The following is a 72,089-nucleotide window of genomic DNA, read 5'->3' as shown; positions in this document are numbered from 1 at the left end:
TGCTAGAAAAATGTTGAGGCGTGGATGTCAAGGGTATTTGGCATTGGTGAGAGATACCTTTGTAGAATGTGTCAACATGGAAATTGTTCCTGTTGTTAGAGAATTCATGGATGTCTTCCCTGAAGAGCTTCCAGGATTGCCACCAGGAAGGGAAATAGAGTTTTGCATTGATGTTGTGCCGGGTACGAACCCCATATCAATGCCGCCTTACAGGATGGCACCAGCAGAATTGAAAGAGTTAAAGGAGCAACTACAGGAGCTTTTGGACAAGGGTTTCATACGTCCGAGCACTTCACCCTGGGGTGCTCCTGTTCTATTTGTGAGAAAGAAGGATGGGTCATTGAGGTTGTGTATTGACTATAGACAGCTGAACAAGGTGACTGTGAAGAACAAGTATCCACTTCCTCGGATCGATGACCTGTTTGATCAGCTCCAAGGGGCTAGATTCTTTTCCAAGATAGACCTACGATCAGGCTACCATCAGTTGAGAATCAGGAATGAGGACGTGTCCAAAACGGCATTCAGGACAAGATATGGTCATTATGAGTTCTTGGTGATGTCTTTTGGACTCACTAATGCACCAGCAGCCTTCATGGACTTGATGAACAGGGTGTTCAAGCCATTTTTGGACTGTTTTGTCATCGTATTCATAGATGACATTTTGGTATACTCTCAGACCGAGGAAGAGCACGTGTGGCACTTGAGGATGGTGTTGCAGACTTTGAGGGAACACCAGCTATATGCCAAATTTTCAAAATGTGAATTTTGGCTAGAAAGCATCTCATTCTTGGGACACGTGGTTTCTAGTGATGGCATTCAAGTAGATCCCAAGAAAATTGAAGCTATAACTGATTGGCTTAGGCCTACAATAGTCACTGAGGTGCGAAGTTTTCTGGGTCTAGCTGGCTACTATAGGCGTTTTGTGCAGGATTTTTCCAGGATAGCGGCTCCCCTGACTAAATTGACTGGGAAGAATGTTCCATTCATTTGGACAGATGACTGTGAGGAGAGTTTCCAGAAGCTTAAGGAGTGTCTAACCACTGCCCCTGTGTTGACACTACATATGAGTGGTGAAGGATACACCGTGTACTGTGACGCCTCCAGAGTTGGATTAGGGTGTGTTTTGATGCAGAATGGAAAAGTAGTGGCTTATGCTTCAAGGCAGCTGAAGAGGCATGAGCAGAACTACCCACCCATGATTTGGAAATGGCGGCTGTAGTCTTTGCACTAAAAATCTAGAGACACTACCTGTATGGTGAAGTGTACGAGATATACACCTACCATAAGAGTTTGAAGTACATCTTCCAACAGAGGGATTTAAACTTGAGACAAAGAAGATGGATGGAGCTTTTGAAAGACTATGATTGCACCATCCAGTACCACCCTGGGAAGGCCAATGTTGTAGCAGATGCTTTGAGCAGAAAATCTTTTGGCAGTTTGGCGCACATTTCAGTAGAGAAGAGACTGTTGATTTAGGAAATACAGGAGTTGATGGATCAAGGTTTAATCCTAAATCTTTCAGATGAGGGGGTATTGTTGGCTCATTTTTCAGTGAGGCCAGACTTGCGAGACAGAGTTAGAGTTTCCCAGCACAGAGACCAACAATTGATGAAGATCATAGAAAGAGTACAGCAGGGTGAAGGTGGTGAGTTTGGATTTGCCAATGATGGCACCCTAGTGCAAGGTTCTAGGATATGTGTGCCCGATGTGGACAACCTCAGGAATGAAATCATGCGAGAGGCACACTATACACTGTACAATGTCCAACCAGGTTCCACCAAGATGTACCATGATGTGAAAGATAGCTATTGGTGGAATGGCATGAAAAGAGACATAGCAGATTTTGTGTCCAAGTGCTTGACTTGTCAGAAGGTGAAGTTTGAACACCAAAGACCGTCAGGGAAGCTGCAAGAGCTCCCTATCCTAGAATGAAAGTGGGAAATGATTACTATGGATTTTGTGACTGGGTTGCCTCGTACCACGTGAGGATATGATTGCATATGGGTAATTGTAGACCGCTTAACTAAATCAGCTCACTTCTTGCCAGTGAAGATCACATATTCTGTTGCACAGTACGCCCGACTCTACATTCGAGAAATAGTCAGATTGCATGGAGTTCCTGCTTCCATAATATCTGATAGAGGGCCCTTGTTCACTTCTCGGTTTTGGAGAAAGTTGCAGGAGGCACTTGGCACGCAGTTGAACTTTAGTACTGCTTTTCACCCTCAGACAGAAGGACAATCCGAAAGGACAATCCAAACACTGGAGGACATGCTTCGCATGAGCGTTTTGGATTTTGGAGGTCAATGGGATGATCAGCTAGCTTTGGTGGAGTTTGCCTACAATAACAGTTATCACTCCAGCATAGGGATGGCACCCTATGAGGCACTATATGAAAGAAAGTGTAGGTCTCCTCTGTGTTGGACGGAAATGGGAGAAGCGAAGGTGCATGATGTAGACCTGGTGCAGTACACTTCAGAGATGGTTCCCTTAATCAGGGAATGACTGAAAACAGCTTTCAGTAGGCAGAAGAGTTATGCAGACCCTAGACGGAGGGATGTGGAGTTTGCAGTAGGCAACTATGTATTCCTGAAGGTTTCTCCAATGAAGGGAGTCATGAGATTTGGAAAGAAGGGCAAGTTGGCACCTCGGTATATTGGACCTTTTGAGGTTACTAATAGAGCTGGAGCAGTTGCCTACCGGTTGGAGCTACCACCCAACCTTTCTCACGTTCATCCCGTGTTTCACATCTCTATGCTCAGGAAATACATTCCCGATCCTTCTCATGTACTACAGCCTGATGTAATAGAGCTAAAAGAAAACTTGACATTTGAGGAGCAACCTGTAGCCATAGTGGACTACCAAGTGAGACAGCTAATATCAAAACAGATCCCTATGGTTAAGGTTTTGTGGAGGAGCCAGTCAGTGGAAGAGTGCACCTGGGAGTCAGAACGGGACATGCGTAGCAAGTACCCTTATCTGTTCAATGTGTAATCATGTACTTTATTCTGCCTTGTGTAAAATTCGAGGACGAATTTTCTGTAAGGGGGGAAGAATGTAACACCCCAAAAATTTTAAATTTATTATTTTATGAGTAATATTGATATTTTAATTTTATTTAAATTTTAAGAAATTATTTGAGATTTTTCGGATTTTAAAAATCGGGTTCGATTTTCCGAAAATATAAACTTTGATGATTTTTAAAAATTAATTTAAAGACCACGTGGCAAAACTAAAAATATATTTAGAGTCTACGAATTTTTCTGAGTTTTCTGGAATTTTTTTCGGAATTTTTGGACCTCGTTTTCGATTCCAAGGCAGAGTAAAAAATTCAAAATTTTGTATTCTGAATCGAACCGGCCGAATCGAACCGGACCGGATCGGACCGATCGAATCGGACCGGCCCTTCTTCTTCCTTTTTCTTCCTCTCCCGCGAGCATTTTTCTTCTTCTCTTCCTCTCCCGTTTTCTCTCTCCTCCCTCCTCCCCTTGCCGCGCCGCTGCCTTCCCTGCCACCCCAGCTCGCCGGCCGCCGCCTGGAACGCCGGAAAAAGGAGCTCGAAGCGATGCGACGCGCAAGCGCGCTGCTTCGTCTTCCCGGCCGATCCGGCCACCAATCGGACCTGGTCTTATGTCTAAATCCATCTACTCGTCGAGAGCTTTCCATAGACACCAAGAACACCGAAATTCGTCGAGCGGTTTGTCCAATTTTTGCCCGGGAAGTTTTTAGCCTATTTCGACTTTTGGGCTAGATTTCTCGCCAACCGTGAACCCCACAAGAAAACCGAGAGTACCAGAGCGCTTCACTCGTCGAGAGCTTCGCGGCGATATAAATTTTAAATTTTTCCGACACCGTTTTTCGGTGGGTTCCACGGAACTTCGTAGTGTTTTTTCGAGCATTAAATAACCTTAAAAAATTTCATAAAATTTATGTACTAACCCCCATGTTATGGGCTTCGTGTAGGTATCTTCAATTCGCGGAAATTCGACAGTTGTCCAGGTCTGTGAATTTTCGGCCAGACATACCGGCTACAGGAAAAAGTCTCCGAATTGAATCGAGGTTTTGGCTACCCACCATTGTCAGACGTCCCGAGTGCGTCCCCGAAGTCAGAATCGGCAAAGGTAAACCCGAACCTTGCTTTTTCATAATTTTCTAGTGCTTAAATAGGATTAAAAATCCATAAAATATTCGTGGTAGCTCAGAAAATTATGATTCTTTTTGCAATAGCCTAGTAATATTGCTAAGGACCGCGGGGCAAAGTTTTAGAATTTTTAGAGTTTGTTTGGGCAGTTTTTGCAAAAATGATCAGTTATAAGGACTAAATTAAAATTTTACATATTGTGATGGATGACTGATTTGATGGGCCCAGGAGGGGCTGTGTGATGTGATTGAGTTGTGGATATATGGGTTGTGAATATAGAAGTGTGTTTTGAGCCCTTTGCAGGTTGGGTAGGTCCTAGGTATAGGAGAGACTCTGCCGGATTTTTGGCACAACTTAGGACGTATTTGGTCTTTTCTTGATTTGTATTGAGTCAATTGTATTAAATAATTGTAATGTAATTGTCAGGTGAGCCGATGACCTTCTTCCTCCGCCCACGCCACAAAGAATCACTGTCAAGTCTGTGAGTAAAATATTAATTTTAATTGTAATTTCGATATTATTATATGTTCAAGCATGCCAATGCATCACTTATATGCATATATTTATGTAGTTAAACTCTAGGCACGATTTATGTTGCATTCATAACTGTTAAAGTGCCATGGATGTTGTTGTGGTAATTTGGAGCAGTGTGCGTGCGTTGGCGTGCGTGTGATGGGTGTGGACTATGGATAGGACGGGTAGTCACGGCTTGAGATCTTCGCTGGAACCCGATCCTTTGGGGGTAGTCACGGCTTGAGTTCTTCGCTGGGATCCCGATTTGGTTTATTAAGCGAAAGTCCGGCTTGAGTTCTTCGCTGGCACCAGGTTGGATTTAAGAGAGCTGTATAGGGGATCAGCTCCCATATATTATGATTGATATTACTGGGTGTGTGAGTGCTCCAAATTACCTTTTTGATGTAATTATGTGAAAATGTTGTTGATGTTGCATTTCACTCTACAGGGTGCATTAGTTTTAGATAGTTATAGAGATTATGGTTAAAATTGATATTTTACTCTCTGAGTCGAACGCTCACTCCTGTTCAATATTTTTCCAGGCCACAGGAGGATATTTTTGAGGTTAACATGCTTTTCTCCCTCGCAGGTCGTCTATTCATGTTTGTGTAATTCTATAAACTTCTAGAATTTCTGCATGTGTTAGAAGTATTTAATTAATTTGGGTCTGTAATATAAATTGTTAGTTTGGACCTGTAAAATTATTATCACATGCATGTTTGATGGACTGGATGAGGGAGCTAAGCTCCCATTTTTTTTTATGATGATATGAGTATGTAGAGGGTGAGCTGAGCTCCCCAATTGACTATATATTGTGTTTACAGGTCGGGTGAGTGAAAAACTCCCCGTTGAAAGGTCCATTTTATGGCCGGACTCTATCCGGGCGGTTTCTTGAAAGTGGGCCCAAATGGGCCTTAGAGCTGAGTTAATGAATAGTTAGGCTTACTACGGGCCTCGGGGGCTTTAGGCTGGCCCAGGTCCTAGTGCCGGTCCGGCCCATATGTTGGGTCGTGACAAATGTATTTCTTGAATTTTGATTGGCCAAAGATTTTAATGACCTCATGCTTACATAATGCTTATGTAATAAAGCTAAATTTCTTTCATTTTCTTTTCTTTCCTTTCCTATTCATTTTTAAATAATTTTTTATTAATATTTGTTCATATTTTAAGTCATATAATTCACTTACATAAATGGACAAGTTGGTCAAAAATCATCTCTGAAGATGAAATGACCGAAATGACCAAAATGCCCTCCGTTTGGCTTAATGAGCCAAAATTGTGTGTACCGATTGATTAAATTTTCCTTGTGTTTTCTTAACTTTTTGTTGTCATTGGAACCCCAATAATCCTTCCCTGAGGTCCCAAAAATTATTTCATGAAGTTTTCCCCAGGTCTAGGGTTGCTAATGGCCTTCACCATCACTTCTCTTTCAGGTTACTAATCCTTGGGGTTTCGGCTCGTTTAACCTTAGTGTATTTCATTCCTATAAATTTTCCTTGATTTTTATGAGCATTATTCGGTTTATTTATAACTCCTCACTCTAGTTTATTTATAACTCCTCACTCTAGTCTATTTATAATTTCAAACATTCTAGCTACCCAGACCGACATTGGTCGCCGGAACAGTAGACTATACGGACTAGCTAAAGTGAGGATGTTACAATTTTTTTAGATATATTTTATACTTTCAATATAATTATATATATATTTATATACGTATATGTAATTATAAACTAAATACAACATAATATTATATTTCTTTTTTCTATATTTTCTTAATAATTTTAGTTATAAATATAAAAAATTATCTTATAATATTATATATATATATATATATATATATATATATATATATATATATATATATATATATATATATATTCTTAATTATATTTATATCTTATAGTTAAATATTATATGATTAATAAATAGTTAAAATGTATATTATATGATATATTTATACTATTATATTATTTAATATATTTAATCTTAAATTATATACGTACCTTATAGTTAAAAATTATATAGTTTAGAAATAGTTAAAAGTTATATTATGTGATATATTATATATTAATAATTCAATTCAAAACTTAAACGTTAATTTAAGTATAACTTTTTTAAAAAATAATTATATAAAATTATTTTAAGAATTGAGAATCGAACCAGAACAGTATCGAACTGAACTAAAATCAAAGAACCGAGAACCGTACTGAACTGAAATCGAAACAATGAAAAAACGAACTGAAAATGTATTGAAATTTTGATTTGATTCTGATTCATAGGTAAATTTTGAATCGAACCAAAACTGAACACTCCTAGTTGTTGCAACTTTTGCATGATTGGGAGCAAGTTTTGTCACCGAGTAGTAGCAATCACCAAGTAGCTGCGCCTTTCACTTTAGGTTCGCTGGTTAACATCTTCCATGGGTCGTGTTAAATGCAGTTTGGATACAGGTGGGTTTTAGCAATCTCAGCAAACCAATTTTAGTGCAATCTTTTGGGATTCAAATGGATCATTCCTCGTAGGTATGTCAAGTTTTCAATACGGTGTTCTTACTCCAAAAATTGTAAAAGTTGTTGGGATAAGAAAACCTTCTTGTTAAAAAATTTAAATATGAGAAATGTGAATATTGAGATGGATTCTAGAAAAGTTGTTATTGCTATCCATTTCATTGAGGACGATTTTTCTAAATTTAGTCAAGTTTTATATAATTATAAGAATTTACTTTTACAGAATCTAGTTGGATTTTGATTTGAATTCGGGGTCCCAGAATGGCCAGTGAGCCCGAGGCAAAGACTTGCAAAAGTTGCACGTGAAGTATATTTGTGTTCATTGATTTTTTTTTTTTTTTTTTCATTTCCTCACAATTATTTATATTATCTTTATTATGTAAAAGGAAAAAATACATTAAGAATATATATTATTTAGTTATAATTGAATAATGAATAAAATATTTAAAAATCAACTATTTTAATAAAAATAAATTTAATTTGATTATCTTTTATTTAGTAATTGAATTAATTAAAATAATAAAATTTTTATTAATTAAGTAATATATTAATTATAATTTTCTTAATAACATATTAGCTATAATTATTTTTTATATTTTTAAATATTCTAACTTGTAATTATTCTTTAATAAATATTAAATAATATTTAATATTTTTTATAAATAAAAAGTATTATAAATATATTTAATTAATTAATAATATAAAATATATGTTTTATTTCTTCGATTTATTTAGTTATAACTGATTATTGATCTAACATTTTTAGTTTTGGTTTAATTTTGATTTTCTCTCATTTCAATTTAATTAATAATTTTAGAGTTAATTAGTAATTTGATTAGTTAAAAATTCAGTTCAGTTTATCAAATACTCACTCCTAATACCTTTAAGCTCGATTCAATTCAAAATATATTTTCTAAAATGTATACATTTCAAAAAGTACATTTTTAAGAAATTTTTTTCTTATAAAGTATTGTATAAATATATTTAATATATAAATTAATTTTTTTAAAAAATAAATTTACTCTTAAATTATAAAAAATAATAATATTTATAATATTATTTAAAGTGTAACAATTAACAAATTGATAAATTACTCATACACCTTGTAGAGACACAATAGAGTGATTAACATTGATTTTTCTATTAATTTCAAGTAAAGCAAGAAAATCAAATATTGTCCAATTCGCCTACTTAGACACATTATTGGGACAATATATATATATATATATATATATATATATATATATATATATAATCTTATTAATATTTAAACTTTCATTTTCAAATCATTAATATTTGTGGTCCCTTATATGAAACTTTATAATGTCTACCTACTCTATTTCTGTCCACTACTCTCTCAGCTTCTCTATTAAAACAAATTCGTAATTAAATCCTTGTAATTTGGAAACGTAGAACGTCAACTTTAATCCATGGCAAAATATTTATAATGTTCATCTTTAATGTTCAGCCTTTTTCTTTTAAAAAGTAAGGAAATTTGGCAATGATTTGTCCTTTATTAAAGTTTTGGATATTCAAGATATGACAATCTTGAAAATTAATTTAATATTATAAAATGATAGTGATATATTATTTTATTTAAAAAGAGTGAAAAACATAATCTATCATTACTTTTTTCGATATTAGAGACTTAAATTAATTAAAATAGATACCTTCCGTCCCAGCAGCAAATATAAATTCCAACGGTTAATATTAAATTTTAGAAGTTAGAATAAAGATGTCTTTAAATATAAAAGGAAAATTTATAGCTTAGTCCCTTGGTTTTGTCACTAATAATAATTTGATCTCAGAGTTTTGAAATTTAATTATTTAGTCTCTAATAAATGGTTATGTTAAAATTCAAAGTACTTCCATTCACAGAAATTCAAATTAATCATTAGTCAATAAAACATCCCATGGTCTTTGGAGAGAGACATTTTTTTAATCACCAAAATACCCTTATAGCTATATAGAGAAAACCCAATTAAAATTTCTTCCTTCACAAACCCATTGGCTGCACAATCTCTCCATTTTCTACTTGATGAAACTAATGATCTTATTTAGCTTCAACAAAAGTCTCCACCTTGTCATCTTATTATCTCTTCTTCTCATCTTCTATCTCCATTTCTATTTGTGTTAAGTTATTGTTAGGTTATTTGGGTTCAAGAATGGCTACATCAAGTGGATCAATTGGTATTTGGGACGGGAGATCGAGGAATGTCAACTGCAAATGTTGTAAGAGAGCCAACATAAGAATTTCAGAATCACTAGAAAACCCTAACAAGCCCTATTACTATTATATAGATAATAGACATGGTATATTTTGTGGGTGGTTTGATCCAGTAACTTCTTTGACTGCCACTGTTATTGGTGAAAGCCAAAATATCGAGTTCAGGGTGTCAAATAATTTGAGGTTGCTAGAGGAACTAAAGCTTGAAATTTAGAAGCAAAAGGAAGGTTACATATTGATGCAATGTAAGCTGGAGAGAATTGAAGTAATTTTAGGCCATTTGAAAATGATTATTGTTATGTTGATCCTTGTAATGGTGATGGTTGGATTAAAGGGTATTTAATTGTTACGACTCAACCTATGAGCTGGACCGACACTAGGACCTGGGCCAGCTTAAAGCCTTCGAGACCTGTAGTAAGCCTAGCTATTTCTTAATCCAATCTTAAGGCCCATATTGAGCACAATTTCAAGAAATCAACCGGACAGAATTCGGCCATAACATGGACCATCCAACAGGAAGTTTTTGACTCACCCGATCTGTAAGTACAATATATATATATATATATATATATATATATATATATATATATATATATATATATATATATATATATATATATATCAATTTGGGGAGCTCAGGTCACCCATCAATCATCCACAACCCAAAATAAAATCAATGGGAGCTCAGCTCCCTTATCCATCATAGATATCCAACCACCCAATTACACATACATAAAGTTTAATGAGTTACAATCCCAAATATTAATAAATATTACAGTCCAGTTAAATACTATGGTCCTACACATGCGGAGATCTAGAAGTTATATTAAACGGTACAAAACGTAAAATTAATAATAAGTATACCTGCGAAGAATGAAAGCAGGTTAGTCACAAGGGAAAAGCTCTCCTGTCACCTGGAAAAAATAGTGAACAGGAGTGAGCGTTCGACTCAGAGAGTAAATATTTATTTTACTTACAATTTCTATAACTATCTAATTCTAATACATCCTTGAAAATGAAATGCATCATTTTCATATAAGTCAAATAAATCATATTAATTCACATCAAATATAATATGGAGCACTCACGCACCCGTGTCAAATTCATACTCGCACATACATATATGGAGAGCTGATCTCCCTACCTAGCTCTTTTAATCCAAGGCCTGCCAGCGAGATCACCTCAAGCCAGACTTTCGCTTAATAATCCATATGCGGGGGTCAGCGAGATCAACTCAAAGCAGTACTCAACCCGACTTTCTCAAAAAGGACCGGGCCCAAAGCGAGACTCGCTCAAGACAATTTGCCCGTCTTACCCATATCTACATATACCACATACACACGCACTCACACACACAGCTCTAGATTATCAAACATCGCAACCAAACAAACACCATCAAGTATAAATACAAAATAGGGGATACCTAATATTTACTACATAGATAGAGGTAAAAGTGATGCATGAACATACAAAAAAATATAATAATATTGAAATTATAAATAAAATAAATATCTACTCACAACACTTGTATAAGCTACTGCGGTGCGTGGGCGGAGAAGAAGGCTGTCCCGGCTCACCTAAACAATATTTCAAAATTTATTTATAGACCACTTGAAACAAAACTACAAAGAATCAAAAGACAGCCCTAACATTTTGTAGAAAATTTAACAAAATTTTCCCTATACCTAGGACCTACCCTTCCAGCAAAAATATTCAAATAACACTTCTAATTTCTAAATTTCTCGCAATCACAACTCATCAATAACATATGGCCCCTCCTGGGCCCTCCAACTCGGGCAAATCTCATATAATTTAATAATTCAATTATAAGGTTTAAAACGGATATTTTGCAAAAGTCATTCTAGCTAGCTCTAAAAATTCTAAAATTTTTGTCCCGCTATCCTCAGCAATATTATAAAGCTAACGCAAAATGAATTATAATTTCTTAGCTACCCACGAATGTTTTATAGAATTTTATTCTAAACCCAGCACTATAAAATTGAAGAAATTCGAAGTTTGAGTTTACCTATGTCAATTCTGATGCTTGGAACACGTCTGAGGCCTCTGAAAATGGTGGGGTAGACTATAATTTTGACTCGGTTCCAAAGTGATTCCGGCAGCTTATCTGCTCAGCCCGAAATTACAAATCCAAGCGACGGTCGAATTGCCACAAAATGAAAGTACCTACGCAAAGCCCACAACACTAGGGGTTAGACTAAAATATTTATATTTACATATAAAATAATTATTTGAAAATTATGAGTATAACATTAATATTGTATTTGTATAGTTTTGTTTGTAATAGTGATGGTGAATGTGGGATTTTGGTTGAAAATGGGTGTGCTAAATCTTATGTTTGCTTTGTCAGTAATGTTGAATTCTAATGAACTATTGGTAATGGTAAACCAATTGTGTTTGATAAAAATACAAGTATGTAATTGTTCAATGACTTAAAATGTGATGGATTAAATTATTGTAATAATTTGTATAACGAGGATGTAATAATATATATGTTTGAAATCTGAGGCACTAAGCGGTATAAAGAAAATACAAAAATTTGATAGAATTTGGCCACAATTGTAAACATAACTTGTGAATCTATTAACAAGTTTGATTCCTAAATGGCTACAAATTGGTAAATAAATAATCAAAATGATAGTAAACTAACAAATTATATTAAGAAACTTTTGAATTGCATTGATAAATATCTAAAATAAATATATAATTCCTTGATCATGTAAATGAATGTAACAACACACTCATTCTACTGATCAAGTTCTAATAAGCCCATGTACGGCCATAATTGTAAACATATTAACAACCATAAGAAATTTACAACCAATATAATCCCAAAAGACTACACAAAAAAGAAAAAGTAACTTATTGGTTTCACATCCATCTAACCCAAATTGATGCACACAAAAACACAAAAAGAAATTATTGGTTGCACATTTTATCCAAACCTAAAAAGTAGTTAATACTAAAAAACAAATTTTTTTTTTTGTTTTTTTGGTCTCCCATTTCCTATGGCAGAGACTGTGGAACATCAGTATCTGGTGATTGGACTTCAGGAGGAATAATTGATTGGGGGATATCATCTCTAATTTCTTGTGAGACGCCAATAGCATGTAACTCTGGGACACCATTTGCACTTATTGCCTGTTATGACTGATTGCTTTTGCCCTTTCTCTTTCTTCCACTAGCATTCTAATGAACGTTAGAGAAATTATTAGCATAAATAAATCATTTTCTTTATTAAAATAGTAAAATAAAAATGTTATTGTACTTACTGCTATAGGTGCATATTGGCATGTCCTTTTGTTATGACCAATTTATTGCACCTTCCACAAATGATAATAGCATTCCTTTTTCTCTTTAAAGCAAGAGCAAGTTCCCCTTCCTCTCTCCTTCTTGCTTCCCTAGGTCTGCCAGGTTGCCTTTTCAGTGGCTGAGGATCTAAGGCTGGAAAATCATTATCTAGTTCCAAGTAGCTTTGTGGAATTGGATGAATTACTCCTTTATATACCTTGAGGTAATTGCTTATGTGGTAATATTCATGACAATAATCCTCAATATTGTCTCTCTTATAGCCAATGGCACTAGCAGCATGTTTACATGGAAGTCCACTTTTATCCCACCACTCACATGAACATGCTTTGCTCTCCAAAGACATAGCAAACTTACAAGGGCATTCATGAAGCTCAAATTCATCATTCCTACTAAGGATCAACCTGAGACGCCTACTTTGGCTTAATTTTATCAAGCTCTTCTTGGTCCTAATTATAGTGACTTTTCCTTCCCAATTAGATGCTTTTTCACACACACACACACACACACACACACACACACACACACATATATATATATATATATATATTGCACTTTTGCCTGATACTCTCAATCATTGTGATCAGTGGCTGTCCTCTTAATTTCCTAATCCAACTATTAAAGCTCTCTATCATATTATTTGAGTAATGATCTAATTTTGCCTCAAGCCAAAATGCATGTTTGCTCTACTATGAGAGAGGCATCTTTAGTAGCCAACCATAAGGATTGTGCTCCTTTTTTGGTTTTAACACTTTCATATAAAGCCAAAATTCATAGCTGTGTATGGCCTTTGCAGCATTCCAAAGTCATTTTTCAATATGATACCAGGGAACTTCTTTTTGAAGTTGGTGTATAGATGTCTGAAAAAAAAAAAAACAAAAAAAAAAAAAAAAACCTATGACATGCATTGGGGAAGTAATTCCCAACTGCTTCAATTAGCCCCTACAAACACAAAGATGTTAGATTTTAAATTATTTTTAAAACATATATTTAAATAAAATTATCAGTCATTATACCTTTTATTGATCTGACATAAATGTCTAGGGCTTGTCTTCATTGCCTCTCCAATGCAATGATACAAATTCTCCATGAAAAAGTTCTAGCTATCTCCACATTCAGACTCTACTATTGCAAATGCCAATGGCAAAACGCCCTTATTGCCATCCAAGGCAATAACACATAAAAATATCCCATCATAGGGTCCCTTCAAGTGACATCCATCCAACCCTATGAAAGGTTTACATCCATATAAGAATCCTTGTTCAACTACTTCAAACATAATGAATATCCTTTTAAACACTAGGGGGTCATCATTAGTAGCCTTAATTTTGTCTGAATCTTCATAATAGTACCAGGATTGTACATTTGCAAGTAATGTACATACTTGTGTAACTTTTTGAAACTAGTAGCATGACTTCCATCATTGAGTGATCTTGCTTTACACTTAGCCCTATATAGCTGCCAATGACTGACTTTCACTCTCTATTTCTCCATTAGTTTATTATGTATTAATTCATAGCTCATTTTAAGGTCTGTTCTTAGACTATTTGCCAATTGCCTTACAATCCATCCAATAATTGAATTTGGAAGCATGAAATCTCCATGGATAGTCTTCACCTTCACAAGTAGCAGTAACTCTTTCATTGTCATTTTTAATCCTTCTAATTGCATAACCTCCCTGCACTGCATAACCTCTCAATTCATCCCTCACTACAGCAACATGTTCAAATACTTGCCCAATTTTAAACTAAATTTGATATCTAATTCTATGCTTATGAGGGTCAGAGTATACTCCTCAAAATGGATCTGTAAATTTCCTCCTTCTATGCTTTTTGTCATATTCTTCATGTTCAGAACCCTCTATTTCAGTATCCTTTCCACTATCCAAATCAAACAAACCATCATTATCCCTATAAATAACATAATTATCTTCATCTTCAGTACCAACCCCATCTCCATCATCAGTACTATCTTCTTCCACCTCTGCAGGCTACCTATCTACATCTTCACTATCAAGTAATTCAAATACATTTTCTTTATTATTATCACCATCATTAACTTGGCCTCTCCCATCACCACTATTACCTATACGTACCTCTTCCCTGACTTGACCATTACTACCCTTACTATGGACCCTCTCATCCTTTATTTCTGTGCCTCTCATTTGATTAGAGTTAAAAGAACTCTCAATACCCTGGCTTACATGGACTTCATCATTCATATGTCTGGCATTACTTGGTCCCTCAACATTCCCAAGAGGAATTACATTTAAAGCAACTTCTTTTGAGGTAATAGCCAAAGGAATGGTGGGATTATCTTTATACAACTCAAATACTAACATTAAATCCAAATCATCCTCAATTTTCATCCCATTACCACAACTGATATCTATAAAATCAGACCCAATTTTAAACAGCTGATATACATCACTTAACATGCTAATATATGAATACTTATTAGCAGGAACATTCTTAATCTCACCTTCTTCACCTCTAAACTTACAAATCAGATTATAGTATTCAGCATAACCCATATTTTTCCCATAACATTGAACAAAAATACATTTGTTTTTTAAATAAACCAATATTTACTAACTCATATTGAACATAAAAAAAAACACATTTACATAGCCATTCACTTTCAACTGTTCACCTAGTGTTACTGTCACACCCTACGCCTCCGTAAGATGTAACATGATCCCATAGTATACCTAATGAATTACCATACTTCGTCTACCGATAACCCATTAAATACACTACAAGGGATTTTAAACCTTTTCTTATTTCTTTTTACAGTGGTGAGCACTTTTGATAGATGTTAAATTTTTTTTTTTAATTGAAGTGAAATCAAATAACAAATCTGAAGTATCAATAATTGCTGTAAAAATTTTGGCAGAGTGCCGTCTGTAGTTGGAGCAAAACAGTTCTTCAAAAACCTGTAAAAAGTACTTTCAATATATCTGTTCAATTCCAAACTCCAATATGGCTCAACTCAAATCAGTGTCTTCAACACAGTTCAAACTCAATTCAATATCATTTCAGCAATTCCAAAGATAAAGTGCAAACTAAATGAGTATTTCAAAAGCTGAAATAAGAGAATTGTAATACAACATTTTGACAAGCCAAAATAATTTATAATTTTATTTTACAACTGCTCAAGACCAAGTATAATATATACATACAGTTCACATGCATTACAATAATATTTACTAGGAAGTGGTATACTCAATATACCTGGCAAAATCCCAAAGCGAAGTCACAAGCAGCCTACTCTGCTGCTTTATCTGCCTGCCTACCTGCGACGGCAATGAAAAAGATATCGCTGAGTAAAATTTACTCAGTGGTGCACAATAACAATTTAAAATGCGGTATATAAAACTTTTATTGACAATATATAATTCAAATAATTCACAATTTCCTGTCATAATTTTCAAAGCTCATATAACACAAATTTGATCAAACAATTGAATAACACAGTGTTGCCAATCAATAACACAACTTAGGTTATGACACAAATTTTCTGAACATGCTGTGTTGTACACTACGACAAGACATACTCATCCCACTAATCGAAATGAATGAGGGAGGTGGCTAGCTAGCTAATAAGAACTCATCCATACTCACCTCAGACTGGCAAGTCAAAGAGGGAGGAATATAGTCATACTCATCTCATAAATAGAGGAGGAATATAGTGTACCTATCATAGCACTTGCAGGCATTACGTATCGCCATCCCTGCAAGCTCCTGAGCGGAGAGTCATGCTTCGCTACAGTTCACGCGTGAGAGTTCCCAGGAATCGTAGGCGTTACGTATCGCCATCCCTACTTTGCTCTGATACCACTAAACACATTTTATCTCAAAATTTCCATTTACAAAGTAGGCAACACAATAATTCTCAAATAAAATTCTCAAAGCCAAACCAATAAAAAATTATTTATAATTCATTTCTCCAAATAAATTTTCTAGTAAAAGCAGTGAATATAAAAAGTATTATACATAGACCTGATCTGAGTCGCCTCTAGGCCTTGACTCAATGTTCCTTATGCTTCTCAATATCCTTTTCAATTTAAATATACAATTTAAAGTGTTTCAGTACTCAGTTAACTTGTTTCTAACAATAAGATACAATATCTAAATTTTCTTGGTATTATTCCCTTCAATTCATTTCATTAGTCAACCTACAATGCTGACCATTAATACATACTAGGTGAATTAATTTTAATGTTCCCAATTTATCACATTTTATAGTCTCTAAGTATTGATATATGTTATCAATTTCATTTTAAAGCTTATTGCATTTTATTGCCATTTTCCAAATTTCATGGCCAAAGTTTACGGTCTATTGGACCAAGCTACAATGTAAATTTAACAAATTTCTCTTCATTAAATTGTTTCTCATTGTGTCTTCTTTAATTTCCTTTTTGAATCACTCCATTTGGAGTTGTATAGCTCAAGTTATGGTCAATTAACCATAACTAGGTCAAATCTAAGTTTTAGTTTCCTTTTTAGACATTTTCGGTTCTGATTTAACTAATTTATTTGGACTATTTGCAATCACATTGAGGTCTAGTATTCTTCATAAGTATTATTTCCCTATGTCTTAGGGACAACCAGAAATTTTGCTTACTATTTTTCAAGTCTTATAGAATTCTTTATAGATAAATTGTTAACTTGGACTCAAATGTCCTATATTGACATGGTCCTCAATTAGGTCAATGGCTTTGACCTTAAATTCTGATATTATATATTTATAATTTGAGGAAGTTGTTTAAAACAAAGTTTTAGGCCTCTTTCTTAGCTTTCCAGATTGGTATGGCTCATTTAAATTGGACACTTCTTGTGGAAGATATGCTTATTTGAATTTTCTGGATTTTATGGTCAAATGTGCCAATTCCAGATTTAGTGTGCCAAATTAATCAAGCTAATTGACCTAGTTCCCTTGATTTCTGAGTTTTGGTCAAATTACCAATATTGTAGATCTATGTCTTATTGAAATTTTGGGACTGATTTCATGTCATTTGGAGTTTTCTAGACCAAATTATGGTCATTTTACTATTGCTGGTCAAGTTGCACTTATATTGCAAAGTTTAGGTCATTTTTAGGTCAAAGTCAATTCGGCCAATTTTTATAAGCCAACTTTGGTGATCATTTTGACTTGGTAATTGGCATTTTTGAGCTTGGTGGTCTTCACCAAAGTTGTAGCCCTATGTCTAAACTTTCCAACCATATAAATTTCAGGTCATTTGGACCTATTTTGAGTGAGTTATGACCAAAACACTGACTACTGTTCATATGGTCAAAATCTGGGTTCATATGTTAGGCAATTCTGGATTTGGTCATTTTTTTTAAGTCACTTCTAGGCAGAATTTGGGCAACACTTCAACATGAAAGTTGACCTATTTTATGTCTAGTTTCACCTTCAATTAGCCTCATACCAATTGGAGCCACAACTTTACACTTATAACCTAATTTATACACTGCCAATAATCACAACCTGCATAAGAGAATTTACACTCCCAATTTGGCAATCCTCCTCCTCCCAATACTTTAATATTTATTCTTAGCACTTCTATATTTATTCAACACAATTTCAACAAAGTAAATTGGGTAGAATACTCAAGTAATATAGGCTCCCATGGCTGTCTAAAAATGGGCAGTCCAATAACTCAACAATTCTATCAATTTTCATCACCAATCAACTCATCTCAAGCTAAACATAAACTTTACTTAAGAAAGGAAGTAAATTGGACACTTACCTCTTTTTGGAGCTTGTCAAACTTCTTCAAATCTCTCCCTTTTTGCTCCCAAAATACTGCCCAAGGTGTATAAATAACTTTTAATGAAGGAACCTTGAAGATTTCATGGCTTGATCTTGGTGGATGAGAGCTTGAAGCTTTGGCCATCCATGGAGTTTCCCTTTGGAATTGAATTTGGCTTGAAGATGAAATGAAGAAAAAGAAGTGGCTGAAGTGGGATATGTTGTCCACTTAATGAATATACAAATCCATAGTGCTCCACTAAGGTGGATTAGATGTTTAATAATCCAAATTTTCCCTTAATTGTAATTATGCCCCAAATTCCTCACTATTTACATTTTATGTCAAATTTTCTATTTTCATGACATTTTCAAAATTTAATACTACTAATTTTTCATGTACATTTAGTTCAAAAGTCAACTCTAGGTATTAATTGACCAAAATGCCCCTCTTCGGGTTGTATTTTGGATTTTTCGGTGCTACCGATTAACTTCTTAACCCGCCGATTTCTTTAATTTTCGTTTTTGTTTATATTGACTTACTAAATTTTCTTTGACATTTCCAATGTCAATTACACCTCTATAGACCTTTAATTTGGTCCCGAAAATGTTTCCCCGAGTTTCCCGCGGTCCAGGGCTAGTCAATGGTCCCCGCCGTAACTTCCTGGTGCGGTCACCCATCGCTACGGGTTTGGCTCGTTTAACTTAGTCACATTTTATTGCTCTTATTTTTTCTTTATTTTCTTATATTTTTCTCTATTGTATTTCATTATTTTATGTCTCCTCACTAACATTTAAGTATAATTCCAAGCATCCTAGCTATCCGAACAGACACCGATCGCCGGAACAATAGAACGCACTACTGAATATAAAGGTGTTATAGTTACACTAAACAAAACCATTGCAAAACTAACACTATACACGAGCATTTGCTTTTAGTTTGACTGTGGTATGTAGTGAAGACAACTATTTTAACTATTCTAAATAATACATTTTTTATAAACTGTCATAATGAGTGTAATAACAAACCCTTAAATGCATCATATCGCACCCACAATGACATCCACACCCACAATGAGGACCACACCCACAGCAATAAACAACTGGCATGAAAAAAAGAAACATAAAATAAAGCATATAACAAAATATGCCTTTGATGACGATGGCCCACTCCTTCCCTTTAACGCAAATAGCAAATGCAACCACCGATTTCTCTCTTTGGAATGTTTGATAAATATATTGAGGCGCTTACTTTCGAAATGGGGAAAAGAAAATGCAACCTATCATTATTAGGGAAAGCGACCACGAAGACAGAGAAAGGGATAATGGTTTTGACGAAAGTGTTAGAATTTTCAATTACCCTCAGTTAGGAATGGTTTTTTTCAACTTTTCAAGTGCCCCTAATAGAATCTTTAAAACAAAATAGATGGAAGGACTTGGATTTTAATAGAAGCATTTTTCGATGACTAAATAATTGAATTTCCAAAACCCTGAGAACAAATCATTATTAGTGGCAAAATTCAAGGACTAAATTGTAAATTTCTCAATTTAAAAATATAATTTTAAAATTTTATGAAATAATTTTTTTTAAATTCTTAATAGTTAGTTTATAAATAATGCGTTAATATGAACAATTTAGAGTGATGATAACATAGACCATTGTTGTTATTTTTAAGAGGTAAAGACTCGTTTAATAAGTTGTTATATATTTAGAGTTTCATTATCCTCTATGATATATGCATTTTGTATAGTCATTTAGATTAAATTTCATGGCCATTTTATTTATTTGTTAGTCACTTTAGCTAATTTTATTAGTTATTTAGATAATTTTTCATAATTATCAATTTTTGGGTTAATTTGTAATTTGCTTTATTTTCTAGGTAAAAATGGTGTTTTTGAGGGACTAAAAAGTAATTGTGCCAGTGAGGACTGATTCTTGGAGCCAAAAATATCAAAATAAAGCTTGAAAGTTAAAGAATGCAAAATTGTCAAAGTCTACATAACCTATTGCACAACTTGTGCAATTCTGCACAGGGAGAAGAAGCAAATTGTAAGCCTGTCGAAACCTGCATTACATACTGCATGACTTATCCATATTCACGCCCTGCTTATGCAACTTTATGGAAAACATCATAACTTGCCGCATAACTTATGCAGTCTCACGCCTCTCTTATGCAACATCACGGGAAGCACCTAAAACCACCAAATTTACTTAAAATCTGCATAGGAAGCTTGCACAACTTGTGCAAGTCTTCATAATGAGCTGGCAGAAGAATTTTTACACATAAATCCCTTCCTCAAACACACCATTTTTAGGGTTATTTGTCAGAAAGTATAAATAGTGTCCTTATCTCATTTTTGGCCATAAGAAAAAAGAGAGGAAGACAGAAAGAGGGGCAGAAAAACAGAGCAGCAGCTGACTTCCATTTTTGGGAGCAGAATCCAGCTTCTTCTTCTCTTCTTCACCATTTTCTACATTTCCTCTACTGGGTTTCTTTAGTTTTAGTTTATTTTCATGATTTATTTCCTCTTTTACTTATTCTTGTGTTAAACATGGATTGTGAGTAGCTTTTTTTTATTCTGGAGTAAGGGATATAATATTTGACTTATTTTTGTAAATTTGAACTGGGTTAGTCCTAATTTAATGAAATTTATGAGGTTTAATCTATTTCTTATGTGCTTATTCACATGCTTAATGAAGGGCCCCGTTAAGTTATGTTCTTAATCCTTGGTTGAAGCACCGAAAGGAGAAAACTAAGTGATAGTTAATCAAGAAATTGAACTTAATTAACTTAGATCTAGAAATAGACTAAAGGTTAAGAGGGTTTTAATAGATTGATTAAAGAACCTAATGGGTCTTGGTTAATTTTAACTCCACGAAAGTAGGATTAAGTTAATTAAGGCACTCTTTGTCTCACTCGAAAGAGTTTTCAAAGGATTTTAGAATTAATCTCCTTTAAACCCATAAATTTCATGGATTGGGCCAGTTAGGGAAAATTCCAAAATGACGTGAATATGAACCCTTAACTCCAGAATCGTCTTTTATCAATTATTGCTTGGAATTTTACTTTTAAGTGTTTAGTTTAATCTCATTTTATTAATTTTCATTATTAATAATATCAATTACTTTATTTTTTGAATTATTAAATTAGTTATTGTTCGAATTTAGTTTTGCATTTTCATACCTTATGCTTCAAATTCTCAAATTTCTTTTATTTGTTTGATTAAAATATAATTTTAACATTGTTTATTTTACATCAAAAAATTCAATTGAAAACACAACTCTCCGTGAGAACGATATCTTTTTATGTACTACTTGAACGACCCGTGCACTTGTGGTAGTCCACATCACTATACGTTTGAAATTCTCTTATAATTAATCTGTAAAGAAAATTATAATTAGTTTTGCCACTATTACATAATTTTTTTTTCAATGTTATTATTATTTTGAATTATATAAATTAATTATTAAGAATGAAAAAGAATTTTATTATATAAAATTTTAAAATTTTAAAAATTTTATATCATATTTTTACTTTTAGATATAACTATTAAAATTTATTTGGTTAAAAACACATCCACCCACTCACACAAAAAGCTAGTTTGAATGGAACATATGTTGGGTCTTGTTTATCTGGTCAGGTGTGTCGGACCCCATGGACCCAGGTGGAAGAGACCGATGGCAGAAAACAACATCCACGTTTGCAATTCTAGTCACGCATTTGAAATGGCATCGTTCTGACTCGGGAAGTTGTGATTCACGTGTGCTACAAACTCCCCACGGCAAATGCAATCGCCATTCAGCGCTTCTCTGATGGGCCTGGTCCATCTAATCCGTTTTGTTATGGGACCTGGGCCTAGTCGGCTCATTCGGTTTTGTTTGTTGGGCTTGGTCTTCTCGGCCTAATCCATTTTCCATTTTTTGAAAAACTTTAAAAATTGTTCGAATCTTTAAAAATTGTAAAATAAGATTTTTTAGTTAATCTATATAATATATAAAAGTGAAAGGAGGGACATTGGGATTATAACACTCCAAAATTTTAAATAATTATTTTATGTGTAACTATATGATTTTTTACTGTTTTGGATGGCCCAGGAGGGCTATATGATATTGATGAGATGTGGTTGTGGGAATTTGAGATTTAGAAGTGTTATTTAGATCTTTTTGCAAGTTGGGTAGGTCCTAGGTATAGGAAAAATTCTGCCAGATTTTGGACAAAACTTTAGGACTGTCTTTTGATTCTCTATAGCTTTGTTTCAATTTGTTTATTGATAAATTTTGATATATTATTTAGGTGACCCGGGACAACCTTATTCTTCCGCTCAGCCACCTCAATGACCCTTAAAGTGTTGTGAGTAGATATTTATTTTATTTACAATTTCAATATTATTATACTTTTGTATATATATATATATATATATAGCTAAAAACTAGGCATGCCCCGTATTGCATTTATACTTGATGAATATTATTTTAGTTGCTGTGTTTTGGTAATTTGGAGCCATATGCGTGTGGTGTGGTGTGGGCTTGAGCTAGTTTCGCTTGGGGCCGATCCTTTTTGAGGAAGTCGGGGTGAGTACGGCTTTGAGTTGATCTCGCTGACTCCCGCATATGGATTATTAAGCGAAAGTCCGGCTCGAGTTGATCTTACTGGCAGGCCTTGGATTAAGAGAGCTGGGTAGGGGGATCAGCTCCCCATGCATGTATGTGTTACTATGAGTTTGACACGGGTGCGTGAGTGCTTCAGATTATCTTTGATGTGACTTAATATGATTTGTATGACTTGTATGAAGATGATGCATTTCATTCCCAAGGATGCATTAGAATTAGATAGTTATAGAAATTGTATGTAAAATAAATATCTTACTCTATGAGTCGAATGCTCACTCTTGTTTACCCTATTTTTTCAGGTTACAAGATAGCTTATTTTTGTTTTTAACCTGCTTCCTACCTCGCAGGTCTACTAGCTGTTATTTTCGTATCTTGTATTGTTAAATTTGAAATCTAGATCTCTGCATGTGTAGAAATATATCATTTAGTTTGGGACTGTAATATTTATCAATTTGGAATTGTAATCTATAAACTTTAGGTATGTGTAATTGTGTGTTTGGATACTTATGATGGATGAGGGAGCTGAGCTCCCATTGAATTTATTTTAGATTATGAATGATTGATGAGTGAGCTGAGCTCCACAAATGTATTTTTATTGAGATTACAGGTCGGGTGAGTTAATAACTCCTCGTTGAATAGTTCCTTTTATGACCGAACTCTGTCTGATTGATTTCTTAAAATTGGGTTCAATATGGGCTTATTGATGGGTTAGGGTTTAGTTGGGCTTACTACGGGTTTCAGGGGCCTTACGCTGACCCGAGTCCTAATACCGGTCTAGCCCATGGGGTCGGGTCGTGACATTGTTGATGTCAAAGCTAGACCTCCTCTAGTAGATGTGTGGTTCAGGGATGAACTAGGCTGAAGCTGGTGGACTTGTAAAATCCTGTGCGGAAAGGAAAGGTCTCCGCTAGAGTGGTCCTCTGGGAGGGCAAGGCTCATTGGTGCCCTTGTCCAAATGGGGGACAGGAATGAACCGAATCATACATTGAAATAGAGGCGCCTTTTGGTGGAATGGCCTGGAGAGTTGAAAAACTCTAGGGTTAAGCATGCTCGCTTGAGAGAAATCCTAAAATGGGTGGCCTCCTAGGAAGTTCTCCATTCCACCTATGGGGAAAAACTGTTAGGCTCAGGATGAGGTGGGCCAAAGCAGACAATTCCACTAATGGTTGGAGCAGGGGCATTACAGGGATTTTGAAAAAGTTGTTAACTTTTTATAATATTTACAATATTAAAAATTTTGATAATTTATAATTATTAATAGAAGTTTTTTCCACTATAATTTTATTTGATAAGTAATTCAAAATGAAATAAAAATTTTATTTATATATATAATTTTATCATTTGTTTTATTACGTTTAAATTCGTGTGTTTTAACTAATGTAAATAATTTTTATTACTTTATTTTATTTTTATGCTTAAATTAGAGAGTTTTTAGCTTATGTATGAAAATAAATAATTTCATTGTGATTGGAGCACCTAATACCATTTCAATATAATTAATAGACACTAATCGTGTTTGAAGATAAGTCAACGACAATAATTTAGTAAAAAGTAAACTAATTAAATCTTTTTAAAAATATATACAATTATAATTCTAAATGAGAACAACTACCTAATAACTAAATAACATTTTGTTTAAAAAAAACTAAAATAATATTTATATATAAAAAACTAATAAATTTCATGTATTAATATAATTTTATTTTTATTTTTCAACTAATAATAGGTTTTTAATCAATTACCGATCTTTCTGACAATAGTATATGATCAAATAAAAATCATGAGAAGTAATTATTAAACTTTTAAGAAACATATGTCAGCATAATCCATAAATTTTATTACAATTTTTTTATTGGTTATTTAAATTATTAATATTAATTTATCAGATAAATACTTCACGGGTGTCACTCCAATAGACCAAAAAGACTAGCAAAGCCTCGAACTATGGAATAAGCAAGTCTATTTACTAGGATGTATAAATTTGAGGCCATCACTCTAGACAAGTGCATGATTCTTGAATGATACTGAATCGGATGCGCTAGCAATTAAGCTTACAGGAGATAGTCCCATACAATGCTTTCATTTTCTATAGTCATTGAAGTTTCATAGTTTTCTGGTAATAAAACAATTGGGGTGGTAAATCTTAATGCAGCATAAAAAAAAAAAATGGGGGATGCCTGCATGTGTTTATATAGAAATAGGAATTACCATGTTACTGAATTATAAAAATTTTTCCATGTGTCACGAAATGCACCTGCTCTCTGCTTTTAGAGAGCATTCATTTTTCAGAAGTAAAAGAAAATTATACATGCACACAAGTTGATCATATATGGTTGCATGCTTGATGGCTCATCTTCATGGCTGGAAATTCGTTTTTCTAAAGGTCTTGTTGTGCTTTGCAATTAAACTCCGTTTATCTCCGCTAAGTTTAGAGCTAAATGAACGATTTTAAATAGTTAAATAATTTAATTGAATCTCAAAATACTTTAAGAATTTAAGTAACTATTTGATATAAATTAAAGAGCTAAAATAGACCTTTTACATATTTTAAAATATTATTTAAAATTTTTATTTACCTTAATTAAATTAGAATTAAAGCAGTGACGGTGGGAGATTAGGGCCAAGAGCGGCACTGCCCCTTGAAATTTTAAAGCAAGAGGGGCACTGCCGCTTGAAATTTTAAAAATTTATAGATGTATAGTGATAATTTTTTAAAAATAAATATTTTAATTTTATATATTTTAATTAAAAATTTACATAAAATTTATTTTTATTAATAATTTCATAAAATATTTTAATTTTATTTTATATAAAATAAAATATATAAAATTTATAAATATTATTATAAATAATATATATTTTATATTTAATTAAATATATATATATATATATATAAATAATAAATATTTAATATGTAAATTTTAAATCTCATTCTTATCGATTATAAATATTAAATTTTAAATTTAAATTTCTCTAAAATTTAATTATATATTATTAAAATTAATTTTATTAAATTAATTAAATTAAATACCCATAAAACTTCAATTCGTTGTCATCTGCCGGTGGTTAGACTTCAGAGTGTGCAATAATTATAGCCAAGCTTACTATAGTGCTTACGACTGAAAGTAGACGTAAGCAAGTGACGTATGAGCAGACGTAGAAACAGCTACTGATTTGATAAGGATAAATTATTTGCACTATATTTAAGGATATATAAAATTTTTAAATAATAAATTATTTAGGATATGATCTTTTTTAAGAATATAAAATTTTTAAAAATTTTACTTTTTTTAATTTATTAAATTAATGAATTAAAAAAATTTTAATAATTTATTTTTTGTTATTTTGCATTACTTAAAAAAATTTCTCTACACTTTACCTAATATACTTTATTTTTACTTAAAAAAAAAAATAGTGTTGATGGCTCTTTATCCTGAGGGGTCCAGCATGGGAAGTGTGTAATGGCCTGGCCCACTAGTGATATTGTCCGCTCTGGGCCGAAGCCCTCACGGTTTTAAAACGCGTTACTAAGGATTACGAACCACCAACTTATAAACCCAGCATCTCTCTCGTGTTTTGCCGATGTAGGATTTGCCTAGGTGTTACAATCCACCATCTCCCGTGTTTTGCCAATGTGGGATTTGCCTAGGGTGTTACAATCCACCTCCCTTATGGGACTCAGCGTCCTCGCTGAGGTTTGCCCCACCATCGCTCAAGGTTGCACGCGGAGCGGCTCTGATACCACAAATGTAATGGCCCGGCTTATTAGTGATATTGTCCGCTCTGGCCGAAGCCCTCACGGTTTTAAAACGCGTCACTAGGGGTTACGAACCACCAACTTATAAACCCAACATCTCTCCCGTGTTTTGCCGATGTGAGATTTGCCTAGGGTGTTACAAAGTGAGTGCTAGTGAGGCATTGACTTCTAAAAATTGTGCAAGAAGTATATTTGTTTTCATTGATTATTTATTTATTTATTTATTATCTCATATTGTCTCTATCATGTAAAAGAGAAAATTACATTAAGGGTGAACACTGAATAATTGATTACAATCGATGAAATTTAATTGTTTTAGTAAAAAAAATTTAATTTAATTTAATTTTTAATTTAATTATCTTTAATTTAATAATTAAATTAATCAAAATAATCAATTTTTTATTAATTAATTAATATATTAATTGTAATTTTATTAACAATATATTAGTTATAGTTATTATTTTTATGAATTATAATAATAATAGTAATCAACTTGTAATTATTCTTTAATAATCATATTTATTATTTTTTTAAAAATAAAAAAGATTATAAATATATTTTATTTTTAATTAATTAATTAAATAATAATATAAAATACATTTTTTATTTTTTTCAATTAATTCGGTTATAACTGATAACTAATCGAATAATTTTAGTTTCGGTTAATTTTGATTTTTTTTTGTTGCGTTAATAATTTTATAGTCAGTTAATAATTTAGTTAGTTGAAAATTCATTTCGGTTAATCAAATGCTCGTCCCTAATACATATGGGCTTGGTTCAATTCAAAATGTTGTATTTTCTAAAATGTATATTTTTCAAAAAGTATATTTTTAAGGAATTTGTTCTTTATAAAATATAATATAAATATATTTGATATATAAATTAATTTTTTAAAAAATAAATTTACTTTTAAACTATAAAAAAATAATAATATTTATAATATTATTTAAAGTGTAACAAATTGATAAATTACTCATACACCATGTTGATGCACAATAGAGTGATTAACTGTAATATTTCTAATTTTTAAATAATTATTTTTATATAAAAGTATTAATATTTTATTGAATTAAAATTCTAAAAATTTATTTGAGATTTTCTAAATTTTAAAAATCGGGTTTGATTTTCTTAAATTAATAAATTTCATTGATTTATAAAAATTTATTTAAATACCACGTGGCAAAAATAAAAATATATTTAGACTTCAAAAATTTTTTTCAAGTTTTCTAAAATTTTTTCTAAATTTTTGATCCTCGTTTCTGGCCCCGGGGTAGAGTAAAAATTTAATTTTGCGTATCTTGAATTAGATATGCTGAATCGAACTGAACCGAATCAAACCAGTCAAATGGGACTAGTTCTCTTCTTTTTCTTCCTTCCTCTTCTCTGTCACGACACCCTCTCTTCTCCCCTTCAATTCTCTCTCCTCCCTCCTCTCCCGGCAGGCCGACCACCTCCCCTCCCTTCCCCAGTCGTCGGCGCACCACCCCTACGTCTTCCCCTTGCTAGCCACCGCCCCAGGAAGCCAGAAAACACACCCAAACTTCCTCCATTGCACGGCACGTCTCTTCACCTTTCGGACCAAAATCTAGCTGATCTGACCACCAATCGGATCTGGTCTTGTTCCAAACCTCTTCTGCTCCTCAAGAGTTTTCCATAGAAACTAAGAACTCTCATTTCCATTGAACGGTTTGTCTAATTTTTGCCCGGGAAGTTTTAACTCATTTTGACTTTTTGGCTAAATTTCTCCCAAACCGAAAACCTCACAAAAATTTTGAAAGTACCAGCGTGCTCTACTCGACGATAGCTTCACAACCATATAAATTTCAAAATTTTTTGACATCAAAATTTCGGTGGGTCCCTCGAAATTTGCAGTGTTTTTCCGAGCTCCAAATGAGCTTATTTAATTTTCTAGAAATTTTATTCTAACCCTTGGTGTTATGGGCTTCGCGTAGGCATTTTTGTTTCGCTAAAATTCGACCGTTACTCGAGTCTGCATTTTCAGGTCGGACAGACAGGCTACCGGAATAGCTTCAGAATCCAATCAAAATTATAGTCTACCCCACCATTTTCAGATACCTCGAACGCGTTCCAAGCATCAGAATTTGCATAGATAAATCGAACCTTAAGTTTCTTCAATTTTCTAGTGTCAAATTTAGAATAAAAATCTATAAAATATTCATGAGTAGCTAAAAAATTATAAATCCTTTTGTATTAGTTTCATAATATTATTAAAGATCGCGAGGTAAAATTTTAGAGCTCGTTTGAATTATTTATAATAAAATGATATTTATAGGGACTAAAATGTAATTTTTCAAAATTATGAGTATTGACGTTTTTGAAGGGTCCAGAAGGGGCCATATGATGATGATGAGATATGGATATAGGATTTGTACAATAGAATTGTTATTTGGATCATTTTGTAGGTTGGGTAGGTCCTATGTATAAGAAAAACTCTACGGGATTTTCGGCAAAATTTAAAATTTGTCCTATGACTCTTTGAAGTTTTGTTTGAATAAATATTGATAAAATTTTTGATATAATGTTTAGGTGAGCCAAGCCAGTCTTTCTCCTTCCCCCAGCCACCTCAGTGATCAACGGTTAATTTGTGAGTAGATATTAATTTTATTTATAATTTTAATTTTATTATATTTTCAAGGCATACTCATACATTAAATATAAATATATGTATTTAATTAAATACTAGGCATGCTCTATGTCGCATTTTCTATTTAAAAAATGGATGTGGATGTCTCCTTAGTGTAATTTGGAGTTGTGTGCTTGTGTTGGCGTGCGTGTGGTGTGGTGTGAAGGATATGGGTAGGACGGACAAATCGGCTTGAGCTAGTATCGCTTGGGGCCTCGTCCTTTTGAGAAAGTCAGGATGAGTACAACTTTGAGTTGATCTCGCTGACCCCCACATTTGGATTATTAAGCGAAAGCCTGGCTCGAGTTAATCTCGCTAGCAAGCCTTAGATTAGAAGAGCTGTATAGGGGATCAGTTCCTATATATATATATCTGTTGTGATGTATTGGTGTGTGTGAGTACTCTAAATTATTCTCTGTGCGGATATTGCTTGAAATTGGTGAAATTGCTGATAGGTGTTACATTTCATATTTAAGGATACATTAGAAATAGATAGTTATAGAAATTATTTTTAAAATCAATATCTTACTCTATGAGTCAAATGCTCACTCATGTTCACCAATTTTTCCAAGGTTATAGAAGAGTTTTTCTTGTGATTGACCTATCTCCTCCTTCGCAGGTCCATTGGTGCCTTGTTTATGTTTATTGTTGTTGAATAAAATTTAAAACTCCACATGTGCTAGTGACATTTTATTTAACTTGGTCTGTAAAAGATTAACTATTTAAATTTGTTAACTTATTGATTATGTATGTGTGGACTTATGGATTTATTTGTTTATGTCAATGAGAGAGCTGAGCTCCCAGTGATCACATTGTGTTGATTGAGAATGTTGTGGGTGAGCTGAACTCCCCAAATTATTATATATTGTGATTACAGGTCGGGTGAGTCAAAAACTCTTTGTTGAATGGTCTGGATTATGGACAGATTTTGATCGATTGGTTTCTTGAAATGGGCTTATACATGGGCTTTAAGGTTGAGTTAATGAACAGTTAGGCTTACTATGGGTTTTGAGAGCCTTATACTGACCTGAGTCCTAATACCGGTCCGACCCGTAGGACTGAGTCATGACATTAACATCGATTTTTCTATTATTTTCAAGTAAAAGCAAGAAAATCAATTATTGTCCAATTGACCTACTTAGACACATTATTGGGACAACAAAAAAAAATATAGGAATCTTATTAATATTTAAACATTCATTTTCAAATCATTAATATTTGTGGTCCCTTATATGAAACTTTATTGTTTCTACCACTCTATTTCTGTCCGCTACTTTCTTTGCTTCTCTATTAAAACAAGTTCGTAATTAAATAACGTCAACTTTAATCGATTGCAAAATATTTATAATGTTCATCTTTAATGTAAAATTTAACAGTTAATCTTAAATTTTAGAAATTAGAATAAAGATTTCTTTGAATTTAAAAATATAATTTTAAAATTTTAAGCAATAATTTTTTTAATTTTTAATAGTTAATTTATAAATAATACATTAATATAAATAATTTAAAGTAACGATAATATATATAATTATTATTATTATTAAGATGTAAAAATTTTTTTAATTAGATATTATATGTTTAAAATTTTATTATCCTGTATGTTTGGTATTCTTTTATAATTAATTTATAAAAAATATTATAATTAATTTTATCACTATTATATAAAAAAAAATAAAATTATTTATATTATTATTACTCTAAATTATATAAATCAATTATTAAGAATTAAAAAAAAAGGTTATTGTATAAAATTTTAAAAAAATTTATATAAAAATAGCTATTAAAATTTATCCGGTTAAAACGCATCCACCCGCTCACACGAAAAGCCGGTTTGAATGGAAAACATGTCGGGTCTTGTTTCTCTGGTCGGGTGCGTCGGACCGCGTGGACCTAGGTGTAAGAGAACGACGACGGCAAACGCCATCCACGTTTGCAATTCTAGTCACGCATTCGAAACGGCGTCATGCCGGCTCGGGAAGCCGTGATTCACGTGTGCTGCAAACTCCCCACAACGAATGCAATCGCCATTCAGGGCTTCTCTGATGGGCCTGGTCCATCTGAGTCCCGTTTGTTATGGGACCTGGGCCTAGTCGGCTAATTCGGTTTTGTTTGCTGGGCTTGTCTTCTCGGCCTGATCCATTTTCCTTTATTTTTTTTAACTTTAAAAATTATTCGTCTTTAAAAAGTGTGAAACTTGCATAATTAAAATAGGACTTTTTAGTTAATCTATATAATATATAAAAGTGAAAGGAGGGACATTGGATTTTCAAAAAGTCCTTAATTTTTTTATAATATTTACAATATTAAAAATTTTAATAATTTATAATTATTAATAGAAGTTTTTTTTTACTATAATTTTATTTGATAAGTAATTCAAAATGAAATAAAAATTTTATTTATAAATATAATTTTATCATTTTATTTTATTACATTTAAATTCGTGTGTTTTAACTAATGTTAGTAATTTTTATTACTTTATTTTATTTTTATACTTAAATCAGAGAGTTTTTAGCTTATGTATGAAAATAAATAATTTCATTGTGATTGGAGCACCTAATACCATTTCAATATAATTAATAGACACTAATCGTGTTTGAAGATAAATCAACGACAATAATTTAGTAAAAAGTAAATTAATTAAATCTTTTTAAAAATATATGTAATTATAATTCTAAATGTGAACGACTACTTAATAACTAAATAATATTTTGTTTAGAAAAAATAAAATAACATTTATATATCAAGAAGTAATAAATTTCATGTATGAATATAATTTTATTTTTATTTTTCAACTAATAATAGGTTTTTAATCAATTATTGATCTTTCTGACAATAGTATTTGATCAAATAAAAATTATGAGAAGCAATTATTAAACTTTTAAGAAAACATATGTTAGCATAATCCATAAATTTTATTACAATATTTTTGTTATTGGCTATTTAAATTATTAATGTAACAACCCAAAAATTTAAAAATAATAATAATAATAAATAAATTAATTAATTAATTAAAAATTAAAATAAACTTTAACATAATAAAATAATTTAGGACCTAGTTGTAAACCTTTAAGAAGTTGAGGGACTAATAGTGTAATTAGAAGTTAAAAAAAAAATTTAAACGAAGTAAGCCCCTCCCTCCCGTTTCTCTCTCTTCCTCCCGTCTCTCTCCCTCTCCCTCTCCGTTCACTGCGTCTCCGGCCGACCCAGTGGCGGGCGACGGTCGGCAGAGGTTCGGCAAGCTCCCAGTGGTCCCCAGCGGCACCGGCAACCCCCTGGACTGCGAAAGGTGGCGAGAGGAGGCCCCCAATGCGCGTGGCAGCTGCGTCCTTCCAGGCGTGATTCCGGCGGTTCCCAGTGGCGTTCCGGCCAGGTGAGGGTGGCGCTTGACTCCTGGGACCACGGGCTTCCCATCCCGATTGGTGGTGCTCCATTCGTGGAGGTTTTCGGCGAGTCTCGAAGAGAGAGAAAGAGGAGAGAGAAAGTGACGGCAGTGGCTTTCCGGCTACTTTTCCGGCGATCCGACCGTCGGATCGGAAATCCGAGGCCACCGATGGACTCAGGACGACGAGATCTTCGAAATAGGACAGGTCCAGCTCCGATCGGACACCGTTTGAAAAAGGCAATAATTAGACGGTCTAGATCGTTTGGTGAGATTTTCGAACTTTTTCGATTTCCAAAATTTAAAAATAATTTTATAATAATTATTAACACAATTTGGATTTAATTTAGGTGCAATCGGATTGAGGATAGCTCCCCGGCGTCGGGACCGCATTTTCAGCTAGATTCGGTTGCCCGATGGCCCGTCTCAGAACGTGGTCGATATTATAGTCAATCCTAGCATTTTCAGACGTTCTGGACGCGTTCCAGGTGTCAGAATTGACATAGGTAAACCCGAACTCCAAGTTGCTCATTTTCGGCTAATACCGATTTAGAATAAAATTCATAAAATATTCGTGGATGATCAGAAAATTATAATTTCTTTTGCAATAGCCTTATAATATTATTAAGGACCGCGGGAAAAAATTTTAGAATTTTTAGAGCTCGTTTGGGTAGTTTTTGCAAAAGGACTAGTTATGGGGGCTAAATAATAATTTTCCAAATTGTGGATTATTGACTGTTTGGGTGGGCCCAGGAGGGGCCTTGTGATGTGATTGAGTTATGATTGTGTGATTGGCAGATATAGAAGTGTATTTTGAAGCCTTTTTCAAGTTGGGTAGGTCCCAGGTATAAGAGAAACTCTGTCGGATTTTCGGCATAAATTAGGTTGTCTGTTGCCTCTTTAGAGTTTTATTTTGACTTAGTACTAATAAATTTATAATTTAATTATTAGGTGATCGATGTCAGCTATTTTCCTCCATCCAGCAGCCACAATAGTCCTCGGTGTACTGTGAGTAAAATATTAATTTTAATTATAATTTCGATATTATTATATGTTCAAGCATGCCCATGCATCACTTATAAATATGTATCTATGTAGTTAAACTCTAGGCACGTTTTATGTTGCATTCACAACTGTTAAAGTGCCATGGATGTTGTTGTGGTAATTTGGAGCAGTGTGCGTGAGTTGGCGTGCGTGTGGTATGGTGTTGGCTATGGACAGGACGGGTAGACACGGCTTGAGATCTTCGCTGGGACCCGGTCCTTCAGGGTAGACACGGCTTGAGTTCTTCGCTGGGACCCCGATTTGGTTTATTAAGCGAAAGTCCGGCTTGAGTTCTTCGCTGGCACAGGTTGGATTAAGAGGGCTGTATAGGGGATCAGCTCCCATATATGTATTGTTTGACCTTATCGGGTGTGTGAGTGCTCCAGATTACCTTTTTGCTGTTATGACGTGAAAATATTGATGATGTTGCATTTCACTCTACAGGGTGCATTAGCTTTAGATAGTTATAGAGATTATGGTTAAAATTGATATTTTACTTTCTGAGTCAAATGTTCACTCCTGTTCACCATATTTTTCTAGGCTACAGGAGAAGACATTTTTCAGAATAACCTGTTCTTTTCCCCGCAGGTTATGAAAATAAAAACTTCTTAACTGTATTATTATTATTATCTAAATTCGTAATTTAGAACTCCGCATGTACTAGTAGTAGCATTAATCCTGTCAGGAATTGTATGAATTTAAGTTTTTGTATTAACAAATGAAAAATTTTTATGAGTTTTAAATAGTTTGTAAATGATGTAATAGGGTTGAACTGGGCTCCCTTAATTTTAGTTTCTGATAATTGCTTGGCTAAAGTTGGCCCGAAATAAAATTATAACAATTTAACTTAAATTATTTTATATGCATATTGGGCCTAAATTGTGGGCCTGGTCATGGATTTGAGGACAGTAAGGCTTACTACGGGCCTCAGGGGCTTTATGCCGGCCCAGGTCCTAGTGCCGGTCCGGCCCATAGGTTGGGTCGTGACAAAGTTGGTATCAGAGCTTAGGCTCCAGATTCATGGGGAAGAATATACTTGGGAGTGTAAAAGGAGTCTTGTTAGGATGTTACATGCAGAGTATAGGATGCTGTTTTGTCTTTTTTCTGTAATTCTTTGTTTCTAGATTCTGCGTTATAACTCGGGAAATATAAGAGCACCTCAGTTAGTGTCTTAATTTTCGTGGAGTACAAAGAAACGTGAAATAGATTTAACAGACGTATTGAGGTCTACCATGGAAACACGTACTCCAATAAATACTATATTTTTATCATATGGGTTTAAATGGTGTGCCCATTTCGTGCAAGGCATGAGTACATAAAGGTGAGTCTTGAAAGTACAGTTGCCCTAGATAAGGATGAGGATACCACTGCTGGCAGTCGTTAGTGGATGACCCAGTCAGAGTAAGTTTATGATAATAGTAGATTCAAGAGAGATAAGAGATTAGGAGACTTAGTCTGTCAGGACGTATCGTAGTAACTATACAATATTCTCGATGTATGCTCTGTAAGCTGCAGATTACAGTACCGACATGAGATTATTGTGTAGAGCTGCGTGCATCCCCGTGGTGCTCCATAATGAAGGTGTTTACGGATGGCCTCTGTTTTGGTACAGTAATACCAGAACAGAGTTCTATATCTGCAGAGGAGTTGGGAACTCTTGGTTAAGAGTCTAGAGTTAGAATATTGAAAGGTCATAGTTGGGTGGTAACTAGAGTCAGTGACTCGGTTACCCTAGCATGAGCTAAAGTTACATCAAGAGTTGCCATCAGACCAGAGGTTGCGGATTAGTTGCAAAGTAAAGGTGACTTCTATAGAGTGAGACCATCTGGTCTTTGGTATGGAATTTTGGATGGTTTTTGCAGTACGACAGACGTTTTGCTTAGAGCTTAGGGAGAATAGTATACTTTGTGTGTATCAAAAAGGTGTAAAGTACAAACCTACTACCTAGAGAAGGTCGGAACTATGAATTGATGATTTACAGAGCTATGATATGATAAGAGAGTCATTAATTTGACATGGTTTTGGCAAGGTGGTAAATGCAGTACCTTTGTTGCAGTAAGTTAGGGTATAGTCCTATCTTTTTAGAAGGGATTGAAGGTTATTACTGATAATGAAAACTTATGGAGTAGTGTCCCAGATGGGATTGTAGCATGTGATAGAGAGTAGTTGGCTCGGGTATCCTGGAGAGGATACAAGTTCCATTATAGGAATCATATATAATCAGATCATGATGGATGTAAATCCTTTGAATTGGATGACGGGTTTGGGTGCCCGGTATCTTAAGTTTTGGCTAATTGAGTAAACATGGAAAAATAATAATAATAATAATAACAAATAAATAAAAATTGTTACAGAATCAGTTCTCGAGGTAGTAAGGGTATTATGTAAACTAAAGGATAAGAATAGAGATCATACAATAAAAGTGTGACTGCAATTTCCTGAGTTACTTTCTAACTTATATTGTTCAAAACAATAGTATAATGTAATTATAGTAGTGTTAAGAGTAATAAATTAGCGAAGATAAATCACAGAAGACCAATGGATAGAGAAAGTGCAGAATGAAAGTTTGGACAATTGATTGCAGATGCAATATAATCTAAATACCAGTGGAAGTACTAGCTAGAGTGATCAAAGGACCAAATCTGAGTAGCACAGATATGTGATAACGCGGTAAAGACTCTGAAAGATATAGTTAGCAAGTACAACTGTCATGTTAGGAAGAAGAATGGAACCAGGGATAGAATAGTCAAGTTCTATTTTGAGTAAGACAAAGGAAATAAATGAAAGGACAACCTGAAGGGCGCATAATAAAAGGAACAAAGTTAAGATATAGGTTAGGCTAAGTGTTATTCTTGGCAAGGTGAATGACAAGGATGGAGAACCCAAAATGGGACCACATTAGTGAGAATAGTGATGGAGGTATGAAATCTAGTAATGTGATACTCATAGCATGATGTAGTTGAGGTAGTGCCAGGGGCTAAAATATAGAGCTTGGAGTTGCATGATTGGATCATACTCTATCTATTTCCTATTCCTAAAGTGAAGTGGATAGCAATGGGGCAAGAGTCTTTTAACTTGTTAGCAGTATCAAGAAGATTAGGCGGGGAATACAATAATAATGAGCAAAAGCTAGAAGGTGTGCAGTGGTATTGCGGACTATCTAATTAGGCAGAGAAAAAGAAGTTAGTAAGTAGTAAGTTGAATAAAAGTTAATCTAAGGTATCAAATAGGTATAATGAGAGGAAAAGAATGATAGATAATGACACATAGGCTTTGGGTTAGATTTTTGAGATAGTGAGAAGGTAGTTAGAGGTTCGTTATGAATGTCAGGCAAATATTTTTAGTGTGATCAACAGAATTACTTTGTAGTGAAGCAATAACGACAGAACAACAGTAGGGGTAGAACGAAAAGTGACAAGTATGGGTGGTTATAAATCACTAGAAAGTACAAAGATCAAATTAATGACCATAGATAAGGGTGAAATTAGTGCTGCAAGAATTTATTAGTAAGAGAAATCTTTCAGGATTCAACAAAAGTTAAGGACACAATATAAATGATGATAGATATGAATCATAGGTTGAGTATAAGTAAAGTTAATAAGTTATAAAATATTACGTCAGGAAGGACAATGGTGCGGTAAAGGGTTCAGGTAGATGATACCTTATAGGTAGAGCACAATTGTGCTAGGAGATGATGGAATTTGAAGAGAAAGACCAATGAACGTAGGTTAAACGTTATTATATGGACAATCGGGTGTAGTTGAATATAAGAGGATATTTTTCTTTCTTTTCAAGTTTATCTCGCGCTTTTGATTCTAGAGTGTTATATAAGGAATAGAAACTGAATCAAGGAGACCTAGTTATTTGAGAGTTTGGTAGGCACCAATTCATACACAATTTCCTTATATGAGAATAACAGTAAGTGCATACCTAGTGTTAAGTATGAAAGGACGATCAGAGTAGTGACAGGAGTTAAATTGAGCTAGTTACTAGGGCTTACAACCCTTTTGAACTATAAGCTGGAGGAAGTGCTAATTGCTAATGAGTTACAGTGAAAGGAATTGTTGCTAATGGGAAAAGTTGAGGCTGAAGTTTGGAAAGCTATGAGCAGTATATGTGATTATATTAAGGAGAATGAACACGTGAAGTATCTTGTTTGGAATTAAGGCATGGCACACATTTCCCACAGCCGTGTTAGTTTAGATGGAACTTATAGTTTCAGGGGCTCTTATCCATCCAGGATGAGCAATTTCCTATTAAGGCTGGTAGGGAATGATAATGTTCTGATAGTTAAGTTGGAAAAAGGGGATACAAAAAGAATTTTCCATGGTTAATTACAAGTGTTACATAAAGTGAAGAATGTGCTGGTAGGAATAAATCGTAAGGTTAGAATTCCCGAAGTAATGGAACTAGTAATCAAGATAAGACTAAGAAATAAAATGAAAGTTAAAGTTGATGATGGGATGGACATCCTTGAAGGAAAAAGGTGTAAGGGTGAAATAGGACTAAGATTAAGGAATAAGTACAGTAAGTTGAAAAGATATCAACAATACCAGAAATAGGAAAAGGAAGTGGATAAGATCCAAGAGACAGGAAGAAAGCTCGGTAGAGCTAGTTATAATGATGAGGATAAGAAGGGATAGGTATGCTAGGAATACACTAAGGGATGTTTGAAATAAGTTATTATGAGATGATAGATTAAAGGAGTAGTAGAGCCTTGATCTGAGTGCCAATGTGTCAAAAGTATGCCACATACTAAGAAGCTTTAGGAAGAAGTCTAGATATTTTCATTCTAGAGGTGGAGTGGGAAATGATAAAGTCGCATGGATTGAGTTGTCAGGGAATATAAACACTTTTGTTATATAAGAGAAGAGACCCAGTTCACTTTCCAATGTTGATAAATGGTACACTTAGCCCTTGGAGGGAACTCTACCTAACTAGTTACATAAGATGGACAGAGGTTGGTCTAAGTACCTTAGTAATGACACAAAAGAGATTAAAAATTTGAAGTATCATGGGAGTGAGAAGATTTATAGGTATTGACCACTAAGGTCATAAGAAGAGTGAAGATCTCGAACAAGATGCCTAGATTAGATGCTATAGGAAAGCTACTCATAGGATGCCTTAGGATAAGGAACATAAGTCATGTTTTGGGAAAACAAAGATTATTGAAATAAAGGAATGAAGACTGAAGTCACCAAGAGACACGTTAGGGCGTAATAAAAGTGAGGTAAGCGCCAAAGTTGATTAAAGTTATCAGATATCAAGTCGAGAGTAGTGGAGGTATAGTGAATACTTGAGATGTCAGAAGAATGGTCAATGAATAGCCAAGAGATAAGAGCATCTCTAGAAAGAGATGATGACAGTTAGGACACTATAGTAAAATCAGAGAGCAGTAGAATGTCATATATAATATACGAGGAGTAATGATTGCACTTGTTCTAATAATCTTCTTTTCCTTATCTCTTATTTATTCAAAAATTCGAGGACGAATTTTTCCTAAGGGGGGAAGAATGTAACAACCCAAAAATTTAAAAATAATAATAATAATAATAATAATAAATAAATAAATAAATAAATAAATTAAAAATATTTTAACTGCGGCTTAATATCAAGAAGTGACTTTTGTGTTATTTGCTTAAAAAATGTAAACCTCAAATATTTTTTTAAGTACTAATATTATTAACTTTGTATATAATTTTTATTATGGCCATTCTTAGTCTCCCTACATTGTGGCATCTGCAAAGTATTTCTTTTCTTGAATATGTAGTTTCTCCCAAATTTCCTATTACAGTGAATTGTTTTTTATGTTGCATCTATTGATAAATTTATTTCTTTACTTATTTTGCAGTTTGTATTTGTCAGCGAAATTGTTACATAGTTTTTTCTGATAATAATTTTATTGTTATGTTAATTAAATAGTTAATTTTTAATAGTAATTTTATTAATTTTATTATAATAAATTAAATAATTTTTAATGAATGAATTAATGATATTTATAGAATTAAGAATATAATATTATAATAGGATTTTCAATATAAGTAGAATTGCTATTAAAACAATATCAAAATTTTAATTTTTGATACAATAATATTAAAAATTAAAATTATTTTTAAACTCAGCAATGGATAAATAGTTGCTTTAAGAGAATTAGTGACGAATTTACATGAATTAATTAGCAACAGATCTTCTTTGCTAATAAAATAGTAAATTTAAATTAATTTAATAATTATATTAATGATCATTTAATAATATTTTATTAAACATGGGAATTAATAAAATAGAGAAATTATTATTATATAAATTTGAAAGATGTTTTCGATTGTTTAAAAAAAAAGGTTGAAGTGTGCTTTAATTTCGCATTAATGTAATATGAAATTTTAGATAAATAAAAAGAAAATTTAATAAAAAGTTGTGTAATTAAGTTTAAAATTCAATTAAAGTTGATTTGTTATTTTTATGTTAATTATTAACTTTTGAAAGCTATTACATTGATAATTTAATAATTATGTTACCTTTTTTTTTTAATTCTAAAAGAAAATGTATAGAGATAAAATGCTTAGAGTTTTATTATAATTAGTATATTCTATGCATAAGAGATCGTGATTATCATCTATCGATTTATGATATTTTTATTAGGGATAATGCTTATTTGATGTTAAATTTGTGATATTGCTGGAAAGTGTGTTATAAATCCAATAGAAATAACAACTGATATAAGTTTAGAACTAGAGTGGGAACAAAGGCTAAAAGCTATGGGCTATTTATGAAATCTTTGTTTTTATGGCTTAAAAAAATTAATTAAAATTACATAATAGATCAAGTAAAGTCAAAATCTCTAGTCTTCTTTTAATTTGTTTTTACTTAAATCTTTGTTGCTTTTGCTAATTAAATTTTAAGTAAGTTTACTTTTAATCCAAATTTAGTTAATCATAACTTATACAATTTATCATAATTTTATAATTTATCCCAATAATACATAATTTCTTAATTGTCCAAATATTAATATCTATTAATCTATATAATTCTTGAATTCTTCTTACTTAAATTCGGTTCATTATAAACTCAAGATATAAGATATATAGTCTTACATATTTATATATTAAATATACCTAGTTTAAGCAAGAATTTCACATAATCCTTAATCACACAAACAAAACTTGAGTAGGTAGATACACAATAAGGCAAAACAACTTCCGATGACACAAATGGTAGCCGCAAGACCTGATGAGGAATGTGGCATCACTGCATACACACCTGTCATGAACGCCACCATCATTAATTCCATAGCAACAACAGTGAAAATAAATGCCCAAGTGAACAGAAAAAAGATCTTTCTGTTGGTTGGTTGCAATGCCAATAAGAAGTGGATAAGCACAACAGATATGGAGAGGGCCAACGCAAGGGTATCGGTTACAAGGAAAGTTTTGAAGGCTAATCTTCTGGTTAAAATTGCTGTTCCTTCGTCAGGGCCATCGATACCACTATAACCGCCAGGCACGGTGAAACCTGCAGCAAAAGTTACTGTTGCTATGAGAGTGGCTACTATCTGATGGGATTTACTTGTTTCCTCGAATACACGGATTAGCTCATTGTCAACTATTGACATGCTATCAGGTGATTTCAGCCGGATTACAGGCCGACCTCGTTTATATCCAGCGTTCTTTAAGAATCTTGCTGTCAATCCCTGCAACAAGAACTGTGCTGTTACAAAAACAAATTAATGCCTTCCAATCTTATGGGCATAAAATCAAGTTGGAATACCGGTAATGGCAATTTGCTTTTATGCTTCGTTTCTAGCACCACGTCCAGAGCGGTTAAATTCTTATTATTGACGGCCTTTTTATCTACTAGGTGGTGTTCTGTAAGACAACAATCTTCAAAGCCAAGAGCAGCGACTAGATGGACTGGAGTGTTCCCTTTTTTATCTTTCTGATTGATTAGGTTGGCCAGGGAAGGTTTTTCAGTAATAAGTCGCATTCCTTTAAAACTGCCGCTTTCCACAGCAAAATGGAGAACATTCCCGCCTCTATTGTCAGTCAGGTCGCAACAATCTGGGCAGTCTGACATAATTTTTTCCACCACCTTTAAATGGCTATTGCCATTGAGAATCGCAAGATGAAGAGGTGTCTTTCCTTAATTTTCGCCAATATAGGCAGCAGATTTATTATCATCTTCCAGTAACATTTCCACAATTGGAAGAAGATTGAAGTAGGAAGCATAATGCAGCAGAGTCCATCCTTCTTTGTCTTGTTCTCTGGTCAGACTGCTGTTTTTATCCAGCATTTTTCTTGTTAAATCTGCTATGATAAAATTGAGCTTGATCGACCTAAATTAAAATAAGAACGAGGGAAAAAAAAATATATTTGGGTAACTGGTAGCGGAAATGAACTCACTGTACCTGCATCTCCACTTATCACAGCTTCGTGCAAAGCTGTTCTACCGTTGGGACCGGTGTATGCCGGTGAGAGACATATCTTCAATATCTTAGAAGCAATGCTATTGTTCTCTCTCGCCGCTGCAAGGTAAAGCGGGCTTTCTCCGGCGGCATTAGCTATGTTCGCAAATTCGGGATTTTCTCTAATCAATATTTCCACCACTTGAGGATGATTATTTCTCACAGCCTCATGTAAGGCCGTGTCTTCGTCTGTGCTTGTTTTCTTCAGCATCTTGTCACTTGTTGATGCCTCTGCGCCTCTCTCAAGGTCTTTGAATTGAGCCTTCTTGATGCTATGAATAAGAAATTCGACTATATTTTTGTGCCCCAATCTTGCTGCAATGTGCAGTGGGGTTTCACCTTTGATGTTGGGCTCAGCTAGCAGCGATGGACACTTTCTGATAACTAGTTTCACAAATTCAATGGATTCTTTCGTTTCATTTTGTACTGCTGTGATGTAAACATGTAGGACTGTATTTTTTGTTTGGGGTGCGCAAAAGATCTAGAGGGCCTGCGTAATGTTTGAACGGGTTGATTTGGCCTTCTGCTGCAGCATTGTACCATTTAGCATCCATGAAAGTGATTATGTCTTTTCGTTCGGGCTGATCATTGATCTCAGATGCTAATTGGGTTTCGGGAAACGCTTGGGAATCCGCCATATACGTATCTAGGTAAAGGTTGCTAGCAAAGTTGAGCAATGAAAAGTACTGAACAGGAAAAAGCTTTTGCAGCTAGATTTTTCTTGTCACTTGTAGCACACACTTGCCAGACACTGCCTTTTGTAAGGATCCTGAAGAGTGGAGACAAATTTAGGTTTGGTAATGAGTTAATTTAAAGCATTCATTTTTGTTTTTTAATTCATAATAGACAGAATTTAAATAAGAAATTTTCATTCATTAATAAGTAAATAGGTAAAGGGTTGCCGGACATCTTTGACTATAAGCTGGATGAATATGTTAGGTTCCTATGGTGGCTTATTCAAATTCAACTTGATTAATGAAGTAGCTTTAAGATATTGTTATATTAGTTTTCTAACAATTTATTAATAGTTTGGATCCACATCTGATGAGTGGATCGACTGCTAATTAACTAGATTGACTTAGAATAAACAGCTTGAGTTATGCTGGGGACAGTTTCAGATCTGCCCCAAATTTCAACCAACCCACAACAATCAAACGTGCCCTTGTGCCTTGCCACATATCACAAAGTATTTGTTTCATCATGCTCAAGTTCCACAAATATTTTAATTAATTGATATTTGTGTGATTAAGGTAAGTGCTTCTTATGTGAAACCAAATAAAATTTTTACAATAATCTCACCTTGTAGCTGCAAATTTGAACAATCTTACAAAACAACAATGAAAATCAAAACAACTTAAACCAAATTTAAAATTCATTGCTAAGATATTTTACTTTTAGGTTGTTATGTAATGTAATATAATGTAATTAATTATATAATGAAATAAATAATGTAATATAATTATTATTGCATCTCTATGTTCATTTGTAACATAAATATGTAAATAACATAATGTGATGATATAATTTTTATTTTAATAGTTAATTTATTTTTAGGTTAATAATAAGTGGTAATGGTTTTAGTAATCGGTAATTGACTAGTGGTGGTGGTGGCAGGTTGATAATGGTGGTGGTGGTGGTAGTAGTGGCAAGTGCTGGTGGTGGTCACAGTGGAGGTAGTGGCAGGATGGTGATGAAGGCTAGGTAGTCATGGCAGTGGTGGTAACCAACTGTGGTGGTGGCTCTAATGGTGGGGTGGTGATGATGGCAAGGTAGGGATGGTGTTAGAGGTGGTGGACAAGTGGTGGTAGTGATGGTAGTGGTGGTGGTAATGGTAGTGGCAATGGCCGAGTGGTGATGGTGATGGTCGAATGGTGGTGGTAGTGGTGACCGAGTAATAGTGCTAGTCAGACAGTGGTAATAGTATTAGTGATGACCGAGTAGTGGTGCTGATAATGGTAGTAGCTGAATGTTCGTAGTTGTAATCGAGTGATGGTGGCGGCGGCTATGCAATGGTGATAATAGCAGTGAATAGTAGTATCCGAGTGGTCATAGTGACAATAAATAAAATAAATTAAAATAAATAATCATAATTAAATTTATTTTTAATATGTAATGATGATTATATTAATTAAAATGTATTTGATTATATTATCAACTTGATTTCATTGCATCAAATTTTTTTTTTATTATGAAAAAAATAATTATGTAATGCATAGACGGAGCCATGTGGGGGCCAAGGAGGGCACTAGACCCCCTAAAATTTTAAAAATTTTTAAGGATTTAATAGTAATTTTTCAATATTTTTTCAATTCTTATATTAAATTTTGATGAGTATGGAAGTTTAAGGGTTTTAAAAGTTTTATGTGAGTTTAATGGTAAATTTATATTAAAAAAATTTAAATTTTTTATTAAAAGAATGATACAATGAAATATAAATTCTCTTACCAGAAAAAAAATCCAAATTATTATTGTTTCTTGACCATATATTTTTCATTAATTTTATTTTATTATTTTCTCATCTAATAAATCTACAATCACTTATTTTTATTCTTTAAAATTTAAATTATTGGATAATATCATTTAAGAAAAGTCTAACATAACTCTCTCATATTTTTTTATTAATTTAAAATATTAATAACTTTCTTCTTATAATCTCACTACTATTTTGGATTTTTTTTTCTTGCTAAAATGTCTTCATACTCAAGTTAGGAAAAAAAAAATTTCTTTCATAATATTAGAAGTTAAACCATGCTATTTTTTTATTTAATCTATAATTTTAACTGAATTTATTTTTTATTTTTTTATTTTATTTAATACATAATTTTAACTGAATTTGTTTTTCATAATGTTTTTTAAAGAAATAGATTTGAGATAAATCTTACAAATTTTTTAATATTAGGCTATCAATATATTTTAGTTTTAGCAATTCACAATATTAATCATTTGTTATATTTTTAAACTAATAGCAATTCCATTTAATTTTTAGCAAATCAACTTTTTTTTTAAAAAAAATTAAAGGTTTATCTTTATTATTATATTTATTAAATATTTTTGTTTTATAGTTATAAAATGGTTATCATCGTTAATTAATAAATTCTTTCAATTAACACCTACACAAGTAATTTATTAATAAATTATGTATTTTAATTGGGCCTCTAAAGCTAAAATTTTGGCTCCATCATTGATGTAATGGAAGGTAATACCAAATGCATATAGCCTTAGTGCTTGAGCAACGATAAAGCCATAAATAAACTAATGTAATATAGAGTTGGTTGAATACGTTAGCTTCCTAATGCTGGCTTGTTCAAATCCGGCCATTGACATGGTCATAATTAATTGATGAAGTAGCTTTAAAAATATTGTTATATTAGTTTTCTAACTATTTATTAATAATTTGGATACACATCTCATGAGTCGACTACTAACTATACATTGACTTTGGGTAAACGGCTAGGAGTTATATGAATAAAAACGTCGTTTAGCATTATCGGAAATTGACTGATTGTATATTAGCACAACATTTCCAAGTTCAGATAAAAACTTGAATTGGCATTGCATATAATATTTAAATAAATTTTATAAAATTTTGAAAATTCATGAAGCTTATAATCATGATCAGTTTCATAAGCTGATCATTTATTAAGTAATAATATGAATAGAAAATGATGAACAATTGATGTGTTTCGATTGATTTTCATTGAGAAATTTAATTTGCCATTAAATAGTATTCAATTTAATTTCATGTTTATATGGTAATTATATGGTCTCATGAATATATAAATTAACAAAACCTCAGATGGAAGATTCAGATTATGAATGTAAATTCAATCAATCCCTCTACATCTCATAAGTTTAAAGTTTGGCTCCATAACCTTTTGATTTGACTTTGGTTGTTGTCGTAGAGACATATATATATATATATATTATTTTAAATTAGCTAGTAATATTTCATTAATATATATATGTTTAATTAATAATTTTATGATTCAATGGTTGAACTAGTAATCCATGAACTCAATTCCTTTATGGAGCTAACATCTGAATGGATTTAATGACAATGAAAATAATTAGCATTAGCAATGAAATCCAAACAAGCAACAAAAATTTGTAACGTTAATTTATAGTTTTGTAAGAATTTAATTCAATTGATTTATTTTTACTTAATTTTCATGTTTAAAATAAAAGAATTTAATTTTTTTTAACTTAAAAATAAATTCATTTTAAAAAAATAAAATCAATAATTAAATTTTTTTTTATAAATAATTTATTTTAAAAGAAGCCATAATAATCTAGATGAATTAGCGATTTAGCGATGGATTTTTCCATCCCTAAATATATAGTGGTTTTTTTAGTGTAAATATGTATGACTCAATAAAAATGTTGCATTATAGTTGGGGAAAAACTTAGCTTGAAATATTTATGTCAAGATTTGCTCAAACTTCTGTGTAGTTCTAAGAAAGTAAGAAAATTCAAGGCTTCATTTATTTCAAGGACAATAATTTGTATATGAAAAATATATTTCATGAAAAAAAATTTTTTTCGTTATTTAGTTGTAATATTAAATTAATGGTATATATTTATTTTATGTATATATATGTGTTCACATTTTAATATTATTATCAAAGTTTAAAAAATGAAAAATGACTTTTTCTTGTAAAAATAAAGTCATTTTCTTTAAAAATATTTTAGTTTCCTTTTTTTTAGAAAAATATTTTCTATTGATCAATTTTCTTAAGTGTCCCAAACGTCAAAAAATGTAGAAAATGTTTTTTAGGAAAATAATTTCCGTTAAACAAATGAAGCCTAAGTATTCATTTTATTTCTTATCAAAAATATATTTATTTGGATTGTAATAATATTTTAAGGTATTTTAGGGATTATTAAATTAATTATCCTTTGATTAATAACAAATTTAACAAAAATTAAACGGAAAGACTTTTGATGTTGCTTGAGATTCTTGAGCTAGAATCAGATCGGATTATATTTGACACTAGAGAGAACAGATGAGGCTGGCAACCTAGCTGAGGCCACTCTGATGCTCAAGTCAATAATTACTAAAAGAGCATAAATATTAGCCAGTAAAAAATAAGGAAATTGCGCACCTTGGATATCAATATGAACCGTACTTATAGGGTAAAGACAATGCCTTTTCCACTTTAATCGGAATCTTACTAGCTCTTTCCCTTCATTCCCGGTTGTATTATAGGACATACTCTTCTTTATATAACTGACACTTATCCGAACACATACATTACCATTCTTTGACCGATCAATAGTTTTATCCGAATACTTTATGAATTGTCCAATCACTTTAAGAATTATCCGAACGCTTTATCAACTGTCCGAATACTCTGAGAATTATCCAAACACTTTAACCTTTTAAGGTGTTCTACTTCCTCCAGATTTTGGAAACTAACTCGTTTACCTTTTGGTTCGGAAACCAGGTCAATCTATATCACTTTTAACTAGGAAAGTAAAATATGGAAGCTTTTTAATTTACATTTTAAAACAATAAGGAACTACTGACAATTTTAAATCAACCTTAAAAGAAAATAATTCACCTTTTAAATTTTAATTCAACCATACTCAATCCTAATTAAGCAAAAATAGTTAAAAAAAAATCTTAACACTAATTAAGGATTAAAATGTTAGACTAATGCTAAATTACACTCAAAGGTTTTCATTTTTTTAGTAGAAGAATCAGGAGAGTAGAGATTTAAATTTGGATTTGAATAATATATTTTTAGGCATTAAATTAAATAAGACTAAATATACATGTAAAGTTTTTCATGATAAATTCTTAAAGAAAAAATAGAACAATTAATGAAAATAATTCAGTCAAAACTTGTTAGAAACATAATAACATTAATTTCCATCAAAATTTTACAATTTATTCCAATTATACACCATTCTTTAATCTTACAACAGTTCAAATATTAATATCAATTAAATTCAATCACAAACGCAGCCTTGAGGACCCAGCAACACAATAAGGCCAAACAACTTCCGATGACACAAATGGCAGCCCCAAGACCTGATGAGGAATGTGGCAACACTGCATACACACCTGTCATAAATGCCACCACCATTAAAGCCAGAGCAACAACAGTGAAATGATATGCCCGAAAGAATAGATCATAAAACTTTCTCTTGGGTGGTTGCATTGCCAAAATGAAGTGGATAAGCACAGCAAAAATGGAGAGGGCCAACGCAAGGGTGTCGGTTACAAGGAACGTTTTGAAGGCTGATTTTCTAGTTAAAATTGCTGTTCCTTCGTCAGGGCCATCTTGACCACTGTAACCACCAGGTAAGGTGAAACCTGCCGCAAAAGTTACTGTTGCTATGAGGGTGGCTACTATCTGATGGGATTCACTCGCTTTCCCGAGGTAAGTTATGAGCTCATTGTCGATCGTTGACATGATATGAGGTGGTGCCTGCCTGATTGAATGCCGACCTCGTTTATATCCAGGCTTCTTTAGGTGTTTTGCTGTAGATCCCTGTAACTTGAAAATTCATTCACTGTTTTGTTCCAATACAAATAAATGCCTATGCCAATCGAAGTGAATAAAAATACATAACTATGAGTTTGAGCTGGAGTTGTCTATGAGGTTTCATTTTCAAACACCAATCAAGCTAAATAAAAGTAGGATTGCCATTATCTACAGTTTGTGAGATTAAGTTGGTTTACCAGAAATATCCCAAAGCTTTCATTCTTCGTTGCTACCACCACGTCCAGAGCGGTTAAATTTTCTTTGTTGACGATCATTTTATCAATTGTGTGCTGTTGTATAAGATTACCAGCATAAAAGTCATGAGTAGCGAATAGATGGATCGGAGTGTTCCCATCTTCATCTTTCTGATTAATTAGGTTGGCGAGGAAAGGTTTTTCAATTAAAGTTCTGAATCCTTCATTACTATCGCCTTCCACAGCAAAATGGAGAACATTTCGACCTCTCTTGTCAACCAGATCGCAGCAATCTGGGCAGTATGAGATAATTTTTTTCACCATCTTTACATGTCTATTGCCGTTGAGAATTGCTATATGAAGAGGTGTCTTTCCAACTTTGTCGCCAATATAAGTAGCAGATTTATCATACTCTAGTAACATTTCCACAATTGAAAGATGATTGGCGTAGGAAGCATAATGAAGCGGAGTCCATCCTTCATTGTCTTGTTCTTTGGCCAAATGACTCTTTTGTTTCAGTAGTTTTTCTGTCAGATCTAAAGGGTAATATGCACAAAATAAATATTATTAGCCGAGAGAAATTTGTCCATAGTTATTACTTGAATGGCTAGTTAATGTCTCGGAACTAAGGATGTGCAGAATTTTGAATCTTATTGAACAATTATATCAAATCAATCAGAACTTTACAGAGCCAAATTTGTTGCAGGTCAATTGGATATAAAATGTCAAACATTTACAATAATATAATTATAATTAAAATTTAAAAGAAAATTATTATTCAATTGGCCCACAAAATAAATTAATTAGCTTAGACTATGTATGTATAAGGTGGTAGGTTGAATCATCGTCCTTTTATTTTCCATTTCCCCCGTTGCAGGGGTAAGCATAGGTCCACTCGATTTAAAAAATTGAGAAATTAAAATTTTTAACACATCAAATTGAATTGAATTATGGAAAAAATTAAATTAAATAAAATAAATAAAAAATTTTATCAAATTAAATCAAATAAATTGATTCGTTTCAATTTAATTTGATTTATGGATTTGAGTGTCGTTTTGAGAACTTATTTTATATCGAATTTCTATTTCCTATTTTTAACTCTAATTTGAGTCTTAATAATAATTAGTTAAAAAAATAAACTATTCCATTCATTTTGGTTCTATCTATTTTTGCTCAGAAAACTAAACCAAATCGACTATCTTGGCCACCAGTCTACCTGGTTTTGGGCTAAAATTGATGGTTTAAGGCCTAGTTAGGATACAAATTGAAATCGAATTGATTGACTACGGTTCTAGCCGATTTTGGTTTGATTGAACTCTAATTTGGGTTTTTGATAGTTTTAATTATGGTTCAAAATGGTTAGGAGCCCTCTAAAGTTACTAGGAGCACTCTAGAGTTACCAGTATCTTTTAAAAAGAATATCTTGCTTAAATCTGGCTGGATCTACGGTTCAACCACCAATTTCATTCCGATTCAAGGCTTGGAGAGAGAGACTGAAACTTACTCTCCTATTGCCGATTTCAGGCCGGTTCAGGCCCTTAAATTATTAATCCCGGCCAATTTTGGTCCAATTCAATACCTGAACCGGCCCTGGCCTAAATCTAATTAATGGCGTTGTTAACACCAGGTTTACTGTGGTTTAGTTTTATTTAGGGCTTTGCCACATGAGAAAGGTTGTGTGGAGAAGAAATTTCCCAAGAATTAATATTTCTCCCAATTTCTTTAGAAAAGGAAAGGACTTTTGGTGATAGCGGAAATGAAGTTTCAAAAGAAGAAGAAGAAGAAGAAGAAGATAGCTGAAATGAAGTGTACCTTTATCTTCACTTATCACAGCTTCGTGCAAAGCTGTTCTGCCATTGGGACCGCTGTATGCCGCCGATGAGGTACATTTCTCCAGTATCTTAGAAGCAATGATATTGTTGTTTCTCAACGCCGCAAGGTAAAGCGGGCTTTCTCTGGCGGCATTAGCTATGTTTGCAAATTCAGGATTTTCTCTAATTAATGTTTCCACCACTCGAGGATGATCATATCTCACAGCCTCATGTAAGGCTGTGTCTCCATCTGGGCTTGTCTTCTTCAGCATCTTATCACTTGTTGACGCCTCTGCGCTGCTCTCAAGATCTTCGTATTGAGCGTTTTTGATGTCCCGAATAAGAAATTCGACTATATTGTTGTGCCCGAACCTTGCTGCAAGATGCAGCGGAGTTTCGCCTCTGATATTGGGCTCAGCTAGCAGCGATGGACACTTGCTGATAACTAGCTTCACAAATTCAATGGATTCTTCCTCTTCCTTTTTGGCTGCTATAATGTAAACATGTAGGACTGTATTTATTATATATGCTTAGTTCCAAGTGTTTTGAGTAATCCTATATATATGGACTGATTTACTTAAAGAAATTGCAATTATATATGCTATACCACTCAGCCTCTTCATTGGTCCATGTTCAGGTCTCTGCTTTGAAACACTATGTGACCTCGCTATAGCCTTAAAAGATATGAATATTAGTCATATAATTAGGGCAATTCCCATATTGCCTAAAAAAATTTATCTATACACACAATCATTCTCTCTTGGTAGGCGTAATAGGAGCATTAGATCCTCTTGAATTGAGAAACTAACGGGTGCTTTGTGCGTCTTTTCCCAAATTTTTCTATTACGATGAGTTGTTTTTTTATGTTGCATCTGTTGATAGATTTATTTCTTTACCTATTTTGTAGTTTGTATTTTACTGCGAAATTTTATTTATTTTTTTAATAATAATTTTATAGTTATGTTAATCAAATAGTTAATTTTTAATATATAATAATTTTACTATAATAAATTAAATAATTATTAATAAATGAATTTATAATACTTATAGAATTAAAAATATAGTATTATAATAGGATTTTTAGCATAAGCTACTATTAAAAGAATATCAAAATTTTAATTTGTGATATAGTAATACTAAAAATTAAAATTATTTTTAAATTTAGTGACAGATAAATGGTTGCTTAAACAAAATTAGTGACGAATTAATATGAATTAATTAGTAATAGATCTTCGTCGCTAATAAAATAGTTAATTTAAATTAATATAATAATTATGTTAATGATCATTTGAAATATTTTATTAAATTCATGGGAATTAATGAAATAGAGAAATTATTATTATATAAATTTAAAAAATCATAGGACTGTATTTTTCTTTGGGGTACGCAAAAGATCCAGAGGCTCTGTGTAATCCTTGAATTTGTCGATTTGGCCTTCAGCCGCAGCATTGTATCATTCAGCATCAATGAAAGTGATGATGTCTTTTTGTTTGGGCTGATCATTGGTCTCAGATACTGATTGGGTTTCGTGCAAAGGTTGGGAATCTGCCATATGTGCAGCTAGCTTGAGGTCGCTAGCAAAGTTGAGCAGTGAAAAATAGCGAGCAAGAAAAATCTTTTGCAGTGAGATTTTTGGTTCTTCTCTTTACTTGTAGCACACACTTGCCAGACACTTCATTTATAGGGATCCTGGACAATGGAGACAAATTTGTGTCGTGTTTGATGGATTAATTTAATGCATTAAACTTACAAGGCTCATTACAAATTTAGATACTTGAAAAAATTTGCTTACAACTAATTTATTATGAAATTAACTCCCAACTTAAAACGGTTTGATAGGTAAACTGTAGCTTGTATCAGTCGATTGATAATTGCATTGATTTTTTTTTTTTAATTTAGATTGTATTTTTTTTTTAATTTGTTAATTATGAATTTTTTATTTTTAAAATAACTTTTATATTAATAAATCATATAAAATTAAAATAATAATAAATAAATTAAAAAATATTTTGAATATATAATTATAATATTCATTTTTATATATGCTTAAAAATAATTATATTTTAATATATTATTTACTCTTATTAATTATTTTACTTATCAATAATAATAATTTAATATAATTTTGTTAAATATTTATAATATATTTATATTATTTAATAATTATTTATAACATTTATTAATTATCCGTTATATTTAAATCAAATTTACCAGTCCTATATTTTAAAAAATTTAGCTTTAATTTTTTTCTAAAAAATTAAGAAGATAATAAATTAAAATATAAATTCACTGATGCATTTTAAAGGGACGAAAAACTAATTTATATATCAGACAAATGCTTAAATAAAATTGAAAAAAGTGCTAATCCCTTTTATTTTCTCTCAATTTATTTTCCCTCAATTTATTTTCCACATGTCTAAACAGAGATTTGAATTAAGAATTTGTGATTCTCTTTCCCGTGAACATCGTCTAAACAGAGATTTGAATTAAGAATTTGTGATTCTCTTTCCCGTGAACATATCGGAAATGAAAGTTGCCAAATTGCCATGTACAAACACTTCACGCTTACCAGAAACAAATAAAAATCACAAACGTCGAAATCATTTGTCCATAGGCCGTAATGCACACCTCCACCAAATGCGACCTCCAGGATTTGGACAGCTACAGCGCCCGCCACCATCCAATCAAATTCCTTCAAATTTTATATCATTTATCCCAACCTCGTTGATATTTTCTCATCTTCCAGATCCATTCCAGTTTTGCTACGTTGTAACTCACTCACACGCACGTTGATACGTTCTGCATGAACTCACCATCCGTTTCAAATATATATATTTTATACCGTGAATTTCTTGTCATTTTGAATATATATTACTGTGTATTTCAAACCTGATATAAAATTATTTTAAAGGGGAAAAAAATTAAAAAAATATATATATATATATATAAGGAGAAAAAATAAAAATTAAGAAAAAATTTTGAGGAATTATTTTCTTATAAGGTATAATATAAATATATTTAATATATACATTAATTTTTCAAAAAATAAATTTTGTTATTAAATTATAAAAGAAAATAATATTTATAATATTATTTAAAATATAGCAAATTAATAAATTACTCATACATCTTGTAGACACAATTGATTTAAAACACATTATTGGGAATATATATAATAATTAAACTTTCATTTTCAAATCATTAATATTTGTGGGCCCTTTGATAAAACTTTCTAGTTTCTACCTTCTCTATTTCTGTCCACTTCTTTCTTAGCTTCTCTATTAAAACAATTTCGTAATTAAACCCATTCTAATTTAGAAACATCTACTCCATTATTAGATTTTCTTTTTTTTTTTTTTTTTACTTTAACAATTGACTTAACTCAAGATATCATAATATTAAAAATTAATTTAATATTATTAAATTAAATATATTGATATTATTAAATATTTTTATATTTATTAATTAAAATTTTATTTCAATATTTTTAATGTTCATTTTAATCCATTGCAAAATATTCATATGTTAATCTTTAATGTCCAACCTTTTTCTTCTGAAAAATAAGGAAATTGGGCAATGATTTGTCCTATATTGTATTAAATTTTGGATATTCAAGACGTCATCATCTTGAAAATTAATTTAACATTATTAAAATGATGTTTTAAGATTTTTTTTTAATCATTGAGCTGACATAATCCATCATAACTTTTTTTATATTGAAAATTTAAATTAATTAAAATAAATATATTTATTGATAAATTTTAATAATTATTTTTTAATTTTAAATATTAAATACCAGTGAAGATTTTTTAAAATTTTATATAATAAAATTTTTTAATTTTTAATGATTAATTTATAAATAATACGTTAGTATAAATAATTAAAAATAATAATAATATTAATAATTATTATTATTTTTTAAAAATAAAATCTCTTTTAATTAATTATATATTTATAATTTTATCATCTCATGTGTTTAAAATTTTTTTATAATTAATTTATAAATAAAAATATAACTAATTTTATCATCATTATATTAAAAAGATATAATTATTTACATCAATATCATTTTAAATTATGTAAATTAATTATTAAAATTAAAAAAAATTATTATATAAAATTTTAAAATTTAATAAATTTTATATTACATTAAAATTTATCCTGTTCAAAACGCATCTATCCGCTCGCACAAAAGGGTGGGGTCATGTTTCTCGGATCGGGTGTGTCAGATCGCCTGTTAGAGGTGGAAGAGAACAACGACATGAAACGACATCCACGTTTGCATTTCTAGTCACGCAGTCGAAACGGCATCGTGCCCGCTCGGGAAGCCGTGATACACGTGTGCTACAAATTCCCACAATATTGCAATGGCATTCAGCGATCCTCTAATGAGCCTGGTCCATCTGAGTCCGGTTTGTTATGAACCAGGGCCTGGTAGGGTCATTGGGTTTTGTTTTCTGGGCTTGCTCTTCTGGGCCTGATCCATTTTCCAATTTTTTTTTAACTTTAAAAATTGTTCGCGTCATTAAAAATTGTGAAACTTGCATAATTAAAATAGGATTTTTTTAGTTAATATATATAATATATAAAAGTGAAAGGAGGGACATTGGGATTTTCAAAAAGATCTTAATTTTTTTATGATATTTATAATATTAAAATTTTTGATAATTTATAATTATTAATAGAAGTTTTTTTTTACTATAATTTTATTTGATAAGAAATTCAAAATGAAATAAAATTTTATTTATAAATATAATTTTATCATTTTATTTTATTACATTTAAATTCGCCTGTTTTAACTAATGCCAATAAAATTTATTACTTTATTTTATTTTTATACTTAAATTAGAGAGTTTTTAGCTTATGTATGAAAATAAATAATTTCATTGTGATCAAATTATCTTTCTGACAATAGTATTTGATCAAATAAAAATTAAGAGAAGTAATTATTAAAGTTTTAAGAAAACAGATGTCAGCATAATCCATAAATTTTATTACAATTTTTTTTCGTTATTGGTTATTTAAATTATTAATATTAATTTATCAGAAAATTACATCAAGATAAAATTTTATTTTATTTTTTCAAATCAAGATCTAGATGGCGTTATCTTAATGAATAACTTGTTTTCTAATAAGGTTTTACACTTATCTCAGTCAATAACATAATCCCATTAAAATTCTACATTATATATGCTTAGTTCCAGGTGTTTTGAGTAATCCTATATGGATTTATTTGCTTAAAGTAGTTGCAATAATATATGCTATACCGCTCAGTCTCTTTTTTGGCCCACGTTCAGCCCTCTGCTTTGGAGCACTATGTGACCTCATTATGGCATTGAAAGATATGAGTATTAGCCATATAATTAGGGCAACTTCCATATTGCCTAAAAATATTTGTCTAAACACAATTCCTAAATTAAGAAATTGACGGGTGCTTTGTGTGTTTTGTAATGGCCGGGCCCACTAGTGATATTGTCCGCTCTGGGCTGAAGAGCTTACGGTTTTAAAACGCGTCACTAGGGGTTACGAACCACCCACTTATAAACCCAGCATCTCTCCCGTGTTTTGCCGATGTGGGATTTGCCTAGGGTGTTACATATTTTTTTAACCATAGCTTAATATCAAGAAGTAACATTTGCCTTATTTGGTTAAAAAAATATGTAAACCTCAAATACTCTTTTAGGTGCTAATATCATTAACTTTATATATAATTTTTATGCTGGCCATTCTTAGTCTTCCAACATTATTGTGGCATCATCAAAGGATTTCTCCCAAATCTTCTATTACAGTGAGTTGTTTTTTTATATTGCATCTATTGATAAATTTATTTCTTTACTTATTTTGTAATTTATATTTCAATAATTTTATAGTTATGTTAGTCAAATAGTTAATTTTTAATAGTAATTTTATTAATTTTATTGTAATAAATTAAATAATTTTTAATGAATGAATTAATATTACTTATAGAATTAAGAATATAATATTATCATTGCTTATAAAATAGTTAATTTAAATTAATTTAATAATTAGGTTAATGATCATTTAAAAATATTTTATTAAATTCATAGGAATCAATAAAATAGAGAAATTATTATTATTATATAAAATTGAAAGATGTTTTCAATTGTTTAAAAAAAAAAAAAAAAAGGTTGAAGTGCGCTTTAATTTCACATTAATATAATATGAAATTTTAGATAAATAAAAAGAAAATTTAATAAAAAGTTGATTTGTTATTTTTATGTTAAATATTAACTTTTGAAAGCTATTACATTGATAATTTAATAATTATGTTAGCTTTTTTTTTTTTTTTCAATTCTAAAAGAAAATGTATAGAGATAAAATGGTTAGAGTTTTATTATAAATAGTATATCATATGTATAAGAGATTGTGAAACCTGCCGCAAAAAGTTACTGTTGCTATGAGGGTGGCTACTATCTGATGGGATTCACTGGCTTTCTCGGGGGAAGACGTTAACTCACTGTCGAATGTTGACGTCCTATCAAGTATTGCCTGCCTGATTGAATGCCGAACTCGTTCATATCCAGCCCTCTATAGGCTTCTTTCTGTACATCCCTGCAACATGAGAGTTCATTCACGTGCTTTTATAAAACAAACCCATGCCTACCAATCGATGTGAATAATAATTTTTTCATTTTGGCTGAGTATTGTCCATGAAGTTTTAAGTTCAAGCTAAATAAAACAAATGCATACAATTTGTGGGGAATGATATACAGGCATAAAATTAAGTTGGTGTAGCATGAATGGCTGAAGGCTTTCATGCTTGGTTGGTAACACCACATCCAGAGCAGTTAAATTGCCCTTATTGACGGCCTTTTTATCAACTAGGCGGTGATTAACTATACCAAGAGGAAAAAAGCCAATAGCAGCGAGTAGATGGACCGGAGTGTTCCCTTCTTTATATTTCTGATTAATTAGGTTGGCCAGGGAAGCATGGTCAGTAATAGTTCTCATTACTTTATAAGTGTTGGTTTCCACAGCAAAACGGAGAACATTCCGGCCTCCATTTTCAGCCAGGTCGCAGCAATCTGGGCAGTCTGACATAATTTTTTCCACTACCTTTAAATGACTTCTGCCTTTGCGAATCGCAAGATGAAGAGGTGTTCTTCCATAATTCTTGCCAATATGGGCGTCAGATTTATCAAGTTCTAGTAACACTTCCACAACTGGAAGAAGATTCAATTAGGAAGCATAATGCAGCGGAGTCCATCCTTTTTCATCTTATTCTTTGGTTAGGCTGTTGTTTTGTTCCAGTATTTTTCTTGTCAAATCTGTAACAAAATTGGAATATACATCAAATTTTTAAGGGGAAAGAAGAAAAGTAAAAATATTACTAGCCGAGAGAAAAATTCAGAATCGGCATTACTTGAACAGTACGTGCAAAATATAAAAAGATTTATAATTAAAAAAAAATTGAAAAGCTGGTAAAGTCAAAATGATAAAAAAAAAATTATAAAATACTCCTGTACACATAAAATAGTGCTCTCTCACAAAATAAAATTTCTTACTTATATCAAGATATATAAATATTAAATTAATATATAGAAAATCACCTACATATATTTTTATGTAGGACTCATTATAATTTTAACTAAATAACAGTTGATGGTTGGCTGAGTGTATATAATCAACTGTTAAATTGTTAACTTATTGTTGATTGAACCAGTTATCGTCCACGTAGTCTTTCAGTTGGTCAAACTTCAAGCTGAATTTAATATCTATGCTGAAAATGAAAATTAAAACTAATATCGAAAACAATTCCATCAAAAACCTAATTAAAAAAATTCCAATAAGTATCACAACCGAAGAAAATTCGTTGATAAATTTTAAACATAAGAACATTAATGGCCATCTTTCTCTCAATAAAATAAAAAATTCCATCATAATTATATAATTTATCTTAATAATACATAAATTCTTAATTTTTCAAATATTGATGTATATATCATAAATTTAAAATATCAAATATATCATAAATTCAAAATATAAAATATATAACGGGACTTACTTATTAAATGCATGATTTAATTTCATATGTTTGTGTCGGGTCCATCCGATAGGCAAGAATTTCCCATAATCCTTAATCACACAAAGTAAACTTGAGTAGGTAGAAATACAATAAGGCAAAACAACTTCCAATGACGCAAATGGTAGCCGCAAGACCTGATGAGGAATGTGGCATCACTGCATACACACCAGTCACGAACGCCACCACCATTAGTTCCATAGCAACAACAGTGAAAATAAATGCCCAAGTGAATAGAAAAAAGATCTTTCTTTTGCTTGGTTGCAATGCCAATAAGAAATGGATAAGCACAACAGAAATGGAGAGGGTCAACGCAAGGGTATCGGTTACAAGGAAAGTTTTGAAGGCTGATCTTCTAGTTAAAATTGCTGTTCCTTCGTCAGGGCCATCGTTATTACTGTAACCGCCAGGTACGGTGAAACCTGCCGCAAAAGTTACTGTTGCTATGAGAGTGGCTACTATCTGATGGGATTTACTTGTTTCCTCGAATATACGGATTAACTCATTGTCAACTATTGACACGCTATCAGGTGATTTCAGCTGGATTACAGGCCGACCTCTTTTATATCCAGCGTTCTTTAAGAATCTTGCTGTCAATCCCTGCAACAAGAACTGTGCCGTTACAAAAACAAATCAATGCCTTCCAATTATATGGGCATAAAATCAAGTTGGTATACCGGTAATGGCAATTTGCTTTTATGCTTCGTTTCTAGCACCACGTCCAGAGCGGTTAAATTCTTATTATTGACGGCCTTTTTATCTACTAGGTGGTGTTCTGTAAGACAACAATCTTCAAAGCCAAGAGCAGCGACTAGATGGACTGGAGTGTTCCCTTTTTTATCTTTCTGATTGATTAGGTTGGCCAGGGAAGGTTTTTCAGTAATAAGTCGCATTCCTTCAAAACTGCCGCTTTCCACAGCAAAATGGAGAACATTCCGGCCTCTATTGTCAATCAGGTCGCAACAATCTGGGCAGTCTGACATAATTTTTTCCACCACCTTTAAATGGCTATTGCCATTGAGAATTGCAATATGAAGAGGTGTCTTTCCATAATTTTCGCCAATATAGGCAGCAGATTTGTTATCATCTTCAAGTAACATTTCCACAATTGGAAGAAGATTGAAGTAGGAAGCATAATGCAGCGGAGTCCATCCTTCTTTGTCTTGTTCTCTGGTCAGACTGCTGTTTTTATCCAGTATTTTTCTTGTCAAATCTGCTATGATAAGATTGAGCTTGATAGACCTAAATTAAAATAAGAAAGAGGGAAAAAAATATATTTGGGTATTTCTCTAACTGGTAGCGGAAATGAACTCACTGTACCTGCATCTCCACTTATCACAGCTTCGTGCAAAGCTGTTCTACCGTTGGGACCGGTGTATGCAGGTGAGAGACATATCTCCAATATCTTAGAAGCAATGCTAGTGTTCTCTCTCACCGCTGCAAGGTAAAGCGGGCTTTCTCCTGCGGCATTAGCTGTGTTCGCAAATTCAGGATTTTCTCTAATCAATATTTCCACCACTTGAGGATGATTATTTCTCACAGCCTCATGTAAGGCCGTGTCTTCGTCTGTGCTTGTCTTCTTCAGCATCTTATCACTTGTTGATGCCTCTGCGCCTCTCTCAAGGTCTTCGAATTGAGCCTTTTTGATGCTATGAATAAGAAATTCGACTATATTTTTGTGCCCGAATCTTGCTGCAATGTGCAGTGGGGTTTCACCTTTGATGTTGGGCTCAGCTAGCAGCGATGGACACTTTCTGCTAACTAATTTCACAAATTCAGTGGATTCTTCCGTTTCATTTTGTACTGCTGTGATGTAAACATGCAGGACTGTATTTTGATTTGGGGTACGCAAAAGATCTAGAGGGTCTGTGTAATGTCTGAACGGGTTGATTTGGCCTTCTGCTGCAGCATTGTACCATTTAGCATCCATAAAAGTGATTATGTCTTTTCGTTCGAGCTGATCATTGATCTCAGATGCTAATTGGGTTTCGGGCAACGCATGGGAATCCGCCATATACGTATCTAGGTAGAGGTTGCTAGCAAAGTTGAGCAATGCAAAGCACTGAACAGGGAAAAACTTTTGCAGGCAGATTTTTCTCTTCACTTGTAGCACACACTTGCCAGACACTTCCTTTTTTAAGGAGCCTGAAGAGTGGAGACAAATTTAGGTTTGTTAATGGGTTAATTTAATGCATTCGTTTTTTGTCTTAATTGATAATAGGCTGAATTTAGATAAAAATTTTCTATTCATTAATAGGTAAACAGGGGAGGGGTCGCATGGCATCTTTGACCATAAGCTAGATGAATATGTTAGGCTCCTATGGTGGCTTATTCAAATTCAACTTGATTAATGGAGTAGCTTTAAGATATTGTTATATTAGTCATCTAACAATTTATTAATAGTTTGGATTCACATCTGATGAGTGGATCGACTGCCAATTAACTAGATTGACATAGGATAAACAGCTTGAGTTATGTTGGGGACAGTTTCAGATCTGGCCCAAATTTCAACCAACCCACAACAATCAAACATGCCCTTGTGCCTTGCACATGTCACAAGGTATTTGTTTCATCGTGCTCGAGTTCCACAAATATTTTAATTAATTGATATTTGCGTGATTAAGGTAAGTGCTTCTTATGTGAAACCAAATAAAATTTTTACAATAATCTCACCTTGTAGTTGCAAATTTGAACAATCTTGCAAAACAACAATGAAAATCAAAATAACTGAACCAAATTTAAAATTTATAGCTAAAGGTGACATTTTTCTTTTAGGTTATTGTAATATAACGTAATTAATTATGTAATAAGATGAATAATGTAATATAATTATTATTATATCTCTATGTTTAATTGTAACATAAAAATGTAAATAACATAATGTAATGATATAATTTTTATTTTAATAGTTAATTCATTTTTAGAGTTAATAATATGTGGTAATAGTTTTAGTCATTTGTAATTGAGTAGTGGTAGTGGTGGTGGTGGCAAGGTGGTGATGATAGTAGTGCTGGTGGTGGATGTAAGGTGGTGATGATAAGATGGTCGTAGTGGTGCTCATAGTGGAGATATTGGCAAGATGGTGACGATGGCTAGGTAGTCATGGTGGTGGTGACAACCAACCGGTGATGGTGGCACTAATGGTGGGGTGGTGGTGATGGCAAGGTAGGGATGGCGTTAGCAGTGGTGGCAGCAAGGTGGGGATGATGTTAGTGGTGGTGGCTAGGTGGTGGTCGTGATGGTAGTGGTGGTGGTTAGGGCTGAGCAAAATTCGGTTCAAATTGAAAAATCGAACCGAACTGAGTCAATTCGGTTCAATCGGTTCGATTTTAAAATTTAATCGGTTCTGTTTTACATTATAAAAATTTCAGTTAGTTCGGTTCGGTTTTAAAGAGAAAAAAAAATCGGTTAAACCGAACCAAACCGAATAGTAATTTATATAGTCAAATCAAACTAAATCGAACCGAATCGATTTTTAAATTAATTTATTTTTATGAAAAATTTATGAATTATATTTAATTTTATATATATTAATTGTTTAATTTCATTGATTAATGGTTATTAGGTTCAAACCAAAGTTAAAATTAGACCAAATAACTTGAAAATCAAGTCTAAATTAAAAAATAATCAAAAATCAAACCGATCAATTTAAACCGAACCGAACCGAAATAGAGCGGTTCGATTCGATTTTTCATCCATTTCAGTTCGGTTCGGTTTCTAAAATTTACGGTTCGATTTTTATAATTTATTTCGGTTCTGTTCGGTTCGGTTTGAACCAAATGCTCACTCCTAGTTGTGGTAATGATGGTAGCAATGGCCAAGTGATGATAGTGGTGGTCGAATGGTGGTGATGGTAGTGATAATCGAATAATAGTGCTAGTCAGACAATAGTGATAGTATTGGTGATGACCGAGTGATGGTGGTGATGAAAGTAGTAGTTGAATGTTGATGGTTGTAATCGAGTGATGGTGGTGGCAGGTATGCTACGGTGATAATAGTAGTGAATAGTAGTGATTGAGCGTCATAGTGACAATAAATAAAATAAATTAAAATAAGTAATCATATTTAAATTTATTTTGTATATGTAATGATGATTATATTAATTAAAATGTATTTGATTATATTATCAACTCGTTTTCATTACATCAAAAATTTTTTTATTATAAAAAAATAATTAAAAAATTTTTTTAACACCAAATGTATCTGCTTGAGCAACGATAAGGCCATAAATAAACTAATGTAATATAGAGTTGGTATAACGTCTCTGTTTTTGGCTTTAAGTTGAAAATATATATATAACGAAGGCGATTTCGTCATGTTTTGCCTGAAATAAAGCGTCATTTTGCGTACAGCAGTCAACCTTTGGTCAATCATGATATTTTTATTTTCTTTTCATATTTTTTTTTTCAATTTTAAAAATTTTCAAATATTTTATGGGTCTTAAAAATTAATTTTATACTATTTTTTTTATTAATATCTAATTATCAAATATTATTAAATGTTACATTAACAATTACTTTTTATCTTATTAATAATTATTCCATTAAAATTTAAGATATGCCCCAATATTGCACTGACAATAAATATACTTGAAGTAACTAGAAATAGCAGCAAAAAATAATTAATTATGATCAAAATTAAGAAATAAAAAAAGTTAATCCTTTAAAAGAAAAATCAGCAAGTGGCATGTAATCTATGCTAAATTTCTCAATAAGAACAAGTAATGCTGGTTGAATACGTTAGCTTCCTAATGCTGGCTTATTCAAATCCAGCCATTGACATGACATGGTCATAATTAATTAATGAAGTAGCTTTAAAAATATTCTTATATTAGTTTTCTAACTATTTATTAATAATTTGGATACACATCTCTTGAGTCGACTACTAACTATACATTGACTTTGGGTAAACGGCTTGGAGTTATGCTTGCTGGGGGTAGTTTCAGACCTGCCAAAAATTTCAATTAATTGATATTCGTGTGTTTAATATATATATATATATATATATATACCAAGCAAAAATTTTATAATAATCCAAAATAGGGATAATAATGAGTAAAATACTCGTAAAAATTAGCTTATCTAAATTTGAACCTAGTTAATATTCATATTTTTTAAATTTTTTTAAAATCCGATTATAATTTATTTTTAATTATTTATATTTGCTAAAAATTAAAGTATTATCTTGAATAATATCTAAACCGTTTTAATTTTATATAGTTTAATTAATAATTTTCATAAAAAAAATTTAATTAATAATTTATATTTTAAAAATTAGCAACTCTATAAAATATTTAAATTTTATTTATTTAAAATATAATATATAATACATCACCTAATTCAAACTCATCACAATATTATTTATTAAATTTGTTTCAAATCCTATTATATATTATTCAAACATATATTTGTTAGATCCATACCCACTAATATTGGAACAGTTGTCAACCCTAACCTAGATCCACAAAAACATAAACCGAAGAGCAAGAAACCTGAAGCTAGCACTAGATTGCAGAGACAGAAAGGAAAGCAATTATTACTAGAAAAGAGAAAGGGAATTCAAGCCATTTTCAGTTAAAGGGAGTGAAGCCAGGCGAAAATCTAACTCAGCAAGGTAGATTTCAAAATCTATCAGACGAAACAGTTATATAGATGATTGGAGAGAGACAGAGTTTTGCAAACTATCAGGAAGGTAGAATTCAAATAACTAATGGAAACACTAAAATTAATTAACACCAATCACGTAATAGGCAAAGTCAAAACAACCGGAACCAAATCAAACAGGGAAGGCGGAAGGCAACGATGACAACGAAGCGTTAGAGAAATTTGACTGAGAGCGCGAGAAACAAAGTAAATAATACCTTTTTTTTTCAATTGAAATTAAGAATTTCTAAAGAGGGTATTTGAATTACTAATGAATTAGTCACGGAATTGAATCAGTTACTAATTTTGCCAATAATTCATTATTAATGAGTTAAAAGAAAAATCATTGCTAATTAATTCATTGATAATTTGAATTATTAGAGACAAAATAAAATTCATCGCTAGAGGTGTTATTTTTGTTTTAGTAGTGCTTTAGACCGAATCAAACTCTCATTACTCTGAATTTATAGTTAGATTTGATAAAAAGATAACTCAGGTCGACTCACCTAGTGAATTCATATGTACGTATAGCTGGATATATGCCGTGTGTTGAATGGAGGAAGAATAATTATTCATTTGCAAGATCAATATGCATCCTTAAAATGTTAGCCTAGTTAGGGATCATCTCTCCTCTAAACGCTGAATTTTATATAAATATGGAGACTTTAAATTAACGACTAGTTTAATTGGTGTATTGTCCTTAAATATTTATTGTTGTAATAAATTTGTACGGGTAAGCAATGAATTAGGGATTGATAATATAATTAATGATGAATTTCTAGAAAAATAATCAAAATTAGTAATGAAGTTCTAGAAAAATAACAGTGTTAAGAATTCCGGACAGGACTGGCAGATTGACTTGAAAATTAAGCTAGTCAACCAAACCCAAAACTAAACCGATTTTGCTTTTGAATTTGTTTTTCTGTAAAATTGAATTTACTCAATTTACACGTATCAAAAATATGTATGACCTTTCCTCACATATGAACTGAATTGTAGGTATGTCAGAAAAGCGTATGATCCCATTGTGAAATAAATGTGCACTGATCTCATAATAATTGACGGAAAAGAAAGAACCTAATCTTCTCTTGGGTTCTCTAACTCTACTAGGTTGTACTTCATTAAGATATCTACTCATTCAGTTTTTGTGAAAATGGAAAAGAATTTGACCGCTTGAGAAAACTTGATAGGAGGCTTATGCATTGAAAAGTGAAAGTGTGCTTACAAGGTAAATTGGTTATTGCGAAAAATGTAAAGGTTGCCTTGGAAAAATAAATTGAGCACTTGACTGAAAATTAAATCCATGCATTAGAAAAGTAAATTGATCTTTTTGCAGGCAAAGTAAATCTGTGTATTCAATTGCTTTCCGTGAAAAGTAAATGATTGCTTGGCAGAAAATTAAATCAGTGCTTGAAAAGTAAGTTGAACATTGAAAATGAAATGGAAGGAAATATAGATAAGAAAACTGTAATTTGCATTGAAAATGGAAAAGATCGCTTACAACAATTAAAATATGTCTGGAAAAAAAGTAAATTGATCACTTGAATTGAAAATAAAAGACTTTAATTGAAAATAAAAAATTAATTACTTGACTAAAAAAAATAAAAACCGCTTGAAAATGTAAAGATTGACAAACTAGAGAAAATTCAAGCTAAGACATTGTGTCTGTCAAGTATTGATTGATTAATTGTGTTTTTGCTTCTGTCTAGCATGTTAATTTATAGAGAAGCTTTGCTTAGTGGCTAAGTTGAGTGCTTACCACTTTCTCCACCACTTCCATTTTTATCTCTCCACTAGTCCACTACTTGAAACTTCCAATAACTACTACCAATTCCCATAACTATCTACTAAACCGCTTTCTTCACTTGCCTATTACTCTACTTTCATGCTTATCTTCAGTAGATATTTTAGATATTGAATAAATAATACCTATTTATACGGATAATTATTTAATTGAACTAGCTCCGCAAAATTAATACTCACTGACTGTTGGTCTTCTGTCAACTTGAGTTATGGGACCAACAATATTAAAATTAAATTATGATATAAATAGAACCACACAAAAAAAAAAAAAACAGAATTACCCGGATGCGACCGCTTGACCTGGTCTTAACTCTTTTTTCTGAGGAATCTCCTTTTCTCTCCGTGACAAGTTCGAAATTTGCTTTTCTTTCCTGTGAGTTCTTTCTTGCTTTTCTCTTTGATAGTTAGATGTTGGTTTTGTTGCTTGTTAGTTTAGACTTGTTCGTTTTGTTACTGCGATTTATAAAACTTGACACAGAAGACATAAATCCTTTGCTGCGACTCCATATTTGTTTTACTGTGATCACAAGAATTAAATAAATACTTTGCTACATCTTGATGTCTCTTTTGTTGTGATCACAAGATATTAATTAACAGTGTTGATTTATCCTGTTAAATTGGAAACTACTGGTATGGAATTTAATTGCCATTTAATCCTCAAAAAAATTAATAAATACCAGATTGATTTTTCTTTTGTGTCTGTAATTGTTCCAATTAAGTTGAATTTTGAAAAATTCGATAGTGTTGACAGAACATGTGAATATCATGTACTCCATACTTTGACTCCATGGTCTTTTTACGAGCCCTAGCAAGTAAACCTCAAAATTTAATATCACATTAAAGGAAAGATCTTCTCCAAACTGAATTATAATTTAGTTACAAACATGTTAGCACCTTAGTGCTACACATTACATGCATATTGTAAACTTTTTTTACCCAACTCAATCCTAATTAAGCAAAAATAGTTAAAAAAAAATCTTAATACTAATTAAGGATTAAAATGTTAGACTAATGCTAAATTACACACAAAGGTTTTCATTTTCTACTAGAGGACTCGGGAGAGTGGAATTCAAACTTGGGTCTGAGTATTATATCTTCAGGCATTAAATCAAATAAGGCTAAGTGTATATGTAAAACTTTTCATGATAAATTCTTAAAGGAAAAATAGAACTATTCGTGAAAATAATTCAGACAAAACCTCAATAAATTAAAAAAAAAGAAAACTTGCTAAAAACTTAATAACATTAATTTCCATCAAAATTTTACAATTTATTCCAATTATACACCATTCTTTAATCGTACAACAGTTCAAATATTAATATCAATTAAATTCATTCACACAACGCAGCCTTGAGCACCCAGCAACACAATAAAGCCAAACAACTTCCGATGACACAAATAGCAGCCCCAAGACCTGATGAGGAATGTGGCAACACTGCATACTCACCTGTCATAAATGCCACCACCATTAAAGCCAGAGCAACAACAGTGAAAAAGATATGTCCAAAGGAATAGAAAACAAAACTTTCTTTTGGTTGTCTGCATTGCCCAAATCAAGTGGATAAGCACAACAGAAATGGATAGGGCCAACGCAATGGTATCGGTTACAAGGAACGTTTTGAATGCTGATTTTCTAGTTAAAATTGCTGTTCCTTCGTCAGGGCCATCTTGACCACTGTAACCACCAGGTAAGGTGAAACCTGCCACAAAAGTTACTGTTGCTATGAGGGTGGCTACTGTCTGATGGGATTCACTCGCTTTCCGGAGGGAAGACATTAATTCTCTGTTGATCGTTGACATATTATGAGGTGGTGCCTGCCTGATTGAATGCCGACCTCGTTTATATCCAGCCTTCTTTAGGTGTTTTGCTGTAGATCCCTGTAACTTGAAAGTTCATTCACTGTTTTGTTCCAATACAAATCAATGCCTATACCAATCGAAGTGAATAAAAATACATAACTATGAGGTTGAGATGGAGTTGTCTATGATGTTTCATGTTCAAATACCAATCAAGCTAAATAAAAATAGGATTGCCATTACCTAAAGTTTGTCAGATTAAGTTGGTTTACCAGAAATAGCCCAAAGCTTTCATTCTTCGTTGCTACCACCACGTCCAGAGCGGTTAAATTTTCTTTGTTGACGATCATTTTATCAACTGTGTGGTGTTGTATAAGATTACCAGCATAAAAGTCATGAGTAGCGAGTAGATGGATCGGAGTGTTCCCATCTTCATCTTTCTGATTAATTAGGTTAGCGAGGAAAGGTTTTTCAATTAAAGTTTTGAGTCCTTCTCAACTATCGCCTTCCACAGCAAAATGAAGAACATTTCGGCCTCTGTTGTCAACCAGGTCGCAGCAATCTGGGCAGTATGAGATAATTTTTTTCACCACCTTTACATGTTTATCGCCGATGAGAATTGCTATATGAAGAGGTGTCTTTCCAACTTTGTAGCCAATATAAGCAGCAGATTTATCATATTCTAGTAACATTTCCACAATGGAAAGATGATTGGCTTAGGAAGCATAATGAAGCGGAGTCCATCCCTCTTTGTCTTGTTCTTTGGCCAAATTGCTCTTTTGTTCTAGTAGTTTTCTCGTCAAATCTGCAATAAAATTGACATATAGATATCAAGATCAATGGTGAAACACATAAAAATAAATATTAGCAGCTGAGAAAAATATGTCCATTGGTATTTGAATCTAATTGAAGAATTATATTAAATCAATTAGAATTATCAAATCAAATTATTGTAAGTCAGTGGGACATAATAGGCTAAATATTTGTAATAATTTATGATTATAATTATATGTTCTTATTTTGAATTACAAATCTCAATTTTTGAGAATGAATACAATTATAATTAAAGTCTAAAATTAATTTAAAAAATTTTAAATTTTCTAAAATTAAATCTCAGGAATTATATAATAATTTATCCTTAATTTTTTATATTCAATTTCCACCATTAACTATAATTAAACCCAATGTAAAATATTTAAACTTTATTGTCTATGATTAAAACGTGTCGATATAATCATGAAAAGCATAAAAGTTTGTACTTTATTATACAATTGGCCCACAAAATAAATTAATTAGCTTAGACTATGTATAAGGTGGTAGCTTGAATCATCTTTCTTTTATTTTCCAATTCCCCCGTTCCTCCTCTCTTGTATAGCTTAGACTATGTATAGGTCGACTTAGTTTAAAAAATTGAAAATTTGAATAAATCGAAATTTTAACACATCAAACTGAATCGAATTAAGAAGAAAATAAATCAAATTTAAGGAATCAAAATTTTTATCTTATCAAATCAAATTAAATTGAATTAAAAAAAATTAAATCAAATCAAATTAATTCGATTTAATTTAATTTGATTTATCAATTTATTATCTTGAACTTTTATTAAATTTATTTTGGACTATTTTAGATTCAATTTCATTTATATTTCCTATTTGTAACACTAATTTGAGATCCAATAATAATTAGTTAAAAAATAAACTATTTGATTAATTCATTTTGGTTTTACCTTTTTTTTTTTAGAAAATTAAATCAAATTGAATAGATTAATTTTTTTTTAAAATAAAAAATTTAACCAAACCAAATTACTAAAAAAAATTGAATTTCTGAACTAAATCGGTTTGCTTAGTTTTTGAGTTTAAACTGAATTTTGATCACCGTTATATGATTTGCTTGGATTGTTTGAATGAGGACATTATGGGTGGGCCTAGCCACCTATCCAATCCGAGCCGATTTCGACTATCCTGGCCACCGGTCTGCCTAGTTCTGGGCCAAAATTGATGGTTTAAGACCTAGCTAGGGTAGGAACTTAAATCGAATTGATTGGCCATGGTTCCAGCCAATTTTGGTTCGATTGAATTCTAATTTTGATTTTTGATAGTTTAAATTATGGTTCAAAATGGTTAGGAGCCCTCTAAAATTACCAGTATTTTTTTAAAAGAATATCTTTTTCTGATAAATGAGACACGAGAAGGAGTCAATAGAAAACTAGAACTTTGGAGAAGTACTCTAGAGTCAAAGGGTTTTAAGTTAAATAGAACGAAGACAGAATACACGCATTGCAAGTTCAGTGAAGGCCAAACTGGTGATAGGGAAGGAGTTAGTTTGAATGGAGTGATACTGCCCCAAAGTAATCATTTTAAATATCTAGGCTCAGTCCTTCAAGTAGATGGGGGATGTGAGGAGGATGTTAGTCATAAGATTAAAGCCGGATAGTTGAAGTGGAGACGTGCCACGGGAGTTTTATGTGATCGTAAGATTCCCAATAAATTAAAAGGAAAATTTTACCGTACAGCCATACGACCGGCTATGTTATATGGTAGTGAGTGTTGGGCACTGAAGGAATCGTATGCATCTAAGATAAGAGTTGCAGAGATGAGAATGTTAAGGTAGATGAGTGACCATATTAGACTAGATAAAGTTCGTAATGAGAGTATTAGAGAAAAGGTAGGAGTGGTGCCAATTGAAGATAAGTTGAGAGAAGGGAGATTGAGGTGGTTTGGTCAGGTGAAGCGTAGACATACGGAGACTCCAGTTAAACAAGTAGAGCACATTAGGTTAGAGGATAGAAAGAAAAAAAAGGAGTAGACCTAAATTGACTTGGAGAAGAGTAGTACAACATGACTTAGAAGCATTACACATTTCTGAGGATTTAACTCAAAATCGTTCAGAGTGGAGAAAGAGAATCCATATAGCCGACCCCAAATTTTTGGGATAAAGGCTTAGTTGAGTTGAGTTGAGTTTATCTTGCTTAAATCCAGCTGGATCTACGGTTTGAACCACTAATTTCATTCTGATTCAAGGCTTGGAGAGAGAGACTAAAACTGCGGTTCAAAAAAAGAGAGGCTAAAACTGACTCTTCCAATTGCCGATTTCAAGCTGGTTCAGGCCCTTAAGTTATTAATCCCGGCCAATTTTGGTCTAATTCAAAACCTGAATGGGCTGTGGCCTAAACCTAATTAGTGGCGTTTTTAACACCACATTTAGTAAAAATTATATTATACAATGGTGATTTCATATAGAATAATTTATTAAAATGACAAGTCAATCATAGGGATTGTAAGGAAAAGAAATTTCCCGATTTCTCCTAATTTCTTAAATCAAGTTTCGAGAAAAAAGAAGAAGATAGCTGAACTGAAGTGTACCTGTATCTTCACTTATCACAGCTTCGTGCAAAGCTGTTCTATCATTGGGACCGGCGTATGCCGCCGATGAGGGACATATCTCCAATATCCTAAAAGCAATGATATTGCTCTCTCTCACCGCTGCAACGTAAAGCGGGCTTTCTCTGGCGGCATTAGCTATGTTCGCAAATTCAAGATTTTCTCTTATCAATGTTTCCACCACTCGAGGATGATTATTTCTTACAGCCTCATGCAAGTCTGTGCCTCCATTTGGGCTTGTCTTCTTCAGCATCTTATCACTTGTTGACTCCTCTGCGCCTCTCTCAAGATCGTCGTATTGAGCCTTCTTGATGTTCCGAATAAGAAATTCGACTATATTGTTGTACCCGAACCTAGCTGCAATATGCAGCGGAGTTTCGCCTCTGATATTGGGCTCATCTAGCAGCGGCGGACACTTGCTGATAACTAGTTTCACAAATTCAATGGATTCTTCTGTTTCCTTTTTTACTGCCGTGATGTAAACATGTAGGACTGTATTTTTTTTTGGGTTACGCAGAAGATCTAGAGGCTCTGTGTAATCTTTGAATTTGTCGATTTGGTC

The 72,089-nt window shown here is 32.3% G+C and overlaps 6 protein-coding genes across 6 annotated transcripts in view; all 6 read right to left on the bottom strand.

The window, feature by feature from the left end:
* Window positions 1-12,542: 12,542 nt before the first annotated feature.
* On the bottom strand, window positions 12,543-13,063 carry LOC131172855 (uncharacterized). Its single transcript, XM_058134389.1, has 2 exons — window positions 12,732-13,063; window positions 12,543-12,597 (listed from the first exon to the last, which is right to left on the bottom strand). The coding sequence occupies exons 1-2, from the start codon at window positions 13,061-13,063 to the stop codon at window positions 12,543-12,545; spliced, it is 387 nt and encodes a 128-aa protein (XP_057990372.1).
* Window positions 13,064-41,048: 27,985 nt separating this feature from the next.
* Window positions 41,049-42,047, bottom strand: LOC131172854 (protein ACCELERATED CELL DEATH 6-like). The gene is made up of 2 exons (XM_058134388.1): window positions 41,672-42,047; window positions 41,049-41,594 (listed from the first exon to the last, which is right to left on the bottom strand). The coding sequence occupies exons 1-2, from the start codon at window positions 41,975-41,977 to the stop codon at window positions 41,049-41,051; spliced, it is 852 nt and encodes a 283-aa protein (XP_057990371.1). The 5' UTR covers window positions 41,978-42,047.
* Window positions 42,044-43,003, bottom strand: LOC131172853 (uncharacterized). The gene is made up of 3 exons (XM_058134387.1): window positions 42,808-43,003; window positions 42,309-42,722; window positions 42,044-42,207 (listed from the first exon to the last, which is right to left on the bottom strand). Exons 1-3 carry the CDS (start codon window positions 43,001-43,003, stop codon window positions 42,044-42,046), a joined length of 774 nt encoding a protein of 257 aa, XP_057990370.1.
* Window positions 43,004-48,307: 5,304 nt separating this feature from the next.
* On the bottom strand, window positions 48,308-57,923 carry LOC131169033 (ankyrin repeat-containing protein At5g02620-like). The gene is made up of 6 exons (XM_058134386.1): window positions 57,655-57,923; window positions 57,341-57,434; window positions 51,469-51,535; window positions 50,863-51,351; window positions 49,054-49,586; window positions 48,308-48,862 (listed from the first exon to the last, which is right to left on the bottom strand). The coding sequence occupies exons 1-6, from the start codon at window positions 57,921-57,923 to the stop codon at window positions 48,308-48,310; spliced, it is 2,007 nt and encodes a 668-aa protein (XP_057990369.1).
* Window positions 57,924-58,865: 942 nt separating this feature from the next.
* Window positions 58,866-60,919, bottom strand: LOC110645285 (ankyrin repeat-containing protein At5g02620-like). The gene is made up of 3 exons (XM_058134385.1): window positions 60,226-60,919; window positions 59,583-60,118; window positions 58,866-59,505 (listed from the first exon to the last, which is right to left on the bottom strand). The coding sequence occupies exons 1-3, from the start codon at window positions 60,917-60,919 to the stop codon at window positions 58,960-58,962; spliced, it is 1,776 nt and encodes a 591-aa protein (XP_057990368.1). The 3' UTR covers window positions 58,866-58,959.
* Window positions 60,920-67,681: 6,762 nt separating this feature from the next.
* The window catches only part of LOC110645286 (protein ACCELERATED CELL DEATH 6-like), a 4,525-nt gene continuing 117 nt past the window's right edge, over window positions 67,682-72,089 (bottom strand). The window contains exons 1-5 of the mRNA XM_058134384.1: window positions 71,510-72,089; window positions 68,747-68,829; window positions 68,420-68,587; window positions 67,942-68,228; window positions 67,682-67,889 (exon numbers count right to left, since the gene is read on the bottom strand). The exon at window positions 71,510-72,089 is cut by the window's right edge and continues 117 nt beyond it. Of these exons, the coding sequence (XP_057990367.1) occupies window positions 67,682-67,889; window positions 67,942-68,228; window positions 68,420-68,587; window positions 68,747-68,829; window positions 71,510-72,089 (1,326 nt within the window). The remainder of the gene's footprint in view (window positions 67,890-67,941; window positions 68,229-68,419; window positions 68,588-68,746; window positions 68,830-71,509) is intronic.

Source organism: Hevea brasiliensis, chromosome 14, assembly GCF_030052815.1.
Source record: "Hevea brasiliensis isolate MT/VB/25A 57/8 chromosome 14, ASM3005281v1, whole genome shotgun sequence".
Taxonomy (NCBI): domain Eukaryota; kingdom Viridiplantae; phylum Streptophyta; class Magnoliopsida; order Malpighiales; family Euphorbiaceae; genus Hevea; species Hevea brasiliensis.
This window is presented reverse-complemented; position numbering and strand designations above follow the sequence as displayed.

Excerpts from the sequence above, each read along its gene's own strand:
- LOC131169033 (XM_058134386.1), bottom strand. The coding sequence starts at position 57,923 with ATGTCAGACTGCCCAGATTGCTGCGACCTGGCTGAAAATGGAGGCCGG. Across the intron at positions 57,435-57,654 it reads TTAACTGCTCTGGATGTGGT|GGATGTACAGAAAGAAGCCT; the intron begins GTTACCAACCAA and ends CTCATGTTGCAG. Across the intron at positions 48,863-49,053 it reads AAAGCTTTGGGATATTTCTG|GGATCTACAGCAAAACACCT; the intron begins GTAAACCAACTT and ends TTCAAGTTACAG.
- LOC110645285 (XM_058134385.1), bottom strand. The coding sequence starts at position 60,919 with ATGGCGGATTCCCATGCGTTGCCCGAAACCCAATTAGCATCTGAGATC. Across the intron at positions 60,119-60,225 it reads TGTGATAAGTGGAGATGCAG|ATTTGACAAGAAAAATACTG; the intron begins GTACAGTGAGTT and ends TTATCATAGCAG. Across the intron at positions 59,506-59,582 it reads AAAGCAAATTGCCATTACCG|GGATTGACAGCAAGATTCTT; the intron begins GTATACCAACTT and ends TTCTTGTTGCAG.
- LOC131172853 (XM_058134387.1), bottom strand. The coding sequence starts at position 43,003 with ATGGCGGATTCCCAAGCGTTTCCCGAAACCCAATTAGCATCTGAGATC. Across the intron at positions 42,723-42,807 it reads CAAAAAATACAGTCCTACAT|CTGAGCCCAACATCAAAGGT; the intron begins GTTTACATCACA and ends CATCGCTGCTAG. Across the intron at positions 42,208-42,308 it reads TGTGATAAGTGGAGATGCAG|ATTTAACAAGAAAAATGCTG; the intron begins GTACAGTGAGTT and ends TTATCATAGCAG.
- LOC131172855 (XM_058134389.1), bottom strand. The coding sequence starts at position 13,063 with ATGTCTTTGGAGAGCAAAGCATGTTCATGTGAGTGGTGGGATAAAAGT. Across the intron at positions 12,598-12,731 it reads GCTATTATCATTTGTGGAAG|AATGCTAGTGGAAGAAAGAG; the intron begins GTGCAATAAATT and ends AACGTTCATTAG.
- LOC131172854 (XM_058134388.1), bottom strand. The coding sequence starts at position 41,977 with ATGTCAGACTGCCCAGATTGTTGCGACCTGACTGACAATAGAGGCGGG. Across the intron at positions 41,595-41,671 it reads AAAGCAAATTGCCATTACCG|GGATTGACAGCAAGATTCTT; the intron begins GTATTCCAACTT and ends TTCTTGTTGCAG.